General features: G+C 44.5%; 1 protein-coding gene across 3 annotated transcripts; it reads left to right on the top strand.

Annotated features, from left to right (window-relative positions):
- The first annotated feature begins 8,760 nt into the window (after nt 1-8,760).
- ASPSCR1 (ASPSCR1 tether for SLC2A4, UBX domain containing) lies at nt 8,761-48,830 on the top strand. 3 transcript variants are annotated; one of them, XM_075846225.1, is made up of 16 exons: nt 8,761-9,016; nt 11,029-11,084; nt 12,322-12,436; nt 13,105-13,208; nt 14,880-14,940; nt 16,713-16,786; nt 16,873-17,374; nt 17,747-17,904; nt 20,721-20,802; nt 29,930-29,996; nt 30,082-30,144; nt 33,109-33,161; nt 45,896-45,947; nt 48,144-48,213; nt 48,295-48,473; nt 48,580-48,830. In XM_075846225.1, the coding sequence occupies exons 1-16, from the start codon at nt 8,927-8,929 to the stop codon at nt 48,588-48,590; spliced, it is 1,737 nt and encodes a 578-aa protein (XP_075702340.1). In that variant the 5' UTR covers nt 8,761-8,926; the 3' UTR covers nt 48,591-48,830. The 3 variants fall into 3 exon arrangements, with proteins under 3 accessions (XP_075702340.1, XP_075702341.1, XP_075702342.1); XM_075846226.1 differs by having other exon boundaries at nt 8,804-9,016; nt 17,765-17,904; XM_075846227.1 differs by lacking the exon at nt 8,761-9,016 and adding an exon at nt 9,175-9,423.
- The last annotated feature ends 2,369 nt before the right edge of the window (nt 48,831-51,199 follow it).

Below are 51,199 nucleotides of genomic sequence, written 5' to 3'. Positions count from 1 at the left end.
CTCTATGCAGAGATGATGAACTGTCATCAATGTATTCCCTATAGTACTCAAAGCCAAGATTTAGGTCAACATGAAACACAGTAATTTGCTGAAAGGTTGAGTGTTCGGAACAGTAAGGTAAAAAGAATTCATCTTTGCTAATTTATTGGCTGTCACTATAACCAAAACCAGAAATGTGAACCTTCATAATGTATCCTGCAGCTCGGAGAGATCAGATATCACATGCCTTGATCTTCAGGAAGATGAATTAGGATTATTTCTTCAAATCCCTGCAAGAAGGCTTTAGAGTGAGGATTTAACATGGATGAATGGAAGTATGTAAGGAACCCTTATCCTTGGTCCGCACAGCAATAAGTGGCATCTCCGCAACTCACCGGCTTCCATTCATCTGTCCTTTGGACCTGATCATGTCTTTGGGGGCATGCACACGACCATAGAATTCGTCCGTAATTAAGGACCCATTCACTTCTATTGACCACGGACACCTTCTGTGGGAAGGTGTCCGGGCTGTAGGAAGCCTCTGCAAAAGATAGGACATGTCCTATCTTTTGCTTTTTACAGTCTGTGTTCCCATACTTTGTATGGGAGCACAGGCCGAAAATGCGGCTGGCTGTCCGCGGCTGCCCGTGCCCGTAATCGCGGACCGTGATTACGGGCACAGCTATGTGCATGAGACCCTAGGCCCCATGACACTAATGTATTTTTTATCCATCCGTAAATACTGTCTGTAAATACGGATCCGTAGTCATTTATAGTCATCTGTATATACAGAACAATGTCCGTAAATACTGTCTGTAGTGCATCCGTAATGCATCCGTATTTACGCATCCACATAAATACAGGGAGGAATCTTGGGTAATATCCTGGCATCGCATAGCAACAGCTATTGGTAGCCGTCCGTAAGTACGGATGCGCCCATAGACTTGTCTTAAGCAAGTGAAATGCAGCTCGATCTGGTGGAGATCTGGTGATTGACTCGGCCATTGCAAAATATTCCACTTCTTTGCCTTATAAACTCCTGGGTTGCTTTCGCAGTATGTTTTGGGTCATTGCCCATCTGTACTGTGAAGCGACGTCCAATCAACCTTGCTGCATGTGGTTGAATCTGAGCAGAAAGTAACACTTCAGAATTCATCCGGCTGCTTCTGTCTTCAGTCACATCATCAATAAACACTAGTGACCCAGTGCCTTTGGCAGCCATGCACTCCCATGCCATCACACCGCCTCCACCAAGTTTTACAGAGGATGTGATGTGCTTTGGATCATGAGCCGTTCCAAGCCTTCTCCATACTTTCTTCCTCCCATCATTCTGGTACAGGTTCATCTTAGTTTCATGCTGTTCCAGAACTGGGCGGCTTCTTTACATGTTGTTTGGCAAAGTCTAATCTGGCCTTTCTAATTTTGAGGCTGATTAATGGTTTGCACCTTGTGGTGAACCCTCTGTATTTGCTCTCATGAAGTCTTCTCTTTATGGTAGACTTAGATACTGATACACCTACTTCCAGGAGAGTGTCCTTCACTTGGGTAGATGTTGTGAAGGGGGTTTTCTTCACCATGGAAAGGATTCTGCGATCACCCACCACTGTTGTCTTCCGTGGACGTCCAGGCCTTTTGGAGTTCACCAGTGCGCTCTTTTTTTTTCAGGAATGTACCAAACTGTTGATTTGGCCACTCCTAACATTTGTGCTATCTCTCTGATGGATTTCTTAAATTTTTTCAGCCTAACGATGGTCTGTTTCACTTGCATTGAGAGCCCCTTTCACCTCATGTTGTGGGTTCACAGCAACAGCTTCCAAATGCAAATGCCACACCTGGAATCAACTCCAGACCTTTTACCTGCTTAATTGATGATGGATTAATGAGGGAATAGCCCATGCAGCCTATTAAATAGCATTTGAGATAAGTGTCCAATTACCTTTGGTCCCTTGAAAAAGAGGCAGCTAAATTTGCAAAAGAAATAGCATTTTCTAAATTCAAATGTATCTGCTTGTAAGAAAGATAGTTATACCACACAAAATAGTTACTAGTTAACATCCCCCATATGTCTACTGTAGATTGGCATAATTTTTTTGAACATCCTTTTATTTTTATAGGACGTTACAAGGCTTATAATTTTAGCCGCAATTTCTCACATTTTCAAGAAAATTTCAAAAGCCCATTTTTTAGGAAACAGTTCAGATGTGAAGTGGCTTTGAGGGCCTTATATATTAGAAACCCCCACAAATCACCCCATTTTAAAAACTGCACCCCTCAAAGTATTCAAAACAGCATTTAGAAAGTTTCTTAACCCTTTAGGTGTTTCACAGGAATTAAAGCAAAGTGGAAGGAAAATTTGCAAATTTAATTTGTTTTTTGCAGAAATTCCATTTTAATCAATTTTTCCTGTAATACTGAAGGTTTTACCAGAGAAACACAACTGAATATTTATTGCCCTGATTCTGCAGTTTTTAGAAATATCCAACATGTGGCCCTAGTGTGCTAATGGACTGAAACAAAGCCCCAGAAGCACCAAGAGGATTTTAGGGCCATCCTTTTCTTAGATTATATTTCAGGCACCATGTCAGGTTAAAAGAGGTGTTGTGGTGCCGAAACAAAGGAAACCCCAAAAAAAGACCCCATTTTGGAAACTACACCCCTTGAGGAATTCATCTAGGGGTGTAGTGAGCATTTTGACCCCACAGATGTTTCATAGATTTCATTAGAATTGCCAGGGAAAATGAAAAATTACATTATTTTCCAATAAGATGTAGCTTTACCTCAAAGTTTGTAACTTTTTCAACAAATAAATGAGGAAAAGAACATTTGTAAAGCAACTTCTCCAGAGTACGGAAATACCCAACATGTGGTCATAAACTGCTGTTTGGGCAAGGGGCATGACTCGGAAGGGAAGGCACGCCATTTAGCTTTTGGAGCGCAGATTTTGCTGGATTGATTTCTCTGCACCATGTCGCATTTGTAAAGCTCCTAAGGTACCAGTACAGTGGAAACCCCCCAAAAGTGACTCTATTTGGGAAACTCCCCCCTTCAAGGAATATTTCAGGGTATTCATCTAGGGGTATAGTGAGAATTTTTAAATTGTGAAGTGACAACCCTCTAGGTATTCATCTAGGGCAGGGGTCTCAAGCACGCGGCCCGCATGCGGCCCCTGGGGCTGTCATCTGCGGCCCGCGGGACACAGAGCCGCTAGTATCGGCTCTGCTCCGAGACTCTAGAATTCCCTGACATCGCTGTCCACATATGAACAGCGATGTCTGTGGCTTCCCCAGAGCCGGAGTCCCGAGCAGAGCGCTGGTGTCGGCTCTGCTCCGGGACTCTGTGGAATTCCCTGACATGGCTGCCCATATATGGACAGTGTGTCAGGGTCTTGCCCAGAGCGGAGCAGAGCGCTGGTGTCGGCTCTGCTCCTGGACTCTGTTGAATTCCCTGACATCGCTGTCCACATATGAACAGCGATGTCTGGGGCTTCCCCAAAGCCAGAGTCCCGAGCAGAGCGCTGGTGTCGGCTCTGCTCCGGGACTCTGTGGAATTCCCTGACATCGCTGTCCACATATGAACAGCGATGTCTGGGGCTACCCCAGAGCTGGAGTCCCGAGCAGAGCGCTGGTGTCGGCTCTGCTCCGGGACTCTGTGGAATTCCCTGACATCGCTGCCCATATATGGACAGTGTGTCAGGGTCTTGCCCAGAGCGGAGCAGAGCGCTGGTGTCGGCTCTGCTCTTGGACTCTGTGGAATTCCCTGACATCGCTGTCCACATATGAACAGCGATGTCTGGGGCTTCCCCAGAGCCGGAGTCCCGAGCAGAGCGCTGGTGTCGGCTCGGCTCCGGGACTCTGTGGAATTCCCTGACATCGCTGCCCATATGTGGACAGTGTGTCAGGGTCTTCCCCATAGCAGAGTCCCGGGCAGAGCGCTAGTATAGGCTCTGCTCCGGGACTCTGGGGAAGCCTCTGACATCGCTGTCCATACATCAACAATGATGTCAGGGGCTTCCCCAGAGCAGGAGTCCCAGTGATGTCAGGAGCACAGCTGGAGTCCCAGGAAGAGCCTACTAGCGCTCTGCCTGGGACTCCAGCTCTGGGCAAGCCCCTGACCTCACTGGGGCAGCCTCTACAGAGGGCACTGGGGCAGCCTCTACAGAGGGCACTGGGGCAGCGTCTACAGAGGGCACTTTGGCAGCCTCTACAGAGGGCACTGTGGCAGCCTCTACAGAGGGCACTGTGGCAACCTCTACAGAGGGCACTGTGGCGTTATCTACAAGTGGGTGTGTGACAGTATCTGAAGAGGACACTGGCATTATCTAGGGGTGTGTTGCATTATCTACAGAGGGCACTGTGGCCTTATCTACAGAGGGCACTGTGGCCTTATCTACAGAGGGCACTGTGGCCTTATCCACAGAGGGCACTGTGGCCTTATCTACAGAGGGCACTGTGGCCTTATCTACAGAGGGCACTGTGGCCTTATCTAGGGGTGTGTTGCATTATCCACAGAGGGCACTGCGGCAGCATCCACAGAGGGCACTGCGGTAGCATCCACAGAGGGCACTGCGGCAGCATCCACAGAGGGCACTGCGGCACTATCTAAAAAGGGGCTGCCCAATCTTGACATGTGTGCTAACTGAGCCGCTGGACTGCATTTAGCGACACTTAAACTGGAAAGCTGGATTGTTGAAATAAGCACGTGGAGAAATATCTCAAATTTTAAACCTAGCGCTATTATTATAGTAATGTAGTATTATTATTCTAGTAATATAGTGTTATAGTAGTTCAAATAACTAATTGATTAACAATAATTTTGTATTGTATCAAATTTGAAAGTAATGCGGCCCGTCAACTTCCCATTTTTTCTATATGCGGCCCACTTACCCGGCCGAGTTTGAGACCCCTGATCTAGGGGTATAATAAGAAATACTTTAATTTTAGTAACTAAGGAGGACAACCTGGAAAACCCGCTATGGAGGGAGAGGGAATGGCAGGTCCCACTACCAACCTACCCACCATTCCATAAAATCCAGCCCAAAAAAGAAATCAAAGGCCTCAGCAAAAAAAAAATTTGCTGAGACAACCAATCTCATCTCATAGATTTGCAACCTAGGAGAGAAAGACACTCCCTCTGGTCCTTGGTATAGTGAGAATTTTTAGTTTTGTTTTAGGTGTTTTTTACAAATTTTATATCAGCAAATTTGAAATGGGGCTGGTCAGTAAAAAAATAATAATTGGTCATGGCCAATATGGGAGACAGAAAAGGTGAATGAAGAATAAATAAATTAAAAATACACGGAGGTATGGTATATTTTGAAACATTGTTTCATGCACAGGCCGGTATTTGTGGGACACATCTCGCAATGGTATGTGGTGTCCTTACGAATGCCTCGCTTGGAGCACACACAGCATTTGTTTTGGGGCTTCTGGTTTTTTTCAGTGGGGGGGATTTCTGCTGGCTGGGAATTATCCTGCTGACGGAAGAACCGGATGAACCGCCCTCCCCTTCCTGGTCACCAAATATCAGGGACTTGATGACCTTTTCCTGAAATTGCAGGAACGTATAAGATGCACAGACAGCTTTTTATACCATACCTTGGTCTTGCGCATGGCGCTGTATGGTTTTATGACCTGGTCAGACAGGTCAACCCCACCCATATATTTGTTGTACTCCTATACGCAGAATGGTTTGGGAACTTGGGTGGTGGATCCGCATACAGGGACTAGGCTGCTGCTGCTGTCATGAATGCCGGTTAGTATAATGACGTCCCTTTTATCCTTATACTTCAGGAGCAGCAGATCGTCGCTGCAGACAGCTCTGCTCTCTCCTAATTTTAGGATCTGACCCAGCAACGTTTTGGAGAGGCCCTTCTAATTTTTGCGGATTGTTCCACACGCCAATGTGGATCTGGATGACAGAACTTTTAGCAATGGGACACTGTTGTAAAAGTTGTCCAGATAAAGATGATATCCTTTGCCGAGCAAAGAATGAACAAGATCCCATACGATCTTTCCACTAATTCCTAGGAAGCCCCCCCGGGGCATTCTGGGGGATCTATATGGGAGTCTTTTCCCTCATAGACCCTAAAAGAGTGAGTGTAACCGGTGGCACTTTCACAGAGTTTGTACAGTTTTATGCCATATCGGGCTTTTTTATTGGGTAGATACTGCCTGAAGTGCAGTCTACCCTTGAAGCTTACCAATGAGTCATCCACCAAAATATTTTGTTGGGGGGGTATAAAATTGGGAAAAACTTTGGGATTAGTGGGCAATCAATGGTCTTATTTTATACAGTCTATCAAAATGTGGGTCCTGTGGGGGTGGGCAGTGACTATTGTCATTGTAATGCAGGAACTTTACGATGGCTTTGAATCGCATCCTTGTCATTACTGTGGGATAAAGGGGGGTATTATATAAAATATCAGGGGACCAATAGTCTCTAATACTGGGCTTTTTTACGAGATCCAAAACTTCCTCAATTCCACTGCGTTTGTGGGGGTCCAATTTTGGCCTCTCCCATGAAAAGAGTCGGGGTTCTGGGAGATAAACTGATCCGCATAGATGTTGGTCTGCTGGACCATTAAATCTAAAAGGGCATCTGAAAAAAAAACGTTGAAATAATCAATGGGGCTGAAACCCGTAGTGTCAATTTGAATGCCTGAGGGGGCTGTAAATTCAGGCACCTGGAGGGTATAATTGTCCGCAGCTTCCCAGGTCAGCTCAGGCAGAGCAGGACCTACGGCTCTTCTGCGCTGACGGAGGGGGGGGTGCAGACTCAGAGTCACTGGATACGGATGAAGATGAAAGCATGAACTGCGCTTCACCTTCACTTGCACTGTCTGTATCGGAACACATCGATGATACGCTTCCTCGGCTGTGAAGACTCTTTTGGCCATATTGAATAATTTAATTCAGCTACTAACTAACACATTTTTTTGTAACTTTTTTTTTTTGCTTTTTTTTTAGCAAAAAAATAAACAGCGCTACTCCCAACTGGGGAATGAGAACAGACCGGCGACCAGCGACCCTGCTGTATTCAATGAGTAAGGGCACCCTACCCACCAGGGGAAAAACTAAATGAGACTTGGCATTGCTACCTAACAGGGAACTCGGGCAGTGGGCAATCTAGGGACACAGCAGGGTGATGGCGACAGGTGATAGCTGGGCACAGATCACAGCACGGCAGAAGGACATTGTGGGTGACTGAAATTATATATTTGATAACCAGTCGGCACCAAAGGGGGTGATCACTGGTCAGTGGGCACAAAAGGGGCAGATCGCTGGGTTTTGGAGTTTTTAGGACTCTTTTACACTGTCTTTTCACTGGCTCTGACAGAAATGAGCTGGTCAGAGCCGGAGATGCCGGCAAAACAAGCCTCCTGCGATGTGATTGGCCAGTCAGTACTGACTGGCCAATCACAACGCTTGCCGGTACAGGACCATTCTGATTGGTCCTGTGCCGTGAGTCCTGCTTGGCAACCGAATATGACAGTTGCGATCAGGACGCTGTCACCGTGTCTATTGACATGGTGACAGTTTAACCCCTTAATGACCGGGCCATTTTGCACATTAATGACCAAGGATTATTTGTCGTTTTTTCACGGTCGCATTCCAAGAGTCGTAACTCTTTTTTTATTCCGTCGACATAGCCGTATAAGGGCTTGTTTTTTTGCGGGACGAGTTGTATTTTGTAATTGCACCATTTTTAGATGCTTACAATATATCGATTAACTTTTATTAACTTTATTTTAAGAGAGAATTGAAAATAAGCAGCTATTCCAGCATTGATTTTCACGTTATAAATTTACGCCGTTTACTATGCAGCGTAAATAACATGTTACCTTTATTCTATGGGTCGGCACGATTACGGGGATACCAAATATGTAAAGATTTTATGTTTTCCTACGTTTGTGCAATAAAAACCTTTTTAGAAAAAAATTACTTGTTTTTGCATCGCCGCATTCCAAGAGACGTAACGTTTTTATTTTTCCGTCGATGTGGCCGTATGTGGGCTTTATTTTTGCGGGCCAATGTGTAGTTTTCATTAGTACTATTTTGGGGTACATAGGACTTATAGATCAACTTTTATTAAAAAATTTTATGGGGGGAATGGGGGAAAAGAGAGAATTTTGCTGTTGTTATTTGCGGTTTTTTTTTTTACGCCGTTCATCCGGCGGTTTAATTAATGTGTTCATTTTATTGTTCAAGTCGTTACAATCGCGGGGATACCATATATATATATATATAGAGCTCCCTCCCTCTGTCAAACACATTAGATGTCGCTATTGTCAGCGGCATTTAATGTGTTAAACTGGCAGAATTCGATTCCGGCAGTTGCCAGGCCGTGTATAACAGCTGTGCTCCTGCCACTGACCGCGTGGGTACACTGGCAGTACCGGCGCGATCAGACGACAGATATATCAGTCCTTTTGCGGGAACTAACTCCTGCACAGGCCGGATATATCTGTCCTTCGTCGTAAGGGGGTTAAAGCTTGGGCATAACTTCTACGCAATATTGCAGGAAATCACTTTGATTCTGGATGTAGTCACACCCAATAGCTGTAATTCCTAAACCCTTCCTCAAATTAGGATGTGAATACCCCGAGATGAGTTTGCACTTTAAACCCATATTTATTATATAAAATCTGAAACGCATACGTCTCAGGCCATTATTTCCCGCCAAAAGTGAGACTAGTGCATGGAAGAAGCGTTTTCTAGGCTGGAAGTATGGGGAGAGATGCGTCGGTTTATTTAACTAGTACACACTGAGGAGACGCTTCATTTGAGCAGGACGCTTTGAGAAGAATCCCTGGTTATGAGTGACTTCTGTCACCCGTACATAGTAACGCGTGTCACTACAGACACACAGTTCTCCACAGAGCGAGGTTTTGTCCCGCAAATCGTGTTTCAATAAAGTTGGTTGAAAGCTTCGCCGACGTCAGGAAAAAATGGCAGCCAGCGGAGCTGCGGTATCGGTTTTAGCTCCCAACGGTCGGCGGCAGACCGTGAAAGTGACAGCGGGGACCCCGCTTCTTCAGGTAAAACCCGTCCGAGACATATAAAGGCGCCGTCGTTACGTGTAAAACTAGTCCCGCCCCCATCTCCGCCGGGATGTAGCCAGACCCTGTATTCACCTGACACTGGCAGGCGGGGTCACGTGACATACTGCGTCTCACGTGACCCACGCTTTTATGTCTTGCGTTATTTGATCGTATATCACGATACCTGTCGTGGTACTACAACTCCCAGCATGCACTTATAGCCGTTAAACCAAGCTGGGACTTGTAGTTCCACAGTAAAGTTGATTATGGCCTATTAGACCTGTAGTCACGTGTCACATTTAGCTGCGTCATCATGAGGCTGACAACCAGATTCACATGCCAGTGTGACCCATACAGTTATTCCTCAGACTACAACGTAGTCATTCATCACATAGATTCTTAGGGTAAAAAGAAATCACTCATTTTCCTAGTAAAACATCATTGTGATTAATAGAAGTTCATCTCTTTTCATTATAGGAACTGGTCACATTGATCTGGTATTGGGGAACATCTGGCGCCCAATGTATTCCTCCTAATAATGTATAATACAATGTTCACGTAACGTTTTACCTCCATGTATTCACCGCCGGGAAAGCTCGCGTTTTTTACGGCCGTGTTTGGCGATGTTTTTCCATCAGTCAATGAAAAACGGCTCAAGAAGTGACATGCACTTCTTTTTAGGGGGCGTCTTTTTACGCGCCGTTATTTCAAAATGAGGCGTAAAGTAACGCCCCGTCGTCCGTTTACGGCCCGAAAAGCGGCCAAAAATAAGCCGTGTGAACGTACCCTTACCGATCACATCTGAGTTCATAACTTAGATGTGATCGGTAACAGCCCGATCCTGCGTGTCAGAGACACAGGACCCGCTGTCGCTGAACCTGTCAGTCCCGCAGATCTGACAGACACAGGTTTCAGTGCTAGATACAGCTGCTCTATATACAGAACACAGAGCAGCTATATCTCAAAGTAAAAAATTTTTTTAAAGGTGTACGTAGCTGTAGGGATTATTATAGTCGACCAAGCTACTCAAAACCAATATCTCGCTAAAAAAGTATAGCGCACAATTTGTTTTAATAACCGCCCATGGTCGACATATGCCACGTATGCCTATTCAGTCTTTCCCGACCTTTATCTCCGATGTACACTGCGCTTATACAATTGTCAAGAAACCGCCGATCAGCTGTTTTAAGGGGCCGCGGCGCTCTCCATTGTGTACATGGTTCATACTGGCACGCGCCGTTACATTTGTAGCAGCCGTACAAGGTATTGCCCCGCTGTCCTATTCAAGTCCGGCTTCACTTACCCCCAGCGATCAGCTGTTATTGTAGAGGGAAGCCGCGTCTCGGCGCACGTTCACACAGGGAGACGCGCTGCCGACAATGATAATATTTTCGGCTGCATAAACGATACGGCGTTGGCTCGTTGATCGGCTGATCGTTGCCCTGTTTACACGGGGCAGCGATTGGGAACGAGCGATCGCATAGACTTTCACTTACCCGATCATTGGGACCTTTACAACTCATCCACGGCCAAAGTCACCGGGCACTGCCACTGTCACCCCCCCCCCCCCCCACAGTTTCTTCTTCCCTATTAACCAAACTGCTGCCGCCCATAAACAGAGCCATTTGGGTAATATGAATATTTAAGAAAAATATTCCACATACGGACAAATGTTCATCTAAGGAGAAACTTTTTGCTTTTTCATACCAAAAATTGTGTTGGGAGAAAGCATCAGGAAGGAGGTTGTGGGGTTTGAGTGTTGTGGGTGGGGAGTTGGATGACCCGGGGTGAGAGGCCTACTTTAGAGATCAGCGGCATTTGAGCCTGGTTTTGCCTGAAATGATTCAAGCATTAGAATATATGGGGTTATTCATTCATCCTTTAGTAGTTCGGGAAGCCGGAGATGCTGGCTTTAGTAGTGATATAGTATATACAGCAGAGTATTCGTGAATTGTCCTGTCCTGTGTGGTGTCGATTTGTTCCGTTTTGATGTGAAATCTTATTTACAGGTGCTGGAAGAAGTCTGCACCAAACAGAATTTTAATCCAAGAGAATATAACCTCAGGTGAGTGTCGGTGATAACGTGTTTGTGTTCTCAGGCGTCACCCGTCCATTCTTTACACCTATACATAAGGCTGTTTTCTACTTGCGTATTAAAGGGGTATTCCAGCATAAAGAGAGTCTGTCACCAGACCTAACACAACGCTGGCGACCTGAGCTCCTGATCGCGGGGTTGTAAGAGAGCGCTCTCGCTGTACGTCCGGTCTACCGCACATTTCTTGTAACGTTGTGTCGTTCTTACAGGATTATTCTTCACTGGTCACCTCGGAAAGACATGACCAATAAATCTTCTTATTGATATCCCCGGCGCCATGATCGCAAGTGCCCGATTGGACGCTCGAGCCGTCACTCAGAGCAGAGGGCACTTAACATGAACACGCCACCTCTGTGGCGATCGCGGCGCCGGGGACATCAAAGCAGAGATTTCTCGGTCACGCAACTTGCACGACCGACAACATGGGTATCGTTACACTGCACCCGTCACCCTGTGTATAGCGCTGTCCGCAGATCCGAGGACTGAAATTTGCTGACAGGTTCCCTTTAACCCCTTAACGGTCACATTAAAATTGGAGAAATGGAGGAATTGCATTCAATTTGTGGTTTCCTCCGTATAGAGCTTTGCGCCTAATCCCAGGATCCACAAGAACTAAGCACCATGCAATAGACAATTATTTCTAAAAAGAGGATTTTCACTTTAAATCTACTCGATACTAAATTGGCCGAAATTCTGCCAACTTGCGGTTGAAGGGGAACATCCTCTTTATAAAGACAACTTTCAATTCAAAAGCGTTTTTAATAGGTGTGAACTATGGCCTATCTGTCACGTCATATAAAGGGGCTGTCTGCTTTAGAAAACCCTCATCTATTATCCAGGATGTATAAGGCCCTGTTCACACGGGGGAATTTTTGCCGCAAAATTCCGCCTCCCATTTATTTCAATGGGAGTCGGACGCTTCTTTCTCCTGCTCGCTGATTTTTTTCAGCTAGCGGGAAAAAGAAGCGTCCTGCCCGATCTTTGGGCGGATCCCGCCCAGATCTCCCATTGAAGTCATTGGGTGGAGGAATTTTCCTGTCTGTTCCACGGCGGATTTGGCAGCGGGACCCGCTAAGCAAACCTGAGAGGAATTCTTTTACCAAGACCATACGTTCCTTGTATATATTCAGGACAGGACTTCGGTGTTTGGATCATTCATTGTTATAAAGTCATTAATAATAATAATGCTGATTTTATTCATCTTCAGATTTCAGAGGTTCGTGCTGGATCTGTCCCTGCAGTGGCGATTTGCCAATCTTCCCAATAATGCCAAATTGGAGATGGTGAGCCGCCCTCAGCAGCGGGCTGTGGCAGAGAGCATGGTGAGAGACCTTCTGCCTGCATGTATTTTAAAGTTGTTTTCCTCCGGCGGCCATCGACGCTAATTCAAGGATCATGGGCAAAAAACGCTCAGAAACTAGCGCCGCCGTTTTTTTCTGCCTCCTATTGATTTCACTGGGAGGTCAAGGATGGAAATCGCGGCAAAGAAGGACATACTGTTTCTTTTTTCCTCGAGCATCCAAAAGCCGCCTGCGGGGGAAAAAAACGCCTCTGCCTTCCATTGAAATAAATTGGGAGCGATTTTGGCAGTTTTTTTGGTGCTGATTCAAAATCGGCGCCAAACAACTCTGTGGGAACTGACCCTATCCGCTTTCCTTTTTGGCTCGTAGAGGAGGGATTCTAAGCAGGGGACCCCCATTTATGACGTCCATATGCCCTAATAGAGCAAATGAACAGGGGTGTCCTTATTGAACTACCCCTTTAATGGCCTCCTGTTATATTTTATTTCTGAAAGGTGGGTGACAACCAAAATGGCCTATTAATGACCCACGAATAACAAATCTTTAAGTGATATATCGCTGCATTACTAGGGGAATTGTCATTCCCGAATCTGGGAAATCTGGGTGATAACCCTGTAGGGGTACTGGCTTTTTCTCTATTCCCAGCGCAAATGATGTCTTAACTTCCATTTTTTGTAATCCTGTCCTAGAAAGTTCGAGTAGCATTGCAGTTGGAGGAAGGGGCACGGTTACAGGACGAGTTCCTCTGCAGCCAAACTCTATGGGAAGTCCTGACCCATTTTTCACAGACTAGGTAAGAGCAGAATCAATCCGTTATTCTATATGAGTACAGCGGTATCCAATGGAATGGTCTCAGTAAGGACTCGAGTAATGGATCATAGTCCTAAACCATGAAAGGTAAATATATTAAACTAGAATGCTTAGAATGCAAAGAAATTAAACTAATCTGTCCAATAAAGCGATCGTACGGTCGCAGGATAAAATTATAAATGTGATGGGGTATATGGAGTAATGTTACCTGGTGCCCTCCAGTTGTTCCCCATTTTAGGGTCCCCTGTGTGTTGTCTCATAATGGCCACCTCGCTTCTCAGACTGAGTCTAAGACACTCCCTCTGTTCACGGATTAGACAAAACTGGTCACGTGAGCAGCTCCGGCCAATCCGAGAACAGTGGGAGCGTCTCAGACTGTGTAAGAATTTCAGGAGAGCCCCCGACGTACACGCTAAATGTGTCCATAGGGCTCCGTTCGCACAACAGAGCCAAAAAGAGTGTCCTTTTGGCCTTCGTCGGGCTGGTAAATGTCAGGAATACGTTTTTTATTTTGAAGGATGGAATAGCGTCTATAGCAAATATTTTATGCCGCTGGGACCCGCAAAAAAAAACTATACCGCGCGGTATACGTTTTTTTTAACATGGGATCCTTTGGGTGACTAATGCCACTGTACGACCTATTCCAATAGCCTTTCATGACGTATCCGTTAAATGGATACCATTATAGTCTATCGGCGACGGATACGTTAAACGGATGCCTAATAGTAGCTTCTATTACCCATAAACTATAATGGTATCCGTTTAGCAGATACATCATGAACTCTTGTGACCCCAGTTCACCACGTATCCATTTAATGGATAGAAATTAAATTCTATGGTGACGGATGCCACTGTTAGTAATCCATCACACACTACGTTTAATGTGTACGTCAGGAACTTTTTCCTTATGTATATACATTAAACATGGACAAAAAATGTGATGTGAACTTCTCCCCACTCAGAATTTACTATTAAATCGATCCTGAGATAGGAATTTCGGCTCACTGCGGGATCAGGTTACAGTGGCCCATAGAAATCTATGGAGAAGGGAGGAGGGAGCAGCAGTTGAGACACAGAGATGCTGCTGCGGCTTCTGGTAAGAGTTATATCTCACCCCAGTGCTGATTCACAGCTACACTGCTCATTACTGCTGTATGATGTTCTCCATGCTGCTTCTGTGCAAAGAGATAGGGGAGCAGGTTGTACTCTTCTCGGTGTGCAGTGTATGGCAGACATTATAGCAATTAGGCTCTGCCCTCAAGCTCAGGGAAAACGGAAAATTCGAAAGGGAGCCCGCAGAGGGGAAAACTGCTTAAAAAAGGCAGCCTACGAGTCATATAATGGCCAGAAATAGTGTTTTTTTCTCATGTACCCGCATATGACAACTTATTCTGAAACGGCAGGTACCAATATTAGGCTGGGGTTAGAAAATGGCGAGTACAGCAAGGGAGGAAAGGACTGAATAGAATTTTATACAACTTGACCGAACGAGATGACTCAAGGATTTCTGTTTGCTTTTTCAGTCTAGGTAAAATTAATTTACGCTGGTTCTGTTCTATCTGGGGGGTCTGGTTATTCTGGCTCTCGCCTACAATGATGAGATTATTCTGTCTACTTTAGGTTTAGTTTAAGTGATGTTGTTTATATTTTTCAGGGCGCATTTGGAAGGGATTGCTCCTGGAAACGTTGCCGTATGCATTTATATGCGGGATGAGGTAAGGTGACGCACAAGCAGGAGAATACAAACCCAGACCGCTCATTAATGAGTGATTCATTTACTCCTGTGTTTCCAGCTCGCACCTCTCTGTGTCCTCAGATGTGAAGAACTGATGTATGACAGTGGCCACAGAGAGTCCCATCAACAGGCTTTGAAGTTCTAATGAAAGTGCATCATTAAAATGGGCTTAAAAAGAACACAGATGACTTCATTATATAGTTGGCATTACTCTGTGTGTGCCCGACATCTCTTAAACGGGCATGGCTAAAGTTAGATGGAATAAGAAAGCTGCTTGTGTCTTTGGACATCGGGATTTTTACAGGAATGTTTTATTGAGTCCGTATTTTCAAGGTTCCTACATTTTACATTCTGCACAGCCATTCCTGAAATATGTGCTGCTGAGTGGTTGGTCACATTGGGACTAGCTAAATACAGTTTATGGTAATGCATTATGGGGGCAAAAAAATCAACCGCATATCCTCGAAAATGACAGTATAGATACATTGAGAAGAGTTAAAGGGGGTTTCCATCAGAAACATTTATATGTCAGATAGATGCGAGTCCCACCTATCTCTAGAACGAGGCCCCCTAAGCCCCGTTCTACCTTTTTCTGCCTCCCGGCCACTTCCTGACTTTATGGTCGGGAGTTACAAAGCTGAGCTACGCTGTTTCCGTAACTACCATTCAGTTACATGGGACTTACGGAAACAGCCTAGCTCAGCGAGTTACTCTGTTTCCTAATTCATGGTCGGAATTCATCTGCTTCTGCCGCAACACATAGTGGCAGAACGAGGTTTAGGGGGCCCCGTTCTAGAGATAGGTGCGGGTGCCAGAGGTGGGACCTGCTTTTATCTGACATTTATAACATATCCTGTGTCATAAATGTCTCTCATGGGAAAACCCCCTCTTTAAGCCCCATGCAAACGACCATAGAATTCATCCGTAATTACGGACCCATTCATTCCTATTGCCCACGGACGCCTTCCCGTATATTTACGGGAAGGTGTCCGTGCAGTAGAAAGACTCCGCAAAAGATAGGACATGTCCTATTTTTTACGGACCGTGCTCCCATACTTTATATGCGGGTGGCTGTCAGCGGGCGGCCGTGCCTGTAATCAAAGACCGTGATTATGGGCACGATCGTGTGCAAGGGGGCCTTACTAAGCTAAATGCGCTTGCTTTGGGTCAATATGCCACAAAAACTGGAGTACATTCCTTGCACCGGATTTATTATGTGTTTTAAACACTTTTTTCATCTCGCTAGACAGTTTTGAAAAGTGTCTAGAAAAGTGGGTGTGGCTTAACGAAAAGGGTGTGGCTTAAAATGAACAAAACTGCACATCTAAAGTGTGGTCAAGAGGAAGAGTTCAGCGTCTAACATGTCTAGCAAGATGTGCAGAATTTATCATGAATCTGTTGTCAATCCGTAGCAAAACCCACGTTACATGCAGATTTTGCTGTGAATTTCACTTTTTGCATAGAAAAGGGTAAAACCCTCGGTAAAGTCTGTGACACAATTGGCATCCCTAGAAAATCAACAGGGAACAAATTAAAAAATTTAAAACCCCGTTCACACTTATTGTACTGTACTAATCCCCAACAAATCCACCATGTTTAAATGGTGCTTGACTGATGGTCTCATGATGAAGGATTTTAACCAGTCCGAAGTGCTATAGAACGTGCTATGTTTTTTTGATCGCATTGTGTGAACAGGACTTTAGCCACTTCTGTAGACATGTGAGTTAAAGTTCTGATCATATCCTATCCTAGGTCTCCGGTGAGCAGTCTATGAAACTGACAACCCTCCAGTCTTTGGGTCTTACAAGTGGAAGTGCCATAATCAGGTGAGTATTTTTGCATAGGCTTTTCTTATGCCTGATTAATTTTCCAATTTGGCTTCTTCTAAAAAAAAATACTATATCTCTACAAGGTTTGTAGTGCGGAAGAATGAGCCCACTGGGAACGGGCAGCCTGTAAAACTTCAAGAGGAAACAAAAAAAAAGGAGAATACTAATGTCCGTTACCCTCCAGTAACTGAGGAAGCTGTAGAGAAACCGTCTGCTGCATGTCCGAAAGAGCAGCAATCCCGTGACACTACTAAGGTAGATGAACCTAGTGCCGCTCCTGTAAAGGCAATGGATGCCGCCGGGTTATCATCATCCGAGACCACCAACCAACGCAACGTAACGGATGTACGGACAAATTTGGAGTGTGACAAGCCCGGACCTTCCTCGAAATGCTTACGTGAACCTTCTGCTCCGCCTCAGGTGACTTCATTTATGCCTTTCCAAGGAGGTGGCCATCGTCTAGGAGGTGCCAATGTCCCTACAGAATCTAACCTGCTAAGTGCCACAGCCCAAGAGCCTTTTCATAGTCCAGGCCCCTCTAAGCCAAAGAAATCCAGGACTGACGGAAAGGAAAATGCCTCAGGGGTGAGCATGGATGAATGTTTTTTGGGATAACCTTCACTATATTAAAGGGGTTGTCCAAGTTGGGGGGGGGGGGGCTGTTTGTTATACTGATGACTTATCCACAGGATAAGTCATCAGTATATGATCGGTGGAGGTCTGACACACGGACCCCACACTGATCAGCTGTTCCGTTCGGAGCCATCTGCTTCCGGCATCGACCCTGCATAGCATCCGGCACCAGAGGCAGCTGGAGCAGCTGATCGGTGTGGGGTACGGGTGTCGGACCCCCACCGATCATATACTGACGACCTATCCTGTGGATAAGTCATCAGTATAACAAACCGCTCCCAACCTGGACAACCCCTTTTTAAAGTCTAAAATATGGACTTTTAGCTGTTTGGTTTTTTTCAGCCAATCGACAGAGAGACTCTTGTGTGCCATTTGGATTTGGAGGAAAGTGGGAGTGGCAGTTCCCAGGAGCTCCCAGATGACTTTTTTGAGGTCACGATGGATGATGTTAGGAGAAGATTTGCAGAACTTAGAAGTGAAAGGTGAACAAGCTATTTATTGTGTGGAATCACTATTTCCTTATTTTAAAAATGTCTGAAACATTTTCTACTCACTTAAATACCATATGTTATTCTCTGTTATCAGCTAAACTATATGGCCAAAAGTATGTGGACACCTGACCATCACACCTATATAAGCTTGTTGGACTACCATGGGCGATAATATGGAGTTGGGCCCCATTTTGCAGTTATAACCACTTCCACTCTTCTGGGAAGTCCTTCCACAAATTTTTGGAGCGTGTCTGTGGGAATTTGTTCCCATTTGGCCAAAGGAGCGTTTGTGAGGTTAGGCACTGATGTTAGATGACCGGGCCTGGCTCACAATCGGTGCTCCAATTCATCCCAAAGGTGTTACATGGGGTTGAGGTCAGGGCTATGTGTGGGTGACTTGAATTCCTTTAAAACAAACTTGTCACACCATGTCTTTATTGGCCATTCTTTGTTTAAAGGGGCACAGTCATGCTCAAACAGAAAAGGGCCTTCCTCAAACGGTTACCACAAATTGTCTAAAATGTCTGTCTTTGTATGCTGTAGCATTAACATCCTTCACTGGAAAGAGGGGGCCAAACCCTGAAAATCCCCTCCAGAACATTATCCTTCCTCCATCAAAAATGACAGTAGGCACTATGCATTCCAGTAGATGGCGTTCTCCTGGCATCCGCCAAACTCAGATTCGTCTATCACACTGCCAACAAGTGAAACGTGATTTATCAGTCCAGAGAACACATTTCCACTGCTCCAGACTCCAGTGCTTTACACTACAGCTGAAGCTTGGCATTACACATGGTGATCTTAAACTTGTGTGCAACTGCCTAACTATGGAAACACATTTTATGAAGCTTCCAACAGAGGATAGGAGATTTTTAACGCACCGGGTAGTTAAGCTTTTGACAGCCCTGCTAGGTCATATTTGCAGATCAGAAATTTGTAATGACCTGACTAGTGGCAAAGGTGGCATTCTATGACAGTGCCACATTCTGTAGTGTTTCTGTGAGATTTACAGCAAGGCAAACTTAATTTTGTTTTAAATGACCGGTTACATCATAATCTCGCGAGATTACGTTTGCCTTGCTGTAAATCTCACACAAACGTTACCGAAGTGACAGGATTCTGAATAGACCTCACGTCCTGGCAGGAGGTAATGTATATTCATTGTCAGGACACTGCAGTAATGTTATAGTGTGTTTATGTCGCTGCACATAGTGATATAGATATATCACTATGTGCTGTGTAAATGAATGGGGAGAAGTGTATGACGCAGATTGGTCACTGATTGGTCAGCGTCATACACTCCTCTGTACAACGCCCAGTTGGTAAAAAGTAAAACACGCCCAGCTGTCCATTGAGAAACTCATTATCATAAAGCTAATATAGGTCATAACTCCGTCAAAAATGATAGTTTTTTTAAATTAAAAACACTGCTGTAATCCACATTACAGCGCCGATCACATCATGTACAAGATAGGCCACTTATAATGTGGTGACAGAGACGCTTTAAGTTTAAGTATATGTTCACACGCAAACGCAAAATACGTCTGAAAATACGGAGCTGTTTTCAGGTGAAAACAGCTTTTGATTTTGAGACGTTTTTATTTTACGGACGTTATTGGAGCCGTTTTTCAATGGAGTCAATGAAAAACGGCTCCAAAAACGTCCAAAGAAGTGACATGCACTTCTTTTTCGCGGGCGTCTTTTTACACGCCGTATTTTGACAGCGACGCGTAAAATAACACCTCGTGGTAACAGAACACGTAAAACCCATTGAAAGCAATGGGTAGATGTTTGTCGGCATAATGGAGCCGTTTTTTCAGGCGTAATTTGAGGCGTAAAACGCCAGAATTACATCTGAAAACAGTGCGTGTGAACATACCCTTATAATCATATAATGGGAAATGGTTCTAATATTTTTTTATAACTGTCTTATGTCATGTGTAGAGACAGATGAGTGATTTACTCAGCAATATTTTTTGTATTAATGTATTCAAGAATGACTGGTACTAAAATGAAAATCCACCAAAGTTTATTTGTACATCCAGCATCCATGGTCGCGTATGGCATTATAGGCGATTTACACTGCTGTATGGATTTGTGTCATCCGTATACTATCCATATAGCTGCGCTCCTTAAAGGGGTTTTATGGTATTAACAATGTGACAACATAATACTAGGACAGGTCCTAGATACCTGCTGATCAGATAGACCGAGGCCCTTCAGCTTTTTCTCTGCACTCCTATCCAGGCGCTGTGCGGAGAACGGCAACTCAGGCAGAACGTTAGATTTTAGGGGACCGCTATTTTCCCCCACTCGCTGAATGTTGGCTAGCATTTAACGCCACTCTCCATACATTAGATTTTTTTTTTGTTAAGCAGATTGTAAGGGGTATTCCCAGAATCGACACTTATCCACTGCCGGGTCCCTGACCGATCGCGAGAGTGGGGGTCCCAAACCCCCCTGTTCCTCCTCATTGCTCTACCGCAGTTAGGAGGACATTGAATGGATGGTCGAGCATGCATGCTGCCACTCCATCCAAACTCTATGGGACTGAAAGAAACTGCTGAGTACATCGCTTGGCTGTTTCCGCCGGTCCCATAGACATTGAATGGAGTGGCTTGCTCAACAACCGCTCCATTCAAGCTCCTCACTGCGGGGTGTGCAATGAGGAAGAACTGAGGGATCTGGATCCCCATTTTAGCGATCGGTGGGACCCCCAGTGATCAGACAATTACCACCTATCCTGTGTATAGGTGATAATTGTCGATTCTGGTACAACCCTGACCTCTGGTAATTTCTCTCAACAGGAAGCGGCTGGAAGAAGCTCCTTTAATGACCAAAGCTCTGAGGGAGGCGCAGATAAAGGAAAAACTGGAGAGGTACCCAAAGGTAGGAACGTCAAACTTGTTTATCCCCAGTCCTTCTCTAAATCTATCAATGTGTCAGTCTTGGATTTTCAAGATTCAGATCTATGGCAGTCCCAAGTATCGTTGATCCCTGCATTACACACATTGTGGCTGACATCAAGCTTCACATCATCACCTGTCAATGCAGTCCCAGCAGTATATGGACCATGGGTGAGCCGTAGCCGCTCTACATAATGCATATTTTGAGCTGACACAATAGTTGTTGTCATACGTCCTATTAGGGCATGTTTTTTGTAATAGAAGAAAGACCCTTTATTAGGTCGACATGCAGGATGCAGCGGATACACTCTGTACTACCTGTACATCTGGATAGATTCTGTGGCTTGCTGCAGACATTAAAGGGGTATTCCTATCTCAGACATTCATGACATATCCACAGGATGCTCGCTCGGCTGTCTCCGTAACTCAGATAGAAGTGAAGGGAGAAAGCCGTGCAGCCACGTCTCCATTTATTCTTCGCCTGCATCTGGCTGTCGCCTCACCAAGAGGGATAGAGGTTGGGGGCCCCCTGTTCTCTGGATAGGTGAGACCCGCACCTGTGAGACATTTATGGCATATCCTGCGGACTATCTGTACTTAGGGATGCACGATGCATCGAAATTTCGACACTGTTTCGTTACCGTACACCCTCAAGAGGATCAATACCGTTATTTCATGTGTTTTGATACTAAGCTGTGCGCTGTAATACATGAATGTAGTCAGAGCGGGGCTGCGGCTGTGTAATACATCCATTGCCCCGCTCCTGAGTCTTGACAAGTTTGTGTGCGCAGTCAGTATGACATTATGCGACCAGCGCTACACTAATGAGCGCCGGCCTTGAAGACAGAACATGGCGGACGCACTACAAAACACCCCCATGTTCTGTCTTCAGTGCCGGCGCTGCCGCTCAATAGTGCAGCGCTGGTCACATCACCTCATGCTGACCGTGCACACACGCTTATGGCTGTATTACACATCCGCAGCCCCGCTCTAACGGTGGAGATCAGAGAAACCTCTCCTCTCCGCCGCTATTCCTCTTAATGCTGCGATCAAAGCGGACCGCAGCGTTCAAGGGGTAAATGAGAAGGGGGATGCCTTTTGGATTGCGTCACAAGGAATCCCTGTGACGCGATTGAGGGACATACCATATAGGGGCAGACAGCCCAGGGTCTATTGACGGACCCCAGGGCTGTCTGACCATATTTCCTGTTAGGGCATACTTAGGTATGTCCTAACAACTGCCTGTGTACTATCAGTATATAGATGTATGCCAGGACTCGTGCTAATCCTAATCTGTCCGTTCTACACCTGCAGGGCAGAAAAGAAGGTTCTACTATCTGTGTTTATATCATTTAGAGAGAGGCAAGGAGGCAGCACTATTGACATCTACATTATTGACAAAAGGAGTCGGGGAGGCAGTGATATCTGTAGCTACATTATTTACAAGTGGAAACAGAACGATCTGTACCTACAATATGTTGTAGGCAAATTAATGTCTAGCAGGATTATCCGCAGTGGAAATTCAGTTTGAAAAAACGCACCACGGTTTTTACACAGCGTATCCCACTTGTGGGAATCCGGGCTTAGATTTCCACTGCTGACTGCATATAACCAGCACTCGATCACATAGGGATTAATGATCCCCCAGACAGCTGCCTGTGCTCAACCAAACAGAAAAAGTATGTGAGGTCGTTGCTTCTGAAAAAATACAAATCATTTGGTTGTGTACTATTTTTAGCATTTCTTAGTTGTGATGGTACTGTTAGGTCTTTTCTGGTATTACAATTTATCCCCATCCACTTATATGGCAGTGGCAATACTGGACACAGCCCATGGACAAGGGTGGCGCTGTTTCTTGAAAAAAAAAAAGAAAGCAGCCTTCTTTTTTTCTAATCTCGCACCATCTTCATTGACCATTCCCCGGCTTCTCTATATACAGGCCCATTTAGCGTGGCAGGTCAGGTATGATGATTCAGTAAGGATGACTGTGTAGAGATTAGCAGCTGCCAGACATTTCTGTTGCTGCTTATCTCCTATGGAGACAAATCCCGGTTGCGATAGATTCTACGGGTTTATCTTGGCAGGACACATAGGTCTCTATATACATAGGTCTCTATATACATAGGTCTCTATATACATAGGTCTCTATATTGTTGGTAGATACTGATGAAATTGGCGAGCTCGGTTTTGATGTGTACGGCCAGCTTTAGGATTTTTCCCCGCCACGGTGGAGACAAATGAATTCACTCACTATTGAACTGAGGCATCTTGGAACCATTTCACCTATTGGGTATTTTCTTAGGCCCCATTCACACCTCATTTTCGACGCACGTTTAACGTATACCCTCAGGAAAAGCTCCCGACGTATAAGTTGCATCCGTCACCCATAGACTATTCTGTAATCCATTTAACGTGTACGTCATAAACTCTCATGACCCTACGCATAACGTATATGTTAAACAGAAACAATAACCCAGATGCAATCGCCTATGGATGTCGGATGCCACTGTTGGTCACCCATAGGCTATAATGGCATCCGTTTTAATGTATACATCATAAAAAGATCATGACTTATTTATTTAGCGAATGCCTGTGACGTCTGCCATACAGTAGCATACATCGCTCGTAGGCCGCTATGTTAAAAAGAAGTATACCATATGGTATACGTTTTTGGGGAATATGCTATTCCATACCTCCTAAAAAAAGTATACTAGCCCGATGGAGGCCGAAAGGGCACTTTATTGTCCTCCATCAGGCTATAGGAGTCCCGTGGACACATTTAACGTGTACGTTGGGAGGAGGTTGAGATCATTGTAAAGAGATTTTTCATCCTGTTCTCCCCATACTTGGCTTGACTTGCCACCGTGGGGCGAAAAATAGCTTTTTATATGGCCATCTAAAAGGGTATTTCATACTCTCAATGCTGTATTTCCGTCAGGCCGGTTTTATAGCATTCGGCTGTAAGTGTCGCAATCAAATGTGAGATACAGATGTTTCCTCTATAAAGTGCTGGAATAGAACGCGGCGGATATTAAGCAGCATTTTATACATAGTCAGAAGTGCTCGTAGATCCCAATAACCACAAGTTACCTGGCGATAAGTGTTGTATATGGGTAAGTGGAGCTCGGTGCGAATAAGAGCCTGTCCCAATCTGTGTATATATAGAAGTAATCTCCGCCCCAGGACTGCTGAAAGTTTTGTACAATCTCCTTAGTGTATACTTGCCTACATATAAAATGTATGTCCGTCGTCTGAATGTCATAAAGATATTAGTGGGATTCCTATATGTGCCATATTGATACAGTTTATTCGTTTTCCTTTTATTGAGCTGACTTTGATTTTTTTTTTTTTCTTCACTGGTCCTTTAATAATTCGTGTAGTGTTTGTCAGGAACGTGATCCAAATTCCAAAATTGTGAAAGAGATTTTTATCAGGCAGTAACAAAGTGCGACTGTAATGGTCAGAGAATGAAGACTCCCAGTGCACAAATATGCTTTGATCTGGATTTAGTGGAAAGTTTGTATTTACCTACTAAGCACTTCCCATAATTGAGGCCGTTACTGATTATCCCCCTATGGATAAAGTGAGAATCATCAGGAAAAAAGGTTATTTTTAGGAAACGGGTCGGCGAAGTGGCTCTTAATGAAACACTCCGGGGAAAGAGAGATTAGTAATAATGAAGAAATGGGGGTTATGTTTATGATCTCTTCCTTTGGGAATCTAGTGTCTGGTTGCTCCCTAATCCGTTCTCCTTTGAGCCATGGAATCTATATCTTTCACTGATGAGGGTGAACAAGCCTGAAACAGTACGAAAGTTGGAATAAAAGGCTCTGCACTTTAACCCGTTAGTTACCGCCAATATGGCCTTTTCACGGCGGCCACTAATGGGCTTTATTCTGATGCATACGCGTTTTCACGGCGCTGCATCAGAATAAATAAACAGAGCAGGGAGCCGTTAAATCTCCCTGCTCTCAGCTACCAGAGGTATCGGAGGGCTGGGGGCGTCCCTGCTCGACCGGGTGAGATCGATATTAGTATCGATCTCATCCGTTTAACCCCTCAGATGTGGCGCTCAATAGCGAGCGCCGCATCAAAGTGGTTTTGGAGAGCGGGAGGGAGCTCCCTCTCTCATCCCACCGGCGATAAGATCACAGAATGTCTGTGTCTCCGATGGCAGCCGGGGGCCTAATAAAGGCCCCCAGGTCTGCCTGTAGTGAATGCCTGCTAGATCATGCCAGAACTGCATCGACGGAACAATAAAAAAGTTACGCCTCTTCAAGTATGGACACAAAAACAAATAATTTTGAAAAAAAAGGTGTTTTTACAGTGTAAGTAGTAAAGCATACAAAATCTATACAAATTTGGTATCGTTGCAATCATAAAGCATTTATGTCACACGGTAAACGGCGTAGATTTAGGACGCAAAAAAGAGTGGCGAAATGTAATTTTTTTTTTCTATTCCCCCCCCCCTAAAAAAAAAGTTCATAAAAGTTAATCAATATATAATATGTATCCCAAAATGGTGCTATTAAAAAATACAACTTGTCCCGCAAAAAGCAAGACCTTACACAGCTACGTCGACGCAAAAATAAAAAAGTTATAGCCCTTGGAATGTGACGATGGAAAAACGTAAAAAATGGCATGGTCATTAGGGCCCAGAATGCAAGCAAGGGGAAGGGGTTAAAGATCCTTTTACACTGGCAGATCCACAATGTACAACACAGCATGGTGATTGGTGCTAATTTGCGCCATTAAAATGAAGCAATGATCGCAAGTATGGGGTGGGGGGACGATCGTTAATATGAATGTTTGTCCCAATGCATTTGCATCTTGTCGGCAGCACATCCCTTGATGAACGATCGTTTGCTCTTTTGTGATTGCTGCCGGGTTTACAGAGGGCAATGATCAGGAACGGGCGTTCGTACGAGCACTTGTTCACCCAATCGTTGGTCGTGTAAAAGGGTCTTTAGTCTGTATTTTGTGCCATAGACCACTGATTTTGAATGGACTGCTCAACCCACTTATGCAAAATCCGCTCCATCGTGAGTGTCTTGTTTTCACAGTGCAGTTTTATCATGCATTTTGTAGCCAATACTGGGTATGTTCACCAATTCAACATAACCCTGTGTAGTCTGATCCAGCAATCATGTGTTGCTCCCTTCAATCTTATGTTAGCAAGAAGTAGAGGACTGGTAGAAAGGAGTATGACTGCAGAATCAGACTGCACACAGGTTTTCTTTGTAGTCTGGCACGGAGGTCTGCATAACTGCTGTATACAGAAAATGGTCAAATATTCTTAATTAATAAAGTGGAACAGTGCTATGTCTGAGCCAGGTGAGCACCATCCGTATATGTGGACCACTACTTAGTATTACAGACTGAGTAACACTAATATTGACTTATGAAAGACCTCGCTGTGCCCACTGACCAGGGCCGGGGCCCACTACCCTTGGGGGGGCCTACTCGGCCACCGGGTGGTTTACGCTGCCGTCTTGGCTCCTCCAGGAGTGGAATCTCTGGCCAGGGCGTTACCGACGCTCTGGCCTGAGATTCAGTTTCTAGAGGGAGCCCCTGACGTCTCTGTCCATATATGGACAGTGACGTAAGGTTCTCCTGCTGGACCGGAATCCCAGGCCAGAGCGTTGCTGCCGCTCAAAGCCTAACTTCTATATGGGGGCATAAACAGGGCCTAACTTCTATATGGGGGCACAAACTCCCGTTTTACTGCCGCCGTGAGTTCCCCCGCAAAGGTGCCCACTAAGTGTGTCGCCAAAGGGCCCACATAAACCTGGAGTCGGCCCTACCACCGACCATAGGTGCCAGTGAAATCTCACTGTGTATCTCTTTTTACGGAGGTCCGAAAAATCCTTTTAGTTTAGAAAATGTTTCCTTCTTGCTTCTCCTGTGATCACTATCTGGATCAAATACTCTTGTGTGAATGAGTCCTTACATGTGGAGAATGATGGGGCTTCATATAGAGACCGGATTTTACTGACTGGATCTAGCACCGTTTAAGCCTGATATAAGGATTTAATCTGTGAAGTCACCGTGAAACAAATTCCATTTTTTATTATGTGTCATGTAGTGATTTGTTCTCTGCTGATAAGTCCTGTCATGTTTCCTCCCACGTTGTCCTTTCATGTAGGATTTGACAAGATATTGCTTCTAGTTTGTGTGAATGCTTTCCGTCTAGACAGGTTAGCAATCTTCCCTTGACAAAGGCATAAGAAGATAATGGTGTATATACATTATAGCAATGGCCTTGTTAAAATAGAAGTTATGTACAATAATGGTCTAATATAATCCAAATGGGGCGGCTTATTTACTAAAAACAGGCACGTCTGGGTCTTGCAGGGTACCGGAATATTTCATTTTATGGATAATTGGTTGTTTTTAAAATACTTGTGCACATAGACTCAAGCCTCTGCCAACACATTTATGCCGATTTCCTACTGCTCCCCCACTTTACACTAAAGGCCCTATTATATCGGCCAGTTTTTGTCGATTCAACGAGCGCCGATCAACAAGAGAGCTCGTTGATCGGCGCTTGTTTGCTCCTGTCACAATGAGCTATGTGTGGTAGCGAGCACTTGTTACCATGATCGCTTGTCCTCATACGTTATCATGTCGGCAGCGCGTCTCCATGTTTACACAGGGAGATGTGCTGCCAACAACGATAATATTTCAGTTTTTTTAAACGATATGATCAGCTGATGAACGATTGTTTGCTCGGTCATCAGCTGATCGCTGCCCTGTTTACACAGGGCAATTATTGGCAACGAGCGTTCTGTGTAAAAGGACCTTTAAGGTTGGGACCCAAAAACTGCTTATCTGTTGGTGATGTCCTGCTGATCTGACATTGGGCTGTTTTTCTCAACTGAGATTAGCAGGAATACTGGACCAGACTTAGAGTTTAACTGAACATCCTTTCAGGCCAACTATTGCTGGTGTACGGTACAGCAGAGGTACAGGTGCCCATACACATTAGATGACAGTCGGACAAACCCACTGACTTTGCATCAGTAAATATCGGGAAAGAGATCGATCAGGCATGTGAAGGTCCTTTTACACAGGTAAACAATCTGGCAAACGAGCATTCTGAGCGCCCGTTCCCGATCATTGGGAGTGTAAACAGGGCAACGATCAGCCCATGATCAAGCAAACGCTCGTTGATCGGCTGATCGTATCGTATATGCAGCCAAAAATATAACCGTTGTCAGCAGCACATCTTCCTGTGTAAAAAGGGAGACGTGCTGCCGACAAGATAGAAACATATAGGGACGAGTGCTCGTCCCCATACATAGCTCCTTGTGAAAGGAGCAAACGAGCGCTGATCAGCGAGCTGTATCGGTGATCGGTGCTCGTTTACATGCCCAATCACTCACGATGGAGCGGATTTTGCCGGAGATAAGTCGCTGCCAGAGGAGGCTGACAGCGGCGTACTCCCCTCACTCCATTGAAACCACATGAACACTAGACCAAAAATGCTTGTGTGTGGGGGAATCGAGAGGAGTAGCTGTCGACAGAACGAGTGTTCAAGTGTATGGCCACCTTAGTTCACAGGTCTTATATCTAATTTTCTCGAGTTGCTATCCTCTGTTATGTTGTTAATCTCCATTCATCTATTTCTTGACTAGATTTGTTTCTGTGAAAATAGGGTGACAACCAGTATGGCTGCTGCTAACTCCCTGAGAGATTGTCCCTTGGCTTTTCCAGACCAGGTCTGCCTCGTCATTCAGTGATAGAGGACCAAGGGATAGATTACTACATAAACTAGGCTGCTGAGAGAAGGAATCTAGGAAGTCTGGGACATAACCCATATGAAAGCTGCAATGATGACCATGTGGGGTGTCCCCCCTGCTTTTAGGAACATGGATATAAATAACTAGCACCCAAATAGAATATATAACAAGGCCAATACGCCTTTTCACGGCAGTCACTCGGGGGCCTTACTCTGATGCACAAGCCTCTTAACGGCGCATAAGCTCGGCACGGGTGCTCGGCTGTTGGCAGCCGCTCCTGTACTGACAACCATGAACTGTTTAACCCCTTCGATGCCGTGGTTAATCGCAACCACAGCATCTAAGGGGTTTACAGAGGGAGGGGGCTGCCTCTCCAACCCATCGGTGGCCGGCAAATGCAGGACTCTGAACGGTTGCCCCAGGCCTTCCATGACTATATGCCTAGTGGACGTGCAAGTTTTACACTGACAGGTAGTAATGCTTTGGCATACGGAGTATACCAAAGCATTATATAAGCGATTAAAAGATCGCATTGTGAAGTCCCTAAGTGGGGCTAAAAAAAAAAAAAATTATGTCAAATAAAACAAATTTAAAAACTGCAGAGTAAAAAAATAAGAAAAATATTTTTCCCATAAAATGTGTAAAAAAAAAAAGGCGACGAAATTGCTTATTTTATTATTATTTTTTTTTTCTTATATCCCCCTTCCCCAAAAAATGTAATCCATGTTAATTAAGAAGTCCCATGTACCCCATACTGGTACCCATGAAAACTACATCTTGTCCCGCAAATAAACAAGCCCACCTATGGCTACATCGATGAAAAACAAAAAAAGTTATGACCCTTGGAATGGGACGATTTTTAAAACTATTGCGGAACTGCTGTTTTTTCCCCCCATCCTCCCCAAAAAAAGGTTAAATCAATGAACTAGCTCAAAATGGTACCATTAAAACAAAGACCCCCATACAGCTATGTCGATAAAAAAATGAAAAAGTTATGACTCTCTTTGAATACGACAATGAAAAAACTAAAAAACGGGAGATCCCAAGAACGTTGGTCACCATACATTGAAGTAAATGGCGGTTTCCGTATATATCCTAAGTTCTCTTCTCCTCCTGCATGAGGACCACCAGTCCAGCGACAGTCCTGTATATGAGGATTACAGCTCTACTTGCTGGGTATTAGAAGGTCACGCTACTTTATAACTGAGATGCAGTCTATTTTTAAAACCATTGACGTCATTTTTACGCCGTGCAGAATGTTATTTTAACCCATTTAGCACCTCAATAGACAAAAGAAAGAGGAGTCTAAATTGCGGCATCTAAACTTGCAGGACATGATCTCATTGGTCATGCCGGTTATTTTTACAGGTTGTCCTTCGGGTCCTCTTCCCAGACCGCCATATCCTGCAGGGTTTTTTCCGTGCATCAGAAACAAGTATGTGACTAGCTTTCCTTAAATGTTTACTCCGCTCGTCTTTCACTTTATTGAAATGCTGATGGTTATTTACTTTCTCATGCAGTTGGTGCAGTGCGGGAGTTTGTGTCGAGCCACCTGGAAGAACCGGAGATCCCATTCTACCTATGTATGTCAATACCATCACATGTGCTCCTAGTGCGACCTAACAATCTGCAAGACTGGTTTTATATACTGTTTTATAGCTTTGGGTGGTGTATTATCTGCCATGTTACTGAGCTGAAGTCCTTGCACTTTGCTGCAAATGACAGGAAATGTGATTGTCCGACTTCTACCTCGTTCCTTACTGAAGAGTCCAGGAATGTCAGATAGTCTCTATGATAGTCCTTTTTTGACCATCTATCAGTCCCTTTCTCTGTAACTTCATCCAAAGTGAATAAGCAGATGAAAGGGGGAAATAGGTTAGCGGTGCACTTAGCCACTGTGAATCTTCAGTAACAAGAATTTAGGGGGGGCTCTTATGGGTGACATACCAATGAGAACAGAACGTGGCTAAAAATCATTAAAGCGTACCTAACTTTAAAGGTAATTTTTTTAGAATAAGCTCTGTCATATGTGCATACATGAGGTATAACACTATTTCTGGCCATTATATGACTTGTATTCTTCATTATTTAGCAGTTTTCCCCTCTGCAGGCTCTCTCTTTCTCTAAATCTCAGTTGTCTATGAGCCAGTGGGTGAAGCGTAATGGCTATCATGTCTCCTGTACAATGCACACATGGAAGAGGAGAATCCTGCTCTCCTATATTTATGTATCTATCTATCATATATAGAAGCTGCAGCAACATAAAGGACATTATACAGCAGTTATGATCAGTGTAGCTGAGAATCCAGCACTGGGTTGAGACATTACACTTACCAGAAGCTGCAGCATGTCTGGGTGTATCTTTCTTACTTTGGTCCTGCTCCCCTCTGTGTCTCTATGTCTGCGGTTTTTTTCTGTCCCCTCCTCCCCTCCCCCCCTCCCCTTTGTAGACTTCTATGGGCACGCTGTCTGTGATCTGCTCCCCCCTCTCCCTCCATAAACTTCTAATGGCAGGCAGTGAAGAAACACACCCCCGCCTTCTGCAGTCCATCAAGTCTGCTCTGTAACCAGGGATGGACAATGCTTGACAACAGAGGGGGGGACAGCAGATTACAGGAAGGGAGACACCTAGTGGCAGTAACTTCACACAGAATTTGCATGGCTTAAAGAGGCTCTGTCACCACATTATAAGTGCCCTATCTCATACATAAGGAGATGGGCGCTATAATGTAGGTGACAGTAATGCTTTTTATTTTAAAAAACTATCTATTTTTACCACTTTATTAGCGTTTTTTAGATTTATGCTAATGAGTTGCTTAATGCCCAAGTGGGCGTATTTTCACTTTAGACCAAGTGGGCGTTGTACAGGGGAGTATATGACGCTGACCAATCGATGACCAATCAGCCTCATGTACTCCTCTCCATTCATTTACTCAGCGCATAGGGATCCTTTTAGATCGCTATGCGCTGTCTTATACTAACACATTAACAATACTGAAGTGTTTAGACAGTGAATAGACATTCCACGGGGTGTCTATTCACAATCCCTGCACTTCGTTACTCTGTCTGTGGTAGTTATAGCAGAGGAATCGTGATCTCGCGAGATTACGCTGTAGATGACAGGTTACAACGAGATTATGCTTCCTCGGCTTAACTACCATAGAAACAGTAACGAAGTGCAGAGATTGTGAATAGACATCCCGTGGAATGTCTATTCACTGTCTAAACACTTCAGTATTGTTAATGTGTCAGTATAAGACAGCACATAGTGATCTAAAAGGATCCCTATGCGCTGAGTAAATGAATGGAAAGGAGTGCATGAGGCTGATTGGTCTCTGATTGGTCAGCGTCGTACACTCCTCTGTACAACGCCCACTTGGTCTAAAGTGAAAACACGCCCACTTGGGCATTAAGCAACTCATTAGCATAAATCTAAAAACGCTAATAAAGTGGTGAAAATAGATCGTTTTATTAAATAAAAAGCACTGCTGTCACCTACATTATAGCGCCGATCTCCTTATGTATGAGATAGGGAATTTATAATGTGGTGACAGAGCCTCTTTAAACAACTACATTCTAACAATACATTACAAAGCTAATATATATCGGGTATACTATTAGATCAGCATAAGTTGTTTGAACAGTTAGTGTCCATTTGAGGAATAAGAAAAATGTACTCTGAAAATACTTTCATCTGGTAATGTAGAAACTGATAATCTGAGACCTTTTTCAGCACACAACTACAACAATGTGGATTTAAAATATTCAATTAAGTAATTTCTTTTGTTAAAAAACATAATAATAGTAACAAATTTTGAGATTAGATTGTATTTTAAGCTGCCACCCTCTCATTATAAGTAACTTACGAAGATGTTAATGTTTTAAAAAAAAACTGGTGCGGTGATCTGCTCATACCCTCGGCGATCAGCTGTTACCACCAGGCTGCCACAGGGGAAATGTGGTGTAACAGGTGTCCATTCAATTCAATTGCTGCCCATATAATACGGTCTTGAGCAGGGGACCCACTTTATGACATCAATACGCTCTAATAGGGCAGAAGTTACCTTTTATGAGACAACCCCTTTAATATATTTTCATATGACTGTAGATAGAAGTGCACAAATAACAATTCCCTAGTTAAATGTCAGTGTCACTGGAGGATGTCCCCTTTCTTGCCCTGTTAGGCTACATTCATACGAGCGTGGCCAACCTCGGACGTGAAAAATTGCATGCGTTATCACACATCCCCCATAGACTAGAGTCTATGGGGGGGGGGGGGGTGCGTGAAGTCCAAAAAATAGGACATGGCCTATTTTTTCTTGGACTCTTCACATGCTCCGTTGAAACAAGGGTCATAGAAACGGCCCCATTGAAATACATGAGTCCACGTGACGGCCGTTTAACGGCTGTAACACGGACGTTATTCACGCTGGTCTGAATGAGCCCTTACAGGTTCCTTTAGAGTAATGGAGCAGCACCTTTTGCTCATAAGGCTGTATCAATGTCCCAAACTCCTTTCTGTAACACTATTGATGTTTTTGTTGCAGTTATTACTCCTCCCAGGACTGAGCTAAATGAGGATTCCCTAACTCTTTACCAGGTGAGTGAGACTTCACATATTACTGCCTCCATGTGAGTATTGTTACCACCAGCAGGTTTGTGGACCCACTGGACTACTTCACCGGTTTGGCTAAGGACCACCTCTAAGGACGTTATCTAAGTAGCCTCCCGGGTCTCCACACTTTAACTCCTATACAGGGATCTGGTCTTCGCTGCGGGGAGGCTACCAGGTCGCTACCTCTTGAGGTGGTTCCGGCTGAGTAGCTGCTGGCCAAACAGACCCGAGACTGGCAGTATGGAAGCTGATAGCAGATCGCTGGTCACAGGTAGGTAGCGGGTGGCTGGACATTGGCAGATAACAGATAGCAACTGTGGACCGGATACAGGCTGACCACAGAAAGCAACAGCGGACTGGATGCAGGCTGGCAGTGGACTAGTGGATACAGGCTGATAACTGATAGCCATAGCAGACAGGAAAAAGATGCATACAGGAACCTTCGCTGGATAACACCAGGTTGTTCCAATATTGCCTAGGCACCTGGTGACTAGTGATGGTGGCAAAAATATTTCTGGGGGGTTAACAGTGGTTGGTGAGACATTTTTTAATTTAGTTCGCTCTGGTCCTTTAGTAGATAGCCGGCACACGCACTAAGAAGAGAGTGGGCGCAAGCAGGGGATACAAGCAGATGCCGGCGGTTTGGAGGAGGGACAGGCCGCCAGGCAAGGTACGAAACCTGGCGGCGGGGACCGCTGGCAGGAGTGGAACCCACCACTGGCGTTACAAGTATTAAGCCATACACATGGATCTTCAAAACAGAGGAGACCTATTCTGTCAGCCAAGAGGCCAAATAAATCATTGTAAAGTGAGAGCGGGGCTGCTTTTAATATGCCGTTTTATGGGTTACGCTATAATGATCCTTTAGGTCATCTGTGGGTGTAGATATGTTCAAATATAATTTGTATGAACATATATGTAACCTAGAGCAAATGACTAGTGACTACAATGTGATGCCAATTCAGTGATGTGAAAAAGTATTTGCCCCTCGCCTGATTTTTTTATTTTATTTTTATTTCTATGTTTTTTCTATTTTTGCTAATTTGGCACGTTTAAATGTTTCAGATCATCCAACTCATTTTACTATAAGATAAAGACCACACCAGTAAACACAAAATGCAGCTTTTAAATAAACATTGCATTTATTGAGAACAAATATTTACGGAAAACTTTTATCACCCATGTGTAAAAATAACTGCCCCCTGAACCTAATAATTTGGTTGTGCCAGCTTTTTGGCAGTACCATGGTTCCATCATTTATGACAAGTCATCCAGGTCCTGCAGAAGCAAAGCCTCGGACTTCCACACTACCACCGCCAACTTTTTGCCAGAAGACCCATGTCTTCTAAAAAGTTCCACCTTTGACTCCTCAGTCCATAGAACATTATCCCAGGTCTTGGGGGTCACCTAGGTGCGTTTCGGAAAATGCAAGACAAGCCTTTGTGTTCTACATCGTTGCACTTTACAACTCTACCATGGATGCCATTTTTTGCCCAGTGTCTTATTGTGGCATCGTCTACATTGATCTGAGGGAAGTGTGGCCTGCAGTTTTTTAGATGTTCACCTGGGATCTCATGTGACCTCCTGGGTGAGTGTTTGATGCGCTCTTGGCGAAGTTTTGGTAGGTCGGCCACTCCTGGTTAGCTTCACCACTATTCCAAGTTTTCTCCATTTGTGAATAATGGCTCTAACTGTGGTTTGATGGAGTCCCATAGTCTAAGCATTGGCTTTTTAACCCTTTTCAGACTAGTAGATTTTAATGACTTTGTTTGGCATCTGCATTTGAATCTCTAGATTGTGGCACCAAATGCTGCTTTTTGAGACCTTTTAGCCGGCTTCTCATTGCCAACAGGTTCTATTTAAAGGGGTTATCCCTCCGAGTACAGTGCTCGGCTATCTCCAGCAATCTCATAGAGAATAAATGGAGCGCCAGTGGGCATGCACGACCGCCGCTCCGTTCATACATTGGACTCGGGACTCCGTTCTCTTGACTGGTGGAGGTCCCAGCGATGGAAACCCCGGCGATCAAACACTTATTACCTATCCTGTGGATAAGTGATACCCTGTTGTAGTGGGATAACCCCTTTAAAGGGGCTCTGTCACCACATTTTAAGTGCCCTGTCTCCTACATAATGAGATCGGCGCTATAATGTAGGTGACAGCAGTGCTTTTTATTTAGAAAAATTATCTATTTTCACCAAGTTATGAGCGATTTTAGCTTTATGCTAATTGCCTTCTTAATGCCCCGCTGGGCGTGTTTTTACTTTTGGCCATGTGGGCGTTGTGGATAGAAGTCTATGACGCTGACCAATCGGTGACCAATCGGCGTCATACACTTCTCTCCATTCATGTAATCAGCACATAGTGATCCTGCGTTGTTCACTATGTGCTGTCACATACACACACATTGACGTTACTGAAGTGTCCTGACAGTGAATACACATCGCTTCCAGCCAGGACGTGATGTCTATTCACAATCCCGACACTTTGGTAACGTTTGGTACTTACAGCAGAGCAAAGCGTAATCTCGCGAGATCACTCTGTAAATGACAGGTTACAGCGAGATTACGCTTTGCTCTGCTGTAAGTACCACACAAACGTTACCGAAGTGTCGGGATTGTGAATAGACATCGCGTCCTGGCTGGAGGTGATATCTATTCACTGTCAGGACACTTCACTAACGTTAATGTGTCCGTATGCGACAGCGCCGATCTCATTATGTAGACGATAGGGCACTTATAATGTGGTGACAGAGTGTCTTTAAGTGATGTTTAGATTCAACATGTCTGGCAGGAATCATGCCTGGATATAGCTAGTGATTTTGAACCCAATTGTCAATTGAAATTAATTTACTGGTTGATTAATTAGCTAAGGGGGCAATTAATGTTTTTCAAGAAATGGAATCATTATTAGATGTAGTTTGATGATCTGAAACATTCAAGTGTGACAAATATACAAAAAAAGAGAACATTGGAGAACGAGGACAGTAAAGAAAGATATTTGTCCAGTACGTAAATATTGGATGTTTGGAGAGTAATTGGCTATGTTACATTGGTAGTGATCAGTGAGAAGTGTAAAGGGGTATGGCGCAGGGAAGGATACTGTTAGGCTGGCTTCACACGACCTATTTTCAGACGTAATGGAGGCGTTTTACGCCTCGAATTACGTCTGAAAAGACGCCTCCAATACGTCGGCAAACATCTGGCCATTACTTGCAATGGGTCTTACGATGTTCTGTGCAGACGAGCTGTCATTTTACGCGTCGCTGTCAAAATACGGCTCGTAAAATGACTCCAATGAAAACGGCTCCAAGGCCGTAAAAAATGCCGCAAAATAGGCGAGTTGCTAAAAAAACATCTGAAAATCAGGGGCTGTTTTCCCTTGAAAACAGCTCCGTATTTTGAGACGTTTTTGACTCTGCGTGTGAACATACCCTTAGGGTCCTCTGACATGGGCCGTGGAAACGAGCGCCGATCAACAAGACAGCTCGTTGATTGGCGCTTGTTTGCTCCTTTCACAAGGAGCTAGTATGGAGACGAGCGCTCGTTACTCCGATCATTTGTCCCCATACATTATTATCATGTCGGCAGCACATCTCCGTTTGCACAGCGAGACGTGCTGCCGACAACCATATTATTGATTGCTGCATAAACAATACGATCAGCCGATGAATGAGCGTTTGCTCGTTCATCGGCTGATCGTTGCCCTGTGTTCATCGGCTGATCGTTGCCCTGTGTACACAAGTTCATATGAATGCTGTTTTCCCGACAATTGGCCCATGTAAAGCTGCATTCACACGAGCGTGACCGATCTATCCGTGTTTATTGTGTTTTTTCATCAGTGTCCTTTGCGTGTGCCATGTGTTTTTCACGCACGCACTTTTTCTTCAATGTAACGGATGCATAAAAGACGGACAGCACACGGATGTGCTGTCCATGGTTTTCACGCACCCATTGACTTCATTGGGCGGCTAGATGCGTGAAAACGCACCAATAGAGCACATGCAGTGAGTTTCACGCAACAGACGCACGCTGTGTGAACACTCCTGCATGTGTGAACAGCGCCATTGAAATGAATGGGGCCGTATGCTGCACGTGTTTCAAGGCCTAGCACACTGACGAGATTCACGCTTGTGTGAATGAGCCCTAAAAGGTCTCTACAAGGCTATGTATGCCGAACAATCCGACAATCAATGAGCAGTGAAATGCTTAGTCAGTGGAGCCATTAAAGGGGTTGTCCAGGATTACAACAACGGGAATCCCAGATGACTAATGGGAAGATCACCTAATGTAAAGACTGAATATCTACTAAATACCAGCGCGAAGAGTGAAGAATTATTATCTTGATGCTTTCATGCTTCCTATGAGCTCTGGGTGCAGGGTCTTCCCTGTGCATCTGAGACGAGACCCTACTGGTGGTTTTCTATAGGATCAGTTTGCTGTGTGGGTCTTTCCGTCCTCCTCTACAGTAGTAACCTGAGCCCCCTGCTTGTGTGTTCAGCCTGGAGTAGGTTCCTGGGAGGAGAGGGGGCTCGGAGCTCTTGGCAGCTTGTGAAGGGGTCTTTCTTCTCTGTAACGTTCCGGCAGCGGAGCCTCTCCTGCCTCAGACTTTCATCTTGCCGGCAGCCCTGTTATTTTTGGCCGGCTTTCCATGACTGCTGTTCCTAATAGAGGCGCTTCCACTGAACCTTAAACTACTCAATAAAAGTGTCACCGGAGGAGGGAGGTCCATCCCCAGGGCTCACAGGGCAATAAGACACATCCTGCCGTCATGAAGATTGTGTATTTTGGGGGAAGAGGGTACTTAGATCTGAAGGAGGACCACTGTTGTGTAGACTGACACCGGATAATAGTCCCCCTGGTGCTCGGCGTTTATTTTTCATGTGGAAAAGTTATCAGCCCTTTGAACATGTTGTGATCAGAAGGAAAAGCGTTGTATAGATTTCCTCCTCTATAAATCGCTGAGCGGAAAGCAAGTTGATAAAAAAAAATTTGCGTCTGTCAAATTGTTTTATTTTATAGCATGTCTGATTTATATATGTCCCAAAAAAGAACAATCCCAGCAGCAGCAGCAGCCAAGTCTCGGCCTGTAAGTAAAAAGGATAGTAAAGCGGAGAAGGTATTCAAGATCCGACATCAGAAACATCTGCATGGTGTGCACTGAAGCCAAACGTATCACTTTTTATTCTTTTTTGGTTATTATGTAGGGACTTCTGCCCTTGCGGGCTTCCAAAGTTCATGCAAAGAGCATAGATGAACCTACACGAGTATATTAGGGAGATGTATATACCAGTAAGGCCCCATGCACATGACCGTAGCCGTGTCCTATCTTTTTGCGGTCCGGACTCCCGGCCAATGCACAGACCGTGGAAACGACGGTCATGTGAATGAGTCCACAATTCACCCGTGTTTTTGCGGGTGAATTGCAGACGCAAACGAACGTTTGTGTGCATGGGGACTTCAGTTCACACGGCGGATTTTGTGTGGCGGGTCCCGCTACAAAATCCGTTGCGGAATTATTCCCGTCGGCAGGAAGACTCCTCATTTTGACTTCAATAGGAGGTTCGGGCGGAATCCGCCCTAAAGCCCTGTTCACACTGAGTTTTTTTGCAGGTGGAAAAATGTGCCTCAAAATTCCAGGCAGAATTTTGAGGCAGATTTTTCCGCCTGCAAAAAACTCAGTGTGAACAGGGCCTTAGGGCGGATTTCGCCCGAACCTCCTATTGCAGTCAAAGGGATTTTGACCTGCCTGCACGCTATTTGCAGCGTTTTCCGGCCACTGAGCGCTGCGGGCAAAAAATGCCACGGAAAACGCTTTCTCTGCCTCCCGTTGTTGTCAATGGGAGGTCAGAGACGGAAATGCCCGAAGAAATGGCATGTCGCTTCTTTTTCCCGCGAGCGTGTTTTTTTACGCTCTCGGGAAAACAACGTCTCTGCCTCCCATTGAGATCAATGGGAGGAGATTTCTGACATTTTTTGCCGCGTTTTTCAACGCCGTTTCCACGGCAAAAAACTCTGTGTGAACATACCCTTAGGCCGTGTTTACACAGAGTTTTTTTGCAGGCAGACTTTGACATGACTGCACTCTTTGTGCCACGTTTTTTGCTGCGTTTTTCAGCCAAGGGAAAAACATGCAGCGACAACCGCTGTCTCTGCATACCCGTTGATGTCAATGGGAGGTCAGAGACGGAAACGCCTAACGGTAGAGCACATTGCTTTTTTTTGGGGGGGGGAAATAACGCCTCTGTCTCCGATTTGAAATCAATGGGAGGTCGATTTCGGAAGTTTTTTTAGCGCGGTTTCCGCATCAAAAACAGCACCTAAAAAAACTGTGTGAACTAGGCCTAGGATCGAACAGGACGCTTCTTTTTCCCCGCTTGCTGAAAAAAATCAGCTAGCGGGAAAAGGAAGCATCCAACACCCATTGAATGAATGGGAGGTAGAATTTGTGTGAACTGGGTCTTATACTGGTAATATGGAATAAGCTGCATTTACCAATATCAATTCCCTGTTATATATTTTTATGACCAAAATCACTCACCAGGCACTTGTGTGAATGAGATTTCATGCTGCAGGTGGTTTTACAGCAGCTTTTGTTCTTTTTATGACCTCGCTGTTATCCTGCTGTATTCTCTTTTTGCTCCCGCTTATAAAGATTCCCTCAAGGCTACATTCACACGAGCGTATCAGAGCCACGCGCGTGAAAAACGCATGGGAATCTTGTCCGTGTGCGCTGCGTTATGCATCAGTGTGCTTTGCGGATGGCCTGCGTTTTTCATGGAATTGATGCGCAAATTACTTTCAGCACATGGATGTGCATCCGTGTGCGGTGCGTGGTTTTCACGCACCCACTGACTTCAATGGGCGCCTAGGTGGGTGAGAAACGCACCAATATAGGACACGCAGTGAGTTCCACGCAACGGACACACGCTGCGTGAAAACTTCAGGTGTGAATGGCCCTATTGAAATCAATGGATCCGTGTCCTGTGCGTGATTTTCACGCACACAGCACATGGACGAGTTTTACGCTAGTCTGAATGAGCCCTAAGCTTTAGGGTATGTTCACACAGATTTTTCAGGCGTATTTCGGAAACACAATTGTGCTCCGAAATACGCCTTGAAAACACCTGCAAACAGCTTCCCATTGTTTTCAATGGGTAAAAGCTAAATAATGCATACAAGTCCTAATTTTACGCACTGTAGCAAGAAACGCAGCGTAAAAATATACCTCGTAAAAAAAGACGTGCACGTCCCTTCTTGAGGCAGATTTTCACAATTTCCTATGAAAGCGTTTGGCAGATCTGCCTCAAAACGCGTGGTTTATGGGAGCTGTTTCTAGGTGTTTTTTCGGCCATATTACGAGGTGTAAAATACGGCTGCAATATGCCAGTGTGAACATACCCTTAGACCGGTTTTAGACCGTGGCACTGCCACATTTCAGCATCCATACTACACCTGTACCCCCGTGGTTCTATTGAAATGAACTTGGCTCACCACACTTTCCCAATACAGAAATATATAGTATATAATTCAAATAGCTTAGGGTTTTGTCAAGGTCGCCCTCGGATTCCCCCCGGCCGGCCGCAGACCCCATAATTATAGCCTACTTGTACTGGATGCCTAGGACTTGGTTCTTCGCTGGTGGTTCCTTCCTGTCTGAAGCTTTTGATCTGCTCCCTGTGAAGACATCGCTCAACCCTTAAACGTCATTTCAAAAGCCTGCTTCGCCTTTCAGATCGTCCTATGTGTCTCTAAATGTTTGCATTCTGGATTGGGCCAGTCATCCCCGCTCACTCTTTGAAGTGCTCTCGGTTCCATTGATCTTCAAACATCAAACTAAACAGACCTGTGGCACTTTAATCTGCTACCATCCTGGGATGGAAGGAATGCCTCACATGCCACCCGCTTTCCCTGCTCGGGGACACTCCATTGTTATGTTCTTCTAGAACATCAGAGCTGTTTACGTCTGAAGAACCAAACATAGATTCGGTGACAGATTTACAGATCACCTCCTCTCCGTTCTCCCCATCTCGGCCACTTTTTCTTTTACCCTTTTATACTTTTTTTTGTCTTTTCTTCGCCGTATGACTTTATGCTTTGTGTATCTGAGGCTCGGTGTCGCCCAGCCCCGTTGTCTTTGTGTTTTTTTTCTATTGCTGGGTGTATGTGCGGCCTGTTCCTCCCTGCAATGAATTCTCTATGACCCTCAGGGCCTTTTTCCTCACGAGGCTTTGAAGTGTTTGCCCAGAGATTGACTGACAAGGAAGTTTTAGTGGCGGCACCAGGGGGAATGGACAAAAAAAAAAAAGAGGGACGCGCTTTGAACTAAAGATCTTTCAGTTTGGGAGATGCTGGCTTTAGTTATCTCCTTCACTATGTTAATTATTCACCACGATAATTGGGGGGGGGGGAGAGTAAAGAGAGAGAGAGGAGGTTATTAAAAAATTCCAGCACTAACACGCTACACAAACCTCATTTTTCCAGCCTCCCGAGTGCATAAAAGAAATGTTGTGTTTAAAGGGGGCTAGTGCGTTTCAAGGGGCCCCTTTCTAAGCTGTCCTTTCTCTAAATAGTGAAATCCCTACAGATGAAACATCAAAGCGTTGGCGAGTGTTCTCTCTCTCGGAGTTTTGACCATGTCTGGTACTTTGTAATTAAAGTTTACGGAAAGCTGTCTTTGTTTTCCGGTGCCATGCAACCTTACACAATACAGATTGAAAAGGAAATGTTAAAAAGCCCCATACTGTGCCCTGTTTCATGTGCTGCTCCCATCTGACCTGATAACAGTGGCAGCACTCCCGAGAGTAGTCCGCACTACTACTCCACACCTCCTGCCACACACGGGTCAGCTCACGTTTTACATGAAGAGGCAAGTATAGGCTCAATTCCTAGGGAATGGGTTACGCAATGACATAAGCTCGGCTCTATCATTGTGATGTCACCTGTCAGCTCCAGTGCCCTACCAAACCGGTCCCATCATCTTGTATGTCCCCACATATCTATCGATTGCTTGGTATTACCTTGTCTGACTTTATTGCCGTATGAAAATGACTCTGCAAGTGTTTCTTGGGGCGGTCCGTTTCCCCGCAAGTGCTCCTGTTCTCGCCGTTTTAGCCTGCTCAACTCTGCCCCCTTGCTTAGGATTGATGTCGGCACAGTATGGCCACGTCGCTCTCATCCTCGCTGAAGTCTCACGCATTCGCCACTCGCATTCTTTCCAGCGCACGCCCAGTATACTACCCCATCTGTCGTAACCTCTTAAAAGCGCTACAGTAATAATAATAATTTATGAATATATTTATGAAACGATCAACATTTTTATCCATGCCTCTATCTCTTTATATGGTTATTTTAGATTATTTGATTCATAGATAGTATAATAGATAAATAGATGCGTGCCGAGAGGGCAGATGGCGAAATAATTGGATATATAGACTAACAGAAAAATGAGAGATCTAGTTTGGTTGGTTGGTTGTATGAATGGAAGGAAAGCTGTATAGATTATATCTATCCATCCATCTATTGATTCACTTTATATAACCGATGCATAGATATATTGACAGAAGGATAGATAGAGAGATGCCTATCTATGAATCCATCTAATACACAAGAAAGTTTAGCACAGCACATTCCAGAAATATCAGCAAATTCCAGCAAAACAAAAAAAGTGTACAGATGCAAGTACGCACGTGACTGCAAACAATACACAAGAAAATGGCGACAGCACACTGCGAACACCAATGCCACCTAAACACTGTATATATATATATATATATATATATATATATATATAAAAATAAATATGCATTGCTGCTGAATCTACTTATAATAGGGAGGTTCTTAGCACACATTTTGATCAAATTGTGTGAGCCCACCTGCCACGACAAGGCGACTTCTATAAGGTGGGTCCTTACGCTCATACACGACTGTTCTGGGTCTGAGCCTGCAGAATATACTTGGATGGTAGAAACCAGCTTTAAACGAATTAAAATCACCCAGGGCATTTTTACTGGCACCTGTACTGACTGGTTCCCTTTAATACTGATAGTCCTAGAGATTGAATTATGAGTGTGCAATTGGAAATTTATGTACTGATGCTCCATTGTCATCTTATTATTATTGTTGTCCAGTTACATTGACCATGTATGAATGATGTGATATCACCTACTACAAATAGAAGAGGGGACCTCCGGGTGATGGGTAACCCCACCATTATAGGAAATAAGGGCCCGAGCACACATTTGCACTAATCTTCAGCTCATCATATTTAGAAGAGAGGCTGGATATGACTCTTGATCTAGTTCCCCCATCCTTGTGTGGCAGCGTTGTGGTGCTTCTAGAAATGATGGGCTTTGCGTAGTTTTACAACCCGCTATAAAGATGAGGCACATCACTGACTCTTTCCAAGACTGCTTAGCTTTCTGGACTGGCTCCTGCCTAAAGCTGGCCACATACATAAGATAATGCGATGCGGCCGATCAGTCGTCCGTGGATTCGTTCGTATGGAACCAAAAAAAAAAAACTGCCTCCCTGGGGCTGGCGCAAAGTGGCAAATGATCGACCAAATTTAGGTGATCATGCCATACACATGTCGTTTTTGCCAAACACGAACAAAATTTTCACACCTGGCCGATCACATTTTCGGCAGACGTCGTGAACGATCCTTTGCATTCATTTTTCAAATGATGGTTGGTCAAAATCACTCATTTCGGATGACTTTTATCTTGTGTGTGTGTGGCCTGGTCAGCATTGAAGACCATGTGTAAATCTCCGATCCCATAGACATTGGTTTCAGGTGCACATTGTACACATTGGTGGCAGCAAAATACTGACCTTTACACCCGTTGTCTTCACTTGAGAATTTTATTGTTATTTCTATGGTGTGAACAAACCGGCATTTAACAATATACATTATCCACGTTTCACTTCAGAGGCCTTAATTACACGGGTTTTATGTGCATTTAGTTCCACTTTCAATAGATGTATTTTCCAGTCACCAGCTGTCACTCAGACTGTGTCTGCGCAGAGTATTTCAGGATCCTGGTATATGGCAAGTGATTTGTGTGTGTGTGATCCTAGTGACTGGCTTCATAAAATGTGAAATAGGACCCAATTCACTGTATGTTGATTTCTTTTTTGCTTATTGGCTCCTATTAACCCTCACTTGTACGTATATTGTTGCCCCTTCCGGAGGTAATAAACTGCTAGTCAAGTTTTTGCACGTAAACGTTATTTTTTGTATAATGAAAAGTTTATACAATTTTCCGATCTACTTTTTGTATTAATCGTTATGATTTACTTCCACTGGATAAAAATCCTGGTCATGTGATGGACACACGGGCACAGGACTGGTTACAGTAGGGCAACGTTCACACGTAACGGACGTACGAACGGAAAGTCTGCAGCAGAATATAGTAGCGGTAAAGTGGATGAGATGTGATCAAATCTCCTCCAGACGCCGCAACGTTTTCCACACAGACATTGACCTGCAGTGGATATTTTTAAACGCTCGGCACGTCAATTTCTGCCGCAGAAAATACACGGATTTGTTGCGGATTTCTCCATTGAATTCAATGGGGAAGAAGAAATTCGCAAGCAAAATCCTATATGCAAGTCTAGATAAGTTACAATAACAAAAAAACACTATACTGAAAATGTAAAATAAAAACCTCTCCGCACCTCCCCTGGCAACGCTTCTCTGCTTTCTTGCCGACCTCCAGCGATGATGCGTCAACACGTGACTGTCTTATGTGACAACACGTCATGCTGGAGGCCGGGTATACAGAGGCTGGCATGGGACCAGGGTAGTGTTACCACAGGAGCGTCAGGGAAAGTGAGTGGGTTTTTTGGTCTTTTTTAAATACTAGTCTGTTTTCTGCAGCAAATCCGATAGATGTGGATGTAGCCGATGTGTATCAGAGCCCTGTCTTGTAACGAACCATTCACCTGCGTAGCCATCACAAGACCAGGACAGATAGACCTGCAGCTGTTGTTTTTCTGTAATATTGAGGGATATATTATATATATATATATATATATCTCCGTCATGCTGCCAAAACAACTCTGACCCGTCGGGGCATGGACGCCACAAGACGTCTGAAGGTATTCGGTGATAACTGGCACCAGACGTTCACAGCTCACGTGCCCCTTGCAGGTGCTTTTGGCGCTGGACAGGATTCAGCATGGGCACTTTGACGGGTCCAACATGCAGCAAGCTCTGCGCTGTTTGTCCTGACACCTTTCTATCATAGCCAGCATTACCTTTTTTTGCAATTTGGGCCACACTATACCTTTTATTGGATCAGACCAGAAGGGCTAGCCTGAGCTCCGAACTTGCATCAATGAGACTTGGGCACCCATTACCCTGTCGTTTCCTTGGAATACTTTTGGTACCACCTACTATATACCGGGAACCCCCCACAGAACCGGCTGTTTTGGAGATGCTCTGACCCAGTCGTCTAGTCATCACAATTTGGCCCTGGTCATTCTCTCAGATCTTTACACTTGCCCATTTTTCCTGCTTCCAACACATCAACTTCAAGAACTGACTGATCACTTGCTGCCCAATATATCCCACCCCGTGACAGACGCCATTGTAATAAGATAATAAATGTCATATCACCTGTCAATGGTTTTAATGTTATGGCTGACCGGTGTATAATGTGCATACAATATTTTATGCAACAACTGATGTCTTCTTGGTTGTCATCTCACCCTCAGGCCCAGCTTTTTCCTGCTGCTGTTCTTCATTTTGGGTCACAAAAGCTGAGAGGTAAGAATTGACCCGGACTACCAATTCCATCTGCCATGTATTAGGTCTCGTAATGCATAGACCCCTTGAGGCGTGAACGTAGCGTTAGACGAAGATTGCTGAAAGGCCCAGCCTGTTGTTTGCCTGTCCTGGTAGCTGTGAGCCACAGAATATAATGTACTATCACTCCTTGGCTTTGCCTCATTACACTATTCCTTTCACACGTAGTTACATCCTCAATAACCTAATAGTTTTGTACATTGCTCGCCACAAGGGCAGCGTACTGTCATCATACACGGTGGGACGTTGCTGAGATTTTCATAGATTTTTATAGCACTGCCGGGGGACCGGAAGTCTAGTTGCACAGCCTTCTTTTATGTCGATACGACTCTTCGTCATGTGACCGGCCCCGCTGTACTCTATATACAAGCAGTAGCAGTAGTACAGCGATTACATAGAGTACAGCGGGGCCGGTCACATGACAAGAGTCTTATCGACATAAAAGAAGGCTGCGCAACTGGACTTCCGGTCCCCCGGCAGTGCTATAAAAATCTATGAAAATCTCAATCAGCGTGACGGGGACCGGAATGTATATTAGTGAGTGTATCACATACTGCAGGGACTACACTGATAATCATTTTTGGTCCCCACATAATTCCTTTTAACAAATTAATAATTACCTATATAAGCATATAGGAGAAATGTAGTGAACCATGGATTGCCAGGTAGACCTTATTGCTTATTGTTGATTAATACCTTTTTCGGAGGGCTTAAAGGGTATGAACACCTTTGCAACCACATTTTATTTATTGTTCCAATGCATCTAAAATGAAAAAGGAAGCAGCTTTGCAAATGGTCTTTATTTAAAAAATGTCCTTCTCTTCGGGGTCTACAGTTCCTATGCAGACCTATGCATCTCCATAGAAACAGACTACAAACTCTGTCTATCCGGATCCTACAGTCCGACTCCCCTCCATCTGTTCCCTGCTTTTTGCGAACATGCCAGTTCCGTAGATCAGCCAGAAGTAGGGGACAGATGGAAGGGAGTATGACTATAGGATCAGACTACACCGTTTGTTTGTAGTCTGTTTCTATGGAGATGCATAGGAGCTGTAGACACAAAAGTGTAATCTTTTTTTTTTTTTTTTACTATTTGCAAATTTTAGATGCATTGGGACAATCAAAGAAATGGTGCTAGGGTGGGCCTTCACTTTAACCCTTTCTCGGCCGTGGACTTATTTTAATACATCATGACTTTAAAACACCCAGGATCTTGGCTTTCAAATAATAACAGGATCAAAGCCCTAGGTCCAATATTAAGGGGGCAGCACTTGTTTAAAGCTGGGGAGCAGGATGAAATGCTTTACTTTCTGTGTTAGAGGAGGGGGGTGGGGGGGTCTGCACTTGATAGCAGGAAGAAAGATCGCAGCTTGTTACCGTCATCTCTCCTCCTGCATTTCCTCCAGTGACCCCTGGGGGGGGATACAAACTTTTCTTCACCCTTCTTACCAGTGAGAGAGGATATGTGATCTCTGAATACCACAGTTGGGGGGGGGGGGGGGGTCTTTTCTACTACAAGGGTGAAAAGATGAACAATTATACATCTAATCAAACCTCTGCGACCATTTCACGACTCCAGGACTCTGATGTTTACCAGCACCTGGATTGCCGAGATTTTTGGTCTATTCACTTCTGGTGTTGCTGTGAAGATAAATGCATGTAGACATAAGCTTAAGCGACATGTATGAACTCTGCACATCTTGAACTTTTATTTTTAGGCGGTATCGTGTGTCTCAGGCTCTGCCCAGATCAATCTTTTAGCCACAAACATGACTTTTTATGCGTTATTTACACGTCATGCTTGGATGCAAAATTGCATGAAGGCGCCTAGGAGGGTAACGTGCCAGTGGCATTTTCACAATGTGACCGGGACGTTACTTTCCGAAAATATTATTCATGGTGGTATATTTTTAATTTTATAGTTCAGGTTTCAATTGTGTACGTCAAAAGTGGGAAAATTTCCCGGGCAGAGTTTTAGTAAATTGTAGGTAGAGGCAACCTAGGAGTCTACAGGGACCTAGAAACATTGTACGTCAGATTCTATGGATCCTGTGGAATTTAACTCCTTATATTAGTTTTACCACAAAAGACGGCTTTATACAAGCAATGGGTTAATGTTTCCATAATCTTTTAATACAACTTCCCCCCACTCTACAGAACATTTCCTGCGGCATCACTTCGTGAATGAACCAATGTCTCCTTCCCAAGCTGACATTTTAGTTGCCAGGTAAGAGGCCCTAAATGAAAATAGCACGGCACAATGTGATCATGTTCACTGGAGTTCAGGCATTGCTTTCTACCTGGACAGGGCCATGCCACGTGTGCCATCTATGTCTGCAGCACCCGTGATGGAGGACCATCCAGAGGCCAGCTCATCGGATGCCCACAGAGCACCAGAGAATTACGAAGAGCAGTCTGGAGTCCCCGATTCTCATCAACAAGTTCAAAGGGATCACGGCAAAGTACCCAAGTGGCTGAAACTACCAGGTAATAAGCGCACACGGCTGATGCCACGTGGTCCGAAATTTAGACTAAAAAAAAAATATATCTCCTACCTCCAAATGCTAATTGCTGATGCTTTTTATTTTCTCAGGAAAGAAGTGACATTCCTATGAGGCACGAAGATGTCTGGTTACCAGTTATGAGTTCTTTCTGTTGCGGAACGTGTTCTGGATGGTGGATTGATTGACGATAGACCCTTGCAAGTTCTTATGGTTGAGCTTATACAGATGTGAATTGTGCCACACGCGTTTCACGTCTTGTTTCAGTGGCGCTGCAGTAGGGACGCACTAGGAAAGTTGTTTGCATCATTAAACTAATTTAATTAAAATTTCATTTTTTCTATACGCCCTTTTATGTTCCACACAACCTTAACTGACAGCATGTGAGCCAACGGCGTGAATCCGGTGAGCTTGACATCAGGTATAGAGTGGAGACTCTTGTCTGGATTGATGGTAATGTTCTCTAAGTGGAAAAAAAACTTTTTAATGGATGAACATGTCCGTTTTTGTAAGTTGTTTTCTAACTGCTTTGGATAATGATCCAAAATGATGCCTCCGATGGCACAACACCGCCTTGTGTTAACGAGGCAGGAGAATACTTAAAATGTCCAAACGCCTTTGAAGTCAGCTACTTGGCTCTGATCTCTTTCCACTTCACCATATTGACTTTGCTAATTACTCATCCTCCAACAACAAGGAACCCAAACTGAAAAGGTCCTTTTTACCTAGAGTTTGTCTGCACTCCCCGTTTCCTCCACCCCATGCTTTACTTGGCTTGTGCTTTTCCTGGGTTGAAATTGTCCTTTGTTGGCACGGCTTCCTCGGTGAGGTTGCGTCTGAGCCACACATGAGATGCCGGAGCTGATAAAAGGGACAATCCTTGGCATTTATAACCGGCAGGGAATAAAATGCACTCAGTGTTCCTCATAATCTTTTGCGTCACCTCTTAATACAGCTACACAATTTCCCTTCCTCTGATGCAGCATGGAAAACAGACCTGCGTCTATAGCGACACTCCCCTGGTCTTTGTGTTTATGTGCTAAGAGGTGGTTAATTGTGACGGCTGCGACACCCTAGTGCATGTGGAAAGTATATTAAGTGCCGGCTCCTTTCCCTTGGTGACTGTTGCTCCTCCCCTCCCTACACACACGGCTTCATATCAATTCACCAAGCATCAAAGCAACACCTGTCTTTGTCTCTAGTCAGGGAATGTTTTCCTTCATGCCTAATGACTTCCAAATGCTTCAAGGGAGGGAGGGGGTCGGACTGCAGAGTCAAAGAGAAGCTATAGTTTTAGCAGACGCAAAGGGACGACTTGGTATTTAGAGACGGATCGAGTTTAAAAGAGGATATAGGGGATGTTTTAGAAAAAAGGGGGAAAAACTTTTGGGAGGCTCGCTGGACAGAGAGGAGTCACGCTGTCTGAAGGACTCGGTCTGTTTTCGGAAGTATTTCTCAAGATGCTCATGAAAAATGTTTGTTTTTTTTTATTTCCCCCCATTTCTCCATAAAATTCTTTGAAGAGTGGCCAAAATTGCAAATGACGAGCAGTTCTAGGAGATGAGATAAGCAACTTGTGATCCGGCTGCGGATTCATCAGAAGAGAATGAATACATGTGGTTAGATGGTGTCTTTCTGTAAAATATTGCAGAGCTTCAGTCGTCCTCTTCTGTCAAGTGAAGAGTTCTAGTTAAAGGGGAACTAAACTTTCAAAAAAACTTTTGACATGTCATAGTAACATGTCAAGTTTTGATCGGTGGGAATCCGAGCACCGAGACCTCAACTGATTGCTAACAGACTTTCTATTGAGCTCGTGCATCTGCCGCTTCGTTTTAGATTGGTGGTGGGGGGGGGGTCTCAGTGCTTGGACCCTCCCCGTTGAAAGTTTAGTTACACTTTAAGCTTTTCTTCGTTATCTTGGAAAGCTGTTTGACGCTCACAAGCGGAGGAATGGGTGTGTATTTTTACATTCAAATATTTTAAAAAAATCATATTATTCGGATATCCACATGGAGTTTTTTTGCATTTGCCGACACATTTTCTTCAACAAAAAACGCTGCGAAAACCGCTTTCTTTGCTGCCAATTGATGTCAATGGGAGGTCAGAGACTGAAACGCCCAAAGGGTATGTCGCTTCTTTGAAACCGCTTGTGGGGAAGAATTGCCTCTGCCTCCCATTGAAATCAATGGGAGGCGGTTTCGGGCATTTTTTGGCGGTTTCCACGTCAGAAACAGCACCAAAATACTCAGTGTGAACAAGCCCTTACAGCTTCAACAGGTGTTCTCATCCATGAAGGACATGTAGAAAGGAAGGATATGCTCTGACATATACAAGTTACGACCAGTCAGGGCTGTGGGAAAGCTGGGTAATAACCTCTATAATGACAAGGGGACAGGCACTTTAATAGATCATTAGGCCTCATTCAGACAGAAGTATTTAGGTCAGAATTTTCCTTCAGTATTTGGAAGCCAAAACCAGGAGTTGAACCTACACAGAGAATAAGTATAATGGAAACATTTACACATCTCCAGTGTTCTGCACCCACTCCTGGTTTTGGCCTATAAATACTGACATCTGAATGAGGCCTTCATTTGTGTGAAAAACCTCTGCATAAGGCCGGATTTACAAGAGCGTGTTCAGTCCGTGATATACGGACCGTATGTTGGCAGTATTTCCCGGACCAAACACACTGCAGGGAGCCCTATGATGCTA

This window comes from Rhinoderma darwinii, chromosome 13, assembly GCF_050947455.1.
Source record: "Rhinoderma darwinii isolate aRhiDar2 chromosome 13, aRhiDar2.hap1, whole genome shotgun sequence".
Classification (NCBI taxonomy): Eukaryota; Metazoa; Chordata; class Amphibia; order Anura; family Rhinodermatidae; genus Rhinoderma; species Rhinoderma darwinii.
Note: the sequence above shows the minus strand (reverse complement) of the source record. Positions and strands in the feature narration are given on the sequence as shown.

Excerpts from the sequence above, each read along its gene's own strand:
- ASPSCR1 (XM_075846225.1), top strand. The coding sequence starts at position 8,927 with ATGGCAGCCAGCGGAGCTGCGGTATCGGTTTTAGCTCCCAACGGTCGG. Across the intron at positions 13,209-14,879 it reads ACCCATTTTTCACAGACTAG|GGCGCATTTGGAAGGGATTG; the intron begins GTAAGAGCAGAA and ends TATATTTTTCAG. Across the intron at positions 17,905-20,720 it reads GCAGAACTTAGAAGTGAAAG|GAAGCGGCTGGAAGAAGCTC; the intron begins GTGAACAAGCTA and ends TTCTCTCAACAG.